The 72089-nt window shown below is 39.9% G+C and overlaps 1 long non-coding RNA gene across 1 annotated transcript; it reads right to left on the bottom strand.

The window, feature by feature from the left end:
- Nucleotides 1-46388: 46388 nt before the first annotated feature.
- On the bottom strand, nucleotides 46389-60288 carry LOC134760958 (uncharacterized). The gene is made up of 4 exons (XR_010139079.1): nucleotides 60031-60288; nucleotides 52850-52983; nucleotides 47237-47442; nucleotides 46389-46489 (listed from the first exon to the last, which is right to left on the bottom strand). It is a non-coding gene; the product is annotated as an uncharacterized LOC134760958 (long non-coding RNA).
- Between the last annotated feature and the right edge of the window lie 11801 nt (nucleotides 60289-72089).

The raw sequence follows: 72089 nt of genomic DNA, 5'->3' as shown, positions 1-72089 counted from the left end.
TCTACCCCTTATACCTCCACTCAAGGGCAGAGTTAATTGCTGTAATTACTGCCTTAAAGGATTTCCTCAAACCTTTAAATATTGTCCCTGATTCTACTTAATGTGGGAAAGAGGATATGCTTGTGTTTCACCAGGAGATCATCTAACAAAAACCACAGAGAAAATACATCTATGTCAGAGACTGCCCTCAGGCATGGTGAGATCCATGCCAACTCCTTAAAAGCTGGCACAACAAATCAAAATGGGTCTAATTCAATCCTCCCTGATGGCAATGGAGACCCATCTAACTAATCTGACTTCTCCTGACTACCTTTCTTTTTCTCCTTACAAACCTAAAATTCTCACCATTTCTATTAGTCTAAAAATAACATCCCTCTGTTCTCTTCTTCCTTCAACACTAAATCTCACTTACACTAGGTTTTAATTAATAATTCTCCTTACACTTTCTGTCTCACCAGTTTCCTCTCACACTGATTTATCTGCTACACATAATTCTTCTTATTGGGCTTATGTGCCTTTTCCTCCACTTATTCAACCTCTCACCAGGATAGATGTTCATGCAGAAATCTACACTAACAATAGTTGAGTGGATGCCTGGAGCTAGAGATCACCGTTGCCCTGCTCAACCAGGAGAAGAAGGCACTGCAATTAATGTTACCATGGGTTATAAATACCCCACTCTGTGCCTTGGACATACACCTGGTTGTATCCATCCAGAAACTCAAGTCTGGCTGTTTATATTCCAGAGAGATCAGCTACAAAGGAACTGGGATATTTGGTCTCCAGCCTCTCCCTTTATCCTTTAAAACAAATGAAAGGGGAGAAATGGGAGATAACCCATACTTTCAATATAAACCTGCAGGAAAACCATGCCCTAGAAATTTTGAGGGCACATCTAAAACTTTAATTTGGGAAGATTGTGTCAACTCACATGCAGTAATATTAAAAAATGACTCATAAGGTTTAGTAATAGACTGGGCACCAAAGGGCTATTTATAAAACAACTGCTCCTCTGGTGGAAAGGAATGCCTGGAGAACACTTCTTTTATTTCTTTCAGGAGAAGGAGAATCATCACTCTACTTTGCATAGGAGGGTTAGCTCTTTCCTTCCCTTAAAATAGGAAGATAAAGACAATAGCCCTGAGGCCTCATATGATACTCCACATTCTGAGCCCAGAGCACCCAGAACTTTGGAAATTGGCTATTGCCATGTCTGGACTGTGAGTATGGGAAGGTGAAACTATTCTGTCTTTTGTCCCCATTACCATCTCCTTCTGTCAGTATCAACATAGATCCAGACATTCTGCTTTACTTACCTCCAACCTGACTATTCCCATACAGGGTTGTGCTAAGCCTCCTTACATGCTGTTAGTGGGAAATATCAAATTTTGGATGAACAATCAAACTGTCCAATGCATTAATTGTCATTTATACACTTGTATTAACTCCCATTTTGACTCCAAGCAAAGTGTAATGTTGGTTAAAGCTCAAGAAGGAATCTGGATTCTAGTAACTTTGCCAAGACATTGGGAATACTCCCCCTCAATACATTTAATTAATGAAGTGTTACAGAAAAAACATCTAAGAGAGTTGTTTTCACTTTAATCACTGTGATCATGGGCCTAATTACAGTCACTGCAATGGCCATCACTGCTGGAATGGCGTTACATCAATCTATTCAAATGGCTCATTTTCTTAATGGTTGGCAAGCCAATTCCACCCAAATGTGGAATTCTCAACAAGGCGTTGAGAATTGGCTAATCAAACAAAATTGGCTAATCAAACAAAAATTGGCTAATCAAATTAATGATTTAAGACAGTCTGTTATTTGGCTTGGAGATCCACTGGTGAATCTCAAACATTACATGCAAATGCAGTGCGATTGGAAAAATTCAGATTTCTGTATCACCCCTTATTCCTATAATGAGGCTGATAATTCATGGGAAATGGTCAGAGAACACCTTCTGGTTAGGGAAGATAACTTACCATTGGACATAACTAAATTAAAGAAACAAATTTTTGAAGCCTCTCAAGCTTATTGTGCCTGGAGTTGAGGCATTAAATCAGGTAGCAAAAATCTTTATGGACTAAATCCCATGACTTGGATTAAATCTATTGGGGTCTCCACTGTAGTAAATTTTGGAACTATGTTTCTTTGTTTGATCGGCTTTTCTTTAGTATGCCAGACCAGTCAAAGATTCCTGCATCAAAATCGAGAGAATGAATAAGCCTTCATCATCATGGCACACTTATATAAAAAGAAAGTGAGTGATGCTGCAGGAAGTCAGGGAACCCAAACGGAGGGACTGGCTGAAGCCATGACAGAAGAACATAAATTGTGAAGATTTCATGGACATTTATTAGTTCCTCAAATTAATACTTTGATAATTTCTTATGCCTATCTTTCCTACAATCTCTGAATGTAAATTGTGAAGGTTTAATGGACATTTATCACTTCCCCAATCAATACTTTTGTGATTTCCTATGCCTGTCTTTACTTTAATCTCCTAATCCTGTCATCTTCATAAGCTGAGGATGAATGTCACCTCAGGACCCTGTGATGATTGTGTTAACCACACAAATTGTTTAAACAATATGAAATCTGGCCATCTTGAAAAAAGAACAGAATAACAGTGGTGTTCAGGGAACAAGTGAGATAACCTTAAAGTCTGGTTGCTTGAGAGCTGGGTGGAACAGAGCCATATTTATCTTCTTTCAAAAGCAAATAGGAGAAATATCACTGAATTATTTTTCTCAGCAAGGAACATCTCTGAGAAGGAGAATGCATTCCCAATGGGAGGTCTCTGAAATGGCCAGTTTCAGAATGTCTCTCTTTTACGATTGTAGATAAGGGATGAAATAAGCCCTGGTCTCTCGTAGCACTCGCAGATTTATTAGGACAAGGAAATTCCCACCTGATAAATTTTGGTCAGACCTGTTGTCTGCTCTCAAACCCTGTCTCCTGATAAGACGTCATCAATGGCTGCATGTGCCCAGAACCTCAACAGCAATTTTAATTTCACCCCAGTCCTGTGATCTCACCCTGCCTCCATTTGCTTTGTGATATTTTATTACCTCATGAAGCATATGATCTCTGTGACCCACACCCTATTCGTACACTCCCTCCCCTTTTGAAAATCACTAACAAAAATTTGCTGGTTTTACAGCTCAGGGGGCATCAAGGAACCTGCCAACATGTGGTATCTCCCCTGGATACCCAGCTTTAAAATTTCTTTCTTTGTACTCTTTCCCTTTATTTCTCAGACCAGCTGAAATTTAGGGAAATAGAAAAGAACCCACAAAGAATTATCGAGGTGGGTTCTCTGATACATTCTAGTTCTTTTTTGTATCCATGAAAAATGCACACCTCACCCTAGCTCCCCACTATCCTTCCCAGCCTCTGGTAGTCATCCTTTTGCTCTCTATGTTCATAAGTTCAAGTGGATTGATTGTGAGACCCCATAAATAAGTGAGAACATGTGATGTTTGTCTTTCTGTTTCTAGCTATTTCACTTAACATAATGATTTCCAGTTCCATCCATGGTCTTGCAAATGACTATTTCTCATTCTGCTTTATGGCTGAATAGTACTTCATTGTGTATATGTACCACATTTTTAAATTAATTCTTGGTGGACACTCAGGTTGCTTCCAAACCCTAGCTATTGTAAATAGTGCTGCAACAAACACAGGAGTATAGATATCCCAATATATTTATTTCCTTTCTTTTGGTTATATACCCAACAGTACGATTGCCAGATAATGTGGTAGCTCAATTTTTAGGTTTTTAGGAAATTCCAAAGTGTTCTTTATAGTGGTAGTACTAATTTACATTCCCACCCAACAGCATAAGAGGGTTCCCTTCTCTCTAAATTGTCTCTAGCATTTGTTATTGCCTGTATTTTGAATATAAGCCATGTTAACTCCAGTGGGATGATATTGCACTGCAGTTTCAATTTGCATTTCTCTGTCAGTGATGTTAACCACCTTTTCATATGCCTGCTTGCCATTTTTATGTCTTCTTTGGAGAAATATATATTTAAATATCTTTGGCCTTTGTTGACCAGTTTATTAGATTTTTTTGAGCTCCTTATATATTGCAGTTAATAATCCTTTGTCAGATGAGTAGTTTGCAATTATTTTTTCCCATTCTATGGGTTGTCTCTTCACTTTCTTGGTATGTTATATTTTGTTGTTTATTTTTTAATTTTATTTTTCCATAAGTTATCAGAGTACAGATGGTATTGTTACATAAGTAAGTTCCTTAGTGGTGATTTGTGAGATTATGGGACACTCATTACCCAAGCAGTATACACTGCACCATATTCTCAGTCTTTTATCTCTCACCTCCCTCCCACTCTTATCCCAAGTCCCCAAAGTCCATTGCATCATTCTTATGCCTTTGTGTCCTCATAGCTTATCTCCTACATATTAGTGAGAACATATGATGATGAGTTTTCCATTCCTGGGTTACATCACTTAGAACAACAGTCTCCAATCTCATCCAGGTCACTGCAAATGCTGTTAATTCATTCCTTTCTATGGCTATATAGTATACCATATATATATGCATACATACACACACATATATGTGGTTATATATGTGTATATATATGGTTATATATATGTGTATATATATGGTTATATATGTGTATATATATGTGTGTGTATGTATATGGTTTCATATATATATGTGATTTTATATATACATAAATATTTCTTTATTCACTTGTTGATTGATGGACATTAGGCTTGGTTCCACGATTTTGCAATTGTGAATTGTGCTGCTATAAACATGTGTGTGCAAGTATCTTTTTTGAATAATGATTTATTTTCCCCTGAGTGGATACCTAGAAGTGGGATTGTTGGATCAAATGATAGTTCTACTTTTAGATATTTAAAGAATCTCCACATTGTTTTTCATAGTGGCTGTACTAGTTTACATTCCCACCAGCAGTGTAGAAATGTTCTCTGTTTACTGCATTCACAGCAGCATCTACTGTTTTTTTTATTTTTGGCTTGTAGTAGGTAAGGTGATACTGCATTGTGGTTTTGATTTGCATTTCCCTGATCTTCAGTGATGCTGAGAATTTTTTTTATGCTTGTTGGTCACTTGTATATCTTCTTTTGAGAACTGTCTATTCATGTCTTTAGCCCATTTTTTGATGGGGTTGTTTGTTTTTGTCTTACTGATTTGTTTGAGTTTGTTGTAGGTTCTGGATATTAGTCCTCTCTCAGATGTATAGACTGTGAAGATTTTCTCCCACTCTGTGGGCTATTTCCTCTGCTGACAGTTTCCTTTGCCATGCAAAAGCTCTTTAGTTTAATTATGTACCAGCTATTTATCTTTGTTTTTATTGCATTTGCTTTTGGGTTCCGTTTATCCAGTGTTCTTGAATTTTTATAGTTTCAGGAATTAGGTTTAAGTTCTTAATCTATCTTGAGTAGATTTTTGTATAAGGTGAGAGATGAGGTTCCAGTTTTATTCTCCAATATGTGGCTTGCCAATCATCTCAACATTGTGTGTTGAAAAGGGTGTCTTTCCCCACTTTATGTTTTCATTTACTTTGGCAAAGATCAGTTGTAAGTGTTTGGGTTAATTTCTGAGTTCTCTATTCTGCTCCATTGGTCTATGTGCCTAAAAATTATACCAGTATCATGCTGTTTTGGTAGATATGGCTTTACTGTACAGCTTGAAATCAAGTGGTGTGATGCCTCCAGGTTTGTTATTTTTCCTTAGTCTTGGTTTGACTTTGCAGGTCTCTTTGGGTTCCATATGAATTTTAGAATTGTTTTTGTAATTCTCTGAAGAATGATGGTGCATTCAGATGGGGATTGCATTGAATTTGTAGATTGTGTTTAACAGAATAGTAATTTTTCACAATATTGGTTATACCCATCCATGAGCATGGAGATGTGTTTCCATTTGTTTGTGTCATCTATGATTTCTTTTCTTTCTTTCTTTTGTTTCCTTTCTTTCTTTTGTTTCCTTTTTTGTTTGTTTTCTTTCTTTCTTTCTTTCTTTCTTTCTTTCTTTCTTTCTTTCTTTCTTTCTTTCTTTCTCTCTCTCTTTCAAGGAAATTTTGCTCTTGTCACCGAGGCTACAGTGTAATGGCATTGTCTTGGCTTACTACAGCCTCCACCTCCTGGGTTCAAGTGATTCTCCTGCCTCAGCCTCCTGAGTTGCTGGGATTACAGGCAGGTGCCACCATTCTTGACTACATCTATTATTTTTCTCAACAGTGTTTTGTAATTTTTCTTGCAGAGATCTTTCGATTCCTTTGCTAGATATACCCCTAAGTTTTTGTTTGTTTGTTTTTTGCAGCTATTTTAAAAGGGGTTGAGTTCTTTATGTGATTCTCTGCTTGGTAGCTGTTGGTGTATAGAAGAGCTACTGATTTGTGTACATTAATCTTGTATCTGGAAACTTTGCTGAATTCTTTTTTCAGTTCTAGGAGCTTTCTAGAGGAGTCCATAGGGTTTTCAAGGTGAAAGACCATATGATCAGCAACCAGTGACAGTTTGACTTCCTATTTACCGATTTGGATTTCCTCTATTTCTTTCTTTTATTTGCTCGCTCTGGCTCAGACTTCCACTACTATGTTGAAGAGGAGCAGTGACAGTGGATATCCTTCTCTTGTTTCAGTTCTCAGAGGAAAAGCTTTCACCTTTTCCCCATACAGTATTATGTTGGCTGTGGGTTTGTAATAGATGGCTTTTATTACATTAAACTATGTCCCTTGTACACCTATTTTGCTTTAATCATAAAGTATGCTAGATTTTGTTGAATGTTTTTTCTGCATCTATTGATATGATCATGTGAGTTTTGTCTTTGTTTATGTGGCATATAACATTTATTGACTTGCATATATTAAACCATTCCTGCATCACTGGTATGAAACCCACTTAATTATGGTGGATTATCTTTTAGATATGTTGTTGGATTCAGTTAGCTAGTATTTTGTTAAAGATTTTAGCATTTGTATTCATCAAGGATATTGATATGTAGTTTTCTTTTTGGTTATGTCCTCCCATGGTTTTGGTATTAGGGTGATGTTGGCTGCATAGAATGAATAAGGAAGAGTTCCTTTTTTCTCTATCTTGTGGAATAGTGTGAAAGGATTGGTATCAATTATTCCTTGAATGTCTGATAGAATTCTGCTCTGAATCTGTCTTGTCCTCAGCCTTTTTCTGTTGGTAATTTTAAAATTACCATTTCAATCTTGCTGCTTGTTATTGTTTTGTTTAGGGTATCTAATTCTTCCTGATTTAAGCTAGGGGGGATATATTTTTTCACGAGTTTATCCATCTCTTCTAGGTTTTCTAGTTTATGCACCTAAAGATGTTCATGGTACCCTTGAATGATCTTTAATATTTCAGTGGTGTCAGTTGCAATATCCCCTGTTTCATTTTTTAGTGAGGATATTTGGATTTTCTCTCCTCTTTTCTTGGTTAATCTTGCTAGTGGTCTATCAATTTCATTTGTCTTTTTAAAGAACCATGTAGGGAAAAGAAAGAGAGATCAGACTGTTACTGTGTCTATGTAGAAAAAAAAGACATAAGAAATTTCATTTTGACCTGTACCATAAACAATTGCTTTGCCCTGAGATGCTGTTAATCTGTAACTTTAGCCCCAATCTTGAGCCCACAGAAACATGTGTTGCATGGAATCAAGGTTTAAGGGATCTAGGGCTGTGCAGGCTGTGCTTTGCTAACAAAATGTTTAAAGGTAGAATGCTAATAAAAGTCATCATCTTTCTCAATTCTCAAGTAACCAGGGGCACAATGCACTGTGGAAAGCTGCAGGGACCTCTGCCCTGGAAAGCCGGGTATTGTCCAAAGTTTCTCCACATGTGATAGTCTGAAATATGGCCTCGTGGGATGGGAAATACCTGACTGTCTACCCAACTTCACACTCATGGAGGGTCTGTGTCAAGGAGGATTAGGAAAGGAGAAAGGCCTCTTGTAGCTGCGATAAGAGGAAGGCCTCTATCTCCTTCCTGCCCCTGGAAATGGAATGTCTTGGTATAAAACCCAATTGTACATTTGTTCTATCTGAGATAAGAGAAAAACCGCCTTGTATCAAGAGGCAAGCCATGATGGCAGCAATGCTGCTTTGTTACTCTTTACTCCACTGAGATGTTTGGGTAGAGAAAAGCATAAATCTGGCCTACATGCACATCCAGGCATAGTACCTTCCCTTGAACTTATTTGTGACACAGATTCTTTGCTCACATGTTTTCTTGCTGACCTTTCCCACACTATCACCCTGCTTTCCTGCCACATTCCGCTTGCTGAGATAGTGAAAATAGTAATCAATAAATACTGAGGCAACTCGGAGACCAGTGCCAGTGTAGGTCCTCCATATGCTGAGTGCTGGTCCCCTGGGTCCACTTTTCTTCCTCTATACTTTGTCTCTGTGTCTTATTTCTTTTCTCAATCTCTTGTCCCACCTGACGAGAAATACCCACAAGTGTGGAGGGGCTGGCCCCCTTCAAAACAAACATTTTGTTTTATTTATTTGTTTTTATTTTTTGTTAATGTTGTTGTGGGCAACTTTATTTAGTTCTGCTGTGTTCTTGGTTATTTCCTTTGTTTGCTGGGTTTGGGTTTGGCTTGTTCCTGCTTCTCTAGTTCCTTGAGGTGTGACATTAAATTGTCTGTTTGAGCTCTTTCAGGCTTTTTGATGTGGGCAATTAGGGCTATAAAATTCCCTTTAGCACCGCCTTTGCTGTATGCCCGAGGTCTTGATAGGTTGTGTCATTGTTGTCATTTAGTTAGAAAAATGTTTTTAAATTTCCATCTTGATTTCATTTTTGACTCAATGCTCATTCAGGGACAGGTTATTTAATTTCCATGAATTTGCATGGTTTTGAAGATTCCTTTTGGAGTTTTCAGTTTTATTCTACTGTGATCTGAGAGAATTCATGATATAATTTCAATTTTCTTAAATTTATTGAGACTCGTTTTATGGCCTATCATATGATCTATCATTGAGAAAGTTCCATGTTCTGTTGAATAGAATGTGTATTCTGTGGGTTTTGGATGAAATGTTCTGTATACATCTGTTAAGTCCATTTCTTTTAAGGTATAGTTTAAATCCATTGTTTGTTTGTTGACTTTCTGACTTGATGACCTGTCTAGTGCTGTCAGTGGAGTATTGAAGTCCCTCACTATTATTGTGTTGCTGTCTATCTCATTTCTTATGTCTACTAGTAATTGTTTTATAAATTTGGGAGCTCCAGTGTTAGGTGCTTATATGTTTAGGATTGTTGTATTTTTCTGGTGGATGAGATCTTTTTCCACAATATACTGTCTATCTTTGTCTCCTTTAACTACTGTTGCTATGAAGTTTGTTTTGTCTCACATGAGAATAGCTACCACTGCTCGTTTGTAGTGTCCATTTGCATGAAATGCCTTTTTCTATCACTTTCTTTGTTTATGTAAGTCCTTATGTGTTAGGTGAGTCTCCCGAAGGCAGCAGATAGTTAGTTGGTGAGTTCTTATGCATTCCATGGTTCTGTGTCTTTTAAGTGGAGCATTTAGGCCATTTACATCAATGTTAGTATCAAAATTTCAGGTACCATTGCTTTCATCATGCTCTTTGTGGCCTCTGTACTTTGTTTTTGCTTTTCAACTTGTATTTTTGTTTCATAGGCCCTATGTGATTTGTACTTTAATGAGGTTCTGTTTTGATGTGTTTCCAGGATTTGTTTCAATATTTAAAGTTCCTTTTAGCAGCTCTTACAGTGCTGGTTTGCTAATGGCAAATTCTCTCAGCATTTGCTTGTCTGAAATTGACTGTATCTTTTCTTCATATATGATCCTTAGTTTCAGTTGATACAAAATACTTGGCTGATAATTGTTTTGTTTGAGGAGGGTGAAGAAAGGGCCCCAATCCCATCTAGTTTCTAAGGTTTGTGCTGAGAAATCAGCTGTTAATCTGATAGGTTTTCCTTTATAGGTTAGCTAGTGCTTCTGTCTCACAGCTCTTAAGGTTATTTCCTTTGTCTTAACTTTGGATAACCTACAGAAAATGTACCTAGGCTAAGATCTTTTTGTGATAAATTTCCAAGGTGTTCTTTGTGCTTCTTGTATTCAGATGTCTAGGTCTCTCACAAGGCCAGAGAAGTTTTCCTTGATTATTCCCCCAAATATATTTTCCTGGCTTTTAGATTTCACTTCCTCCCCAGGTACACCAATCATTCTTAAGTTTCATCATTTAAAAGAATGCCAGACTCCTTGGAGGCTTTGCTCATATTTTCTTATTCTTTTCTGTTTGTCTTTATTGAACTGGGTTAATTCAAAGACCCTGTCTTCAAACTCTGAATTTCTCTCTCCTACTTGTTCATTTCTATCGCTGAGACATTCTGTAGCATTTTACATTTCTAAAAGTGTGCCCAAAGTTTCCCGAATTTTTTATTTTTTTTCTTTAAACTATCTATTTTCTTGAATATTTCTCCCTTCACTTCTTGTATCATTTTTTGGATTTTCTTGTATTGGGCTTTGCCTTTCTCTGACCCCTCCCTGATTAGCTTAATAACTAACCTGAATTGCTTTTGTTATGTTACCAGGGTTGACTTTTTGGTTCTTTCTCATTTGGGTAGGCTCTCTCAGAGGAAAGGTTTATGGCTGAAGACTCTTGTTCAGACATTTTTGTCCTATGGGGTGCTTCCTTGACATAGTCCTCTCCCCATTTTCCTATGGGTGTGGCTTCCTGTGAGCCTAAGTGCATTGATTGTTGTCTCTCCTCTGGGTCAGGCCACCCAGCAGGTCTACCTGGCTTTGGGCTGGTACTAGGGGTTGTCTGCAGAGTCCTTTGATGTGAACCATCTGTGGATCTCTGCCATGGATACCAGGATACCAGCACCTGTTCCAGTGGGAGTAGTGAAGGGTGCAATGGACTCTGTGAAAGTCCTTAGATTTGGTGGTTTAATATTCTACATTTGTGCTGGTTGGCCTGCCAGAATATGGTGCTTTCCAGAACGCATCAGCTGTAGTAATGTGGAGAAGCACTGGCAGTGGGCAGGGCCCTAGAACTCCCAAGATTATATTTCCTTTGTCTTCCACTACCAACTTAAACATTTGTGACAATTTCAATATCAGAAATATATGTGTAATCTAATTTATTCTGGTAGCTTAAATTCTGGTAACATTTTCTTGTATGCTTCTATCTTTGTAATTTAGTTCTCACATGAAGCAGATCTAATATTGTAAATATTTTCAATCTATATGTTTATGTATTTATTCTAGTTGCCCTGGCACAAGGTTATCAATGTTGTTGTATGACCAGCCATTGGCTTTTCACATTTACAACTCTCCTGAATTTTTTCTTGCCTCATTTCTGGTGCTGTGGAAATCTGATATTTTCTCCTCATCTCCGTTGTACATTTTAGGGATTCTTGAAACTTTTGATGCAGAAACATCTACACTTCCCACATAAACAAAATGTTTTACTAGATATTTTTTAGCAGACACTGAGTTCTTATGAGAACTCCTCAGTCTCTTTATTTGGGACACCCCCTCCCCAAGATTCCACAGCGAGTAGTTATGTGTATGATGTGATTACCTCATTAATATGTCAAAGTATGGATATATTTTGAACACATTTCTGAAGTTGTAATCCCTTTCTTGATGAATAGTACCTGCACATGAGCAGAATTGATCTTTTCTCTGGAGCTATAAGTTAGCACTAGTAGAATCTGTTCTGTAATCCCAGGTCCTTGAGCTCCAGTGTCAATGCTTCCTTCTTTGATCCTCACTGACCCTGTAAATTTACTCCAGTCTCTATTTCTTAATCAAATAGTTACTTAAATTGATCTTCAATTACTTTGTATGTGGTCAGATATTATTTATGGGTTATATTCTAATTCACATTTTTCTGATGTAATTTCACAGAGCCTAGAAAATATCACCTGTTGAATATCTACTTCCATGAAGTCAGTGATACATTTTTAAGTCTTAAACATCAATATTTAAAATATTTGTCTCTGGAATTTGCAAATAATGTATATGCCTTTTTTACTGGATAAAAAGGCTAATCACTTTGTTCATCTGATTAGCAATCAAACTTTCTAAAATTTATTTAATACTTGATGTTACTTTATGTTTTATACAAATGTTTATTTCTATGACAGATTTAGTGTCACCTAATATTATTTTCAATGTAATTTTTATTTATATGAAGATTTGTGTTATACATTTTAATGTCATTGGTATTAAAACTGTAAGTGAAAATAGCTTGAAATAGTACCTAGCACATCATGGATTCTATGTAAATATTCACCACTATATCTCATCACATTTTAAGCAATGAATACCACTCTTCATTTGCTGACATTTTGTTTGTCCTTATTCAAATATGTGTTGGTGTCCTGGCTACATATTAATAAAAGAGAGGAGGTAGGTCCAGATTTACATCTTCATTAAATACTAAGACAAATGGCACATTTTCCTAGTTCTGTTTATATACAACGTTATAGTTCTCTCACACTATGAGTGTTATGTACAGCAAGAAAAATAATCTTAACCTTCCTACAACAGATGTTGGGATATTCACAGGTTGTCCACAACTTCCTTCACCCAACATTATTTTTATTCTTACATCTCAACTGCCATGAAAACCTAGAAGAATGAAATACTACAAATTAGAAACAAATTCCCTGCTATATACAAATTGTAAAAGTAAACTCAAGAAGAAAGAGAATATATGCATACTCATACAGCACGTAAATAGATTAGACTAATGAAAACTCTTTATTTGTCTAGCCCAGGCTTACATAGCTTTACTAGTGAATTCTATTAAACACTTAATGAATAACCAATCCTTCACAAACACTTGCAAAACAGAAAAGCAGGAAAACATCAATTCATTTTTGAGGCCACTTTTACCCAGATAACAAATCAGATGAAAACATCACAAGAAAATAAATGTGCAGACTATTAGCCCTCATGAATAAAGACAGAAATTTTCAAAAACTCTAGCAAACTGGATGAAGCAACACATAAAAATGTTAGACAAACCTGGAATGGTGGTGCACACCTGTAGTCCCAGCTACTTAGGAGGTTAAGGTGGCAGGATCACTTGACCCCAGGAGTTTGAGGTTATAGTGTGCTGTGATTGTGCCACTCCACCTCAACCTGGGTGACAGAGTGAGGCCTCATCTCTAATAAAAATTAAGAAAAATTAGAAAAAAATGTTAGACCATATAACCAAGTGGAATTATCTTACCAATACAAATTTACAAATCAATCAATGTAATACACTGCATTAATAGAATAAAGAAAAAGTCCATGATGGTTTCAACAGATATCTGACAAAGCCTGACACTCACTCCTGATAATCTTCCAGAAATCTAGCAATAGAAATAACTTCCTCAACCTCCTAAAGGACACCCATGAAAATTTAATAAATTCCTCAAGGTATATTGAAAAACATATTGATCCTTCCACCTCTGTGGTTTTAAAAATTAACAATGAAATGATAACTAATAATAGCAATCTATAATCTAGAAAACATTAAACACTTTGCTAACAACAATTTCTTTTGCATGTGATAAAGGTAAAAATTCAAATTTAATAAGAGGAATGCTCTTGAGAAGACTGAAATTTGGTGTTCCTAATTTTCTGACTTATTAGCAATTAGAATCTAAGTATCAGTAATTCCAAGACAGGAGTATTGTCCTCAGCCAAAAGGCATGATCACATAGAATCTATGTTAGGCATAACAGCGTTTCATATTTGAATCATTAAATAACATTGCCATGATTGCTGCATTCCGGAAATAACACACAATACAGACTTCAAAATATCAGAGCTTCTGCTGGGGATTTAAGCCCCTTCCAAAGGTGATTGTGTGTAGTATTCTGAGAATTATTTCCTCCAAAGGTAAAGTGTGGCTATCTGGGCTTCCGGGAATATTATGAAAATCCACATATTCTAAAAATCTTTTCCACTACAAACCACCATAAATGCTGGACAACAGAATATGTGGTCAACTGCACAAATTATACTTTGTGGTTTTTGTACACAGTTTTTGCAGTAATATTTAACTGAATATAAATTAATTCAAATGTTTTCCAGGTGGATATTGAGGGACAAACAGAAAAATCTAAGACAATCCCCTGTGGAAGACAATTCTCCAATCCGTAGCTCAAGTAAACCCTAAGCTCAACCCAAAACACTGAACAGTGCATCAATTAAGACCTGTCAAATACAATCACACAATCTAATACTTTAAAATACTCAAAATGAAGAGCACCAAAGTCAATGTCATTCAGAAATAACAACAACAGAACCAGAGCACCCTGATGCCATTAGGCCTCAAGGAATTCCAAAGTAGTGTATTAGGTATACAAAACATATATGTAATTAGAAATGTTTATAGAAATTAGAGGATTTTTTAAAAAAGATTTGCCCTCTAAAATGGTTAACAATTTCAGTAAGGAAGAAAAATTCAATGTTTGATATACATACATACAAATAAACTTCAGGAAAATAAAAGCTCCATGTGATGGCAGAATCCAAATTATGTAATTACATAATCTCAATATTTGTTTTTACACATTTTAAGAAAAAAGCAACCCTGAAAGCATAAAGTGCAGAAAATAATGTTAATAAGTCTGGAGTTTTCAAGTCCCTGTCACTGACTTTGGCACTTAGAGAACAGCCAGGACAGGCTTAGGACCCCCTACTGGGCATTTCTGCCAAGAAGACCATCATGGAAATGGAGCAGAGAGCTATGTACACAAGATGAATGGATGCTCCTCTCCCAGAGACCAGCAGGTGCAGATGTAGAGAGAGGGAGCCAAGGAGGGGCTGTGAGCACCAACCTGGGAGAGGTGGCTAGACCTCCATTGGACCCTCCTGCCTGCAGGGACCTCAGAGGGTTCCAGCATAGGCAAATTCTATGTTCCCTTTCCTATGGCTGGCCTCTGGGACTTGCTCCACTTGCCAGCTCTTTCCACAAAGGCATTAATGTTGGGCCCACACCCATCCTGGACTTTTCAGTAACTGTTTAATTAAGCAGTGAATTGGTTAGGCCAGAATGTGCTCTGTGGCCCCTGGGATCACATCCCTGGAGGGGACTTGCCTGGAGTTGTGAACTGAAGGGGGAGGCTGCACAGCCCACTTGGGGTTCAGTGAGTCGGGATTTAGTTCCCAGCTCAGTTCCCTCTGCAACTCCTGAGGGACTTGGCCTTGTCTAGAACAGGCATTGGGGATGGCATACAGCAGACATTCTGAACAGTCAGGTGGGTGCCAAATGGTGAGCATGAGGCATCCCAACGTTTGGAGCCATCAGAAGGCCCTGAGGTCAGCCCAGAGCCTGCTCAGCCTCTGTATGTGGAGCTGCAGGTACACAGGCTGTACCCGGAGCTGCAGAGTGGGTGCTGTGCAGTGGGCTGGTCAGAGTGGAGTGAGAAGCCAGTCAGGGAGGGGCTTTCATTGTCCATTTTCCTGCGATGCAAATCAAGTCCCCAAGGCTACAAGCCAGGTGAGGCAGAAACACTGGGCTGAAGCATTGCCTACTCTCCTCTTTGGCTCAGGTAGGCCCCTGACTTTCCTGGGCTTGCCTGAAAGTGAGAGAAGATACCTCTTCTTCTGAGGGTAGACACAGAAGTCACCAGTTACCTGAGGTGAGGGGGGCTGAGGCACCCCCAGAGTCTTTGCAGGGCAACACCCACTACTTGCTGGCTGGACCGGGAGGCCAGGCTGGAACATTCTGGGAATTTAGGTCACCAGTCCCCGCTATGCCTTGAATCTGTCACCACCCTGCAACCTTGGGCCAGCTCAGGCTCTGCCACCAGCTCCACACATCGTCGTCCCTCAGAGCTATAGGGTGGGTTCCCCCTACCTGGTGTCTCTGGCCCCTGCTCTACATTCTCAGGCCTGATAAACAGGCAACCTCCAAACCTGTCTTCATGGGGGAGTGGGTGTTGGGACCTTTGGCACAGAACTCACAGCTTAGCCACATGTGCATCCCAGACTTGCTTAATCAATGGAGCAGTGAACCCGCTGCTTCTGGGGTAGTCTCCCTCATTTCGTCGGTCAGGTAGACAGGATGCGTCCCCTTCACCCTCAGGTGTGCACACACACAGTCTTCTCCCCCTGCAATTCCGTCCTGCCCTCTTCCACCTGAAAATGAGCAGCTCACACCCCAGGCATCAGCTCTGAGGCTCCTTGCCGAAGCCTCCCTGACATCACCTCCTGCACCGATACCACCCTCCAAGCCCCAGCACAGTCCCAGCTGAAGCCTCACGCTGAGCAACGGAATCCTGCCCTCGACCTCGCTGTGCACACATCAGGGGCTGCCCTCGGTCCCTCCCTTTCCCCTAACACCCCTGCTTCCCAGCCCCACGGCCCCTAGGATCCAGTCCCCTAGCCCAGGGAGCTAGGGTGGGTGCGGCTTGGGAACTGGGAGTGGGAAGCTGGCCCATACGATCCTCCCTAGCAGGCACCCACCAGAGCGCACACCCGGGAGCCGAGGCCGCAGCGCTGGGTGGGCAGCGAGCTCTTCGGACACCCACGCAGGGGGTCAGGAGCCAGCAGTCGCCAGGGGCACCTGGTGGGCTCGGATCTCGAGCGATCCCTGTGGCAGCCCCGACAGAGCACGGCTTCCCGCTCTGCAGAGTTTATGGCCCCTGTCCTGAGAGGGCTCCGCAGCCGCCAGGGAGGGACGGGAGCGACCGCGGCGGGGAGAGGCGGCAGAGCCAGGCGGCCGACCCAGGCGGCCAGGCCAGGCGGCCCCGAACCACCGCTTCCGATCCTGCCCAACCCTCCCAGCCCAGGTGATCAGTTGCCCTTCTCCGCTGGGGCCCGGGCCGGGCGTAGGGGTCGCAGGCCGGCGCCACAGCCTGAGGACGCCGCGACCTCTGCCCCGGGGAGCGAGCCGAATGCCAGGCGGTGCGGCTGTCGCAAGCCATGGGGCCACAGCCCCGCTGGAGGGCAGGGTCCAGCGGAGCGTCGGGGTCCTGACAGAGGCCGCGACGAGGGCAGGAGCAGGTGCACCGGCCGCTGCACATGCACCGCCAGGCTCCTGGACCCCGCGGCGCTTCCCCTGGTAGCAGCCAGCTCCCGAGCTGCGGGAGGGCGATGCCCCTGCCCCCAGCCAGGTAGCAGCGCGAAGCTCCTTCCATGCGAGGGGAGCGGGCGTGGCCCAGCAGCCTGAGTGCCTTGCCAGTGAAAAAGCTGGTGTTGGAGCTGCCACGGAGGGACGTGTGGGGGCCTAGAGACCTCTGCCTGGACCTTCTGGTTGTCCTCCTATGACCTCAGGTTCCTCACCTGTCCCAGAGGACTTACAGGCTGCTGTGGCTGGGTCGTTTGGAGGATTAGGCAAGATAGTCCCAGTAAAGCCTCATTAGCCCCCCGGCCTGTGGAATTTTTTTTTTTTTTTTTTTTTTTTTTTTTTTTTTTTTTTCCTGTCTTTCTTAGGAAACTGCGGAATGAGCCCAGGTGCCGAAGCGGGAAGTCTGGACCCTCTCCCTTGGTACGGCAGTTCCTTCCAGACGCCCCCTCTTCTTAGGCTCTTTTCAAGCATACACCAGGCAACATGTGCTTTACCCAAGAGCACTTCACAGATCTTCCTGCAGGTCTAAAACCTGAACTCCTCCTTCCCTAACCCCAGCCCTCATGTCACCCCAAACCCGTCTTTTGGCGGAGCCAGCCTCAGACTTCAGTCTTAGTTTAATGCTTGTTCTCTAAAGTCTGCCCACAGCTTTTATGACGGGGTGTCGTTTCACTGCATCCCACCCTGTGCCTTCACCAATGCACTTGGGAGCCTCAACTGCAGAGACTTGGATCTGGGAGCCCTCCCCAACAGGCTGGCCTGGCCATGGAATGGTGGACCTCAGTCCCAGGGCAAGACACCCCAGGCAGGGACTCTCAGCCTGGCATTTGTACACTCCAGCCGTTTAACCTGGTGTGGTGGCTTCGCTGGGTCCCCAGCTGTGTGGGGCGGGATTTCTCCCTTGTGTGATAGTGGAGGAAACTGAGGCATAGGACCGTTTAATGATAAACTCAGGGAGATGCTCTGTGAAATGTCCTCTAGGCCCCGCTGCTCCCTCCAGGACACAGCATCCCTCAGGCTGCTGTATCAGTGGACTGTTGTCTTGGGCACCTCAAGCTCAGCACCATGTGAGGATGACCCTGGGGAATGTGGGGACAGGAATATTCTTCCCCCACATCGGCACAGCAGAAGTTTCATTCTCTGATGTGTGTGGACACCACCGCATGTGTGAGTGTGGGTGGGGCCCCCATTTTACTGATTAAGAAAGAGCCCTTCCTGGGGCCTCTGGGGAAGAGGGGCTCAGTAGACCTCTGTCCTGTTGTCACCTTTTCAGGGCCAGCTAGATCCTGAACTCTTACTGCCAGTCACGCCTGGTTGCATGCTGCCCTTCACTTGGCATCCCCCGGCCTGACTCCCTCAGCTCAGCCCTTGCTGAGTTTTCTCAGGACTTCGTGGGCCCTGGATGGGATTCCAGAAGATGGCAACTCTGCTGCCTGCCTCTGCCTGAAGTCTGGGGTCTCTGTGCAGGGTGGGTGAGCAGGCCAGGGTTCAGCTTTTGGCTGAGTATGGGACCCTTCCCCACTCCCCAACCCGTATTTCTGGAACCACTGTGCATGGCTGGTCTGGGGGCTGCACTGGGTCCCCCAGCCTCCTGCTGGACCAGATTGAAGAGAATACTTGTGCACATGGCTTGACCTGTTGTCAATACCCAGCCCAAGTCAGAACTAACCAGCTGTTTCCCTGGGGCCAGGGCCCAGGCCTGAGGGTGCCATGACCAGCCCATTCTCTGCCTTCTTGGGGGCCATCAGTGGCCAGTTCTTGGTGGTCCCCAAAAGACATGATGACCAGGACTGAAGAGCGGAAGAGCGGGGGTTTAAGCCAGGAGACCCCTTGACCATTGGGGTCCACAGGAGCTGTCCCTGAGCTGTGGGTCCCTATGGGATGCAGGCATGTATGGATGCTTTAGATGAGCATGGGTCCTTCTGGCTGGCAGAATCTTGGTGGGCACTGGGCATGTGTGGCCAGGTTAGGTGGGATGGGCAGAATTGTGTCTGGCTGGGAAGTGTGATTGGTGTGGCCAGAGTGGGCATCTGGGCCCTCACATCTAGGCTGCAGATTGGCAAAATGACAAGTGGTGGGTCAACCATCCCACCTGGGTCTGGGGACACAGGCCTACCCAGTGGGACCCCCAACCTTGTTCTAGCCCCAAGCCCAGGCCGCCTGCCTGCACTGGACATTCTAACCTTGACAGGGAATCCTGGGTGTGATGATCAGGTGTCATGTATCTGGGTCTCAGGCCTTAGTGGTCCCTAGGGAAATGGGCAGGAACTCGGCAGGGGAGTTGCATTTGACCCCAGATGTGCACTCCCACCCCAGCTTCTCAGCCCTCAGGGCAACATGACCAGGGCTTCTCACCTGCTCTGTAGCTCTAGCTCCGACCCTGTTGCCTAATGACTGACAGATCCCCTGAGCCTGTGGGGGCTTTATGTGGGTCTTCATTTGTGAGTTGGGGGTCCCAAACTCCCTGTAGGAAGAAGCCCACCACCACCACCCTAGTAGGCTCACCTGGGTTTCCTCACTCCACTGGCCTGTGAGACCCAACTGGCCAGACCTGGTGTCCTGTTTGTATTTTGCTCTTTTCATCAGTGTGTGACTGCTGTGTGGCACTTCCAGATAAGCTGCAGGGTAGAGAATGCTGCCTGCCCCAGAGGATCCCCACACCAAAGAGCCTTCACCACAGCCTCCCGTGCTGGTTATGACTGTGCAGGGTTTGGTGTACATGGTGCCTGCAGTGGGCATTGTTGAGTGGATATGTCCACATGGCTGCCTAAGCTGGCATCTCCATCCTTGTTGCTGAGGACCATTCTCTTCCCCCAATCTCCACTTGAGCTACTCTTGAAGCCAAAATGAGGGATGGGGAGGGGGTGCTGAGAGGGACCCCTCCTGGGGTGAATCTCTATTATGAGTGGGCTGGGCTTGCCCATCCTCTCATCCACACCTCTGAGCTCCATCTCAGCCAGAGGTCAGCCAAGTGCAGCCTGTCCCCACCTGCTTTTGTGTCACCCATGGGCTAAGAGTGGATTTTACATTTCCAAATCCCATCCTCTCATCCACACCTCTGAGCTCCATCTCAGCCAGAGGTCAGCCAAGTGCAGCCTGTCCCCACCTGCTTTTGTGTCACCCATGGGCTAAGAGTGGATTTTACATTTCCAAATGTTGAAACAAATCAAAACAATTATACTCCATGATCCTGTGAAATTTGATTGTTGTCTGTTCATGAATAAGGCTCTACATGAGCCCAGCCATGCCTGTTTATTTACAGGTGGTAGGGGGAAGTTTGTTGTCTGGCTATGGTGGCACGGTTAAGCCCTTGGCACAGAAAATGGTTGCCAAAGCTGATAATACTGACATCTGGCCCTTTAGAGATAGAGTTTCCAGTCTGGGATTTGAGGGTTGTCTGGCAGGACCCCAGGCTCTGGGTCAGATCCTTGCTCACTCATGGCTGCCGTGGCCTCCAATGGTGTGCCTGCAAAGAGGGAGTGCCACCGTGTCTCCAGAGGGGATGTTGAGGCCTTTTGTCCCAGGTTTCAGTGTGTGTGCTTCACATTCTTCACCCACTGAGGTCCCAGACCTGAGGCAGGCCTATCTGCAGGAATAATTGGTCCTCAGCAGTGGGAACTCTGTGACACTGAGCTTCCACACACCTGGAAGGGGTCCCATGGAGCTCACTGTCTGGGTCAAGGTTGGTGCGAGGCTGGTGTCCTGGATCTCATCCTACTGAGCCCCAACTACTGCAGGCACTGACCTCCTCCCATGAAGAAATCAGAGCCAACAGTTGCAGCAGCTCACCCAGTGCATGCTGTACCCCTTCCATGTGCATGTGACAGAGGGTGCCTGCCAGGTCTGAATCAGGCTGTGAGGAAGAGACCTTGCTGGCTATGTTCACTGAGTGACTGCCTGGCCCAGGAGGGCCCAAGGGGTCTTAGGATTTGTGGCTGCAACACCTGCTCCGTGAGGGTCTCTCTGATGATTGGTAGAGAGGAGGGAACCCCCAGAAGGTGCTGCGTGAATGAAGGCCTCCAACCCCATCAGTGAGGGGCAGCTGGGGCCCTCCTGGGGAAAGTCAAAGGCTGAGCTCCAGGACAGAAGGACACTGCCCTCAGCTGAGTATCAGTAGGCACCTGGATGTGGGCCATCACAGGGCCATGGCACACACACACTGTCTCCTGCATTGCAGGTGCCCCATCCTCAGGAGGTGAGGAAGATGGGAGGCCAAGGCTGACAACAGGTGAGACCAGACTCCAGGCACTAAGGGCTTGTCTCGGGTGGGACCTGCTTCCTATCCACCAAGCCCTGCCCTCCACAGGCATGTGAGGGACCAAAAACTTGGAGACGACCTCCCTAGGATCACACTGATGGTCAGGATTTTCTTGAAAGGGAGGAGGGTCTGGGCTACTGACATGCCTCTAGATCCCTGACCCATGGAGCTCACTGCCTGGGTGAGTTGGCTCTGGGTGTCAGGCTGGGAGTGGGAAATGAGCACCCATGTTGCAGGTGGGGATACTGGGGTGCAGGGCTCTAGGAGTTTCAGGGCTGGAAGGAGGCCAGGGCTGGCCTGTGAGGACTTTGGTTTGACTCTCGGTGGCATTGACCATCACAGGTGTGAGTGCAACTGGTCACAGGGGCTCAGGAGGCTGCCTGCTGGACCAAGGATTTGTGGGCAGCAGTAGGCAACTGTCACATCCCAGGGGAAGAGGAGGTTGGTGATGGGGGCAGCACAGTGTTCTCTGAAAGATGAGCTGTGGGTGTGAGACAGCAGTCAGGGGGACAATGCCTGGGTGTTTTGGCCTGGAACAGTGGCAGGGGGCCTTTGCTCAGCTGTGGAGGGGTTTGGCTGGGAGGTGGGGCTTCTGGTCCTGGAAATGCCGAGAGATGTGCAAGTGTTGCTGAGGGTCATCAAGGGACAGATGTGCGGAAACAGTTAAAATTTGGGGACAGATGGTGTGCTGGCTGAGCCCCTGGGCCTTATGGGGTGGAGGAGTCAAAGAGATGAGGAGAAACCAGCCAGGGAGACAGGGAAATCCATGGGTGCTGATCCCAAGAGTTGATTAAATCTGGGATAAGATGAATATTTTCCAGCTTCCTGCTCAGCCACTGCCCCCGATCACACCCTCCTGGTGTCCTCACTGAGTCCCTGGTTGTCCCTGCTTACCTGACTGTCCGAGGCAGGTGTTTGGTGTTTCCACGCCACGTGGACTGGGGTTGTGAAGGTTACTGGAGGCCACCTTTCAGAGGGCACCATCTGGCAGTGGGCAGATGTGGTCTCCCAGTCTTATGAAACAGGCCCTGCCACAGCCTGCTGGGCTGTTTCCACCACCTACCCCAAGAGGCCTAGGAGGGCCACTCACAGCTGTGAGAGGTGCCTCATTTCAGCTTCTGTTCACACTGTTTCTATCTGGGCCTAAGCTTCCTCCTCCAAGAGATGGCTGTGTCTCTGTGGGTGGATGGTGGGGAGGTCAACAGAAAGAGGAGGGGGCAGGGTCTTAGGACACTATTCTCACTCTGTCAGGCCACAGAGTTCTGTGGAGGGTGGTGTAGGGTCTCAGATTCTAGTGGGCCACAGCCACCTGGCAGCACATCATCTTGCCTGGCTCATCGTTCTTTATTGTTGAAAAGTGGACATGTTGAATACTACAGCATAGTAAATCTGGAAACCAAATTCTCCTCTCTTCCTAGGCTTTGTGGCTGTTTTTTGTGAGTTGCAGTTACTTTTTTAGATACCATTTCAGTTTATTTTTAAAGCTGTATTCTTTGTCATAAGTGATCACTAATACCTATGTTTCATTAGTGGTAGCCTCTTGATTTGAGAGAGGATTGTTTAAATGTCTAGAGAATACACATTTTCTATTTTTGCAATTGTTCTCTGCCTCTGTAATGAACCATGCCTTTAACACAGCCAAACAGTTTACAACTCGACCTTTGCATTCATGTCCTGTTACTCAGAATAAATTTCAGGCACAAAGGAGATCTTAGCCTTTCCCAAAACGTTTGTTGGGGCACGAGTGTGGCATTCTAGATTTTTAGAAATTTGTAGAATCTTTTCAAAACACTTCTTTATTTTCCAAATTATCTAATCATACTGACTTTCCTTTCAGGCTTTTTAGTGTGTTTATTGTTTGCCCTAACTGATATCTTTTGCTTCCTAAGGAAGCAAGATTACTCATTTCTCCCAGGCAGGGATCATTATTCAAGCCAATGTGGTGGCCCAGCCCTTGGATTCCAGCTGATGGTGCCTGAGACAACCTTAATCTTATACAGTAAGGAAAGGAAAATGAAGGTCACCTCTTAAAAGCAGCTAAAGCTGAATTTTTTAAAATTCACTCTTTACGTGGAATCCTTTCCATGTGTTCTTTTAATGTTCACACTCCACTACATTGTTCCTTGATAGCTTTCTTCCTCTTCATTGAGTTGATTCCCAGCAGTAAAATTATCAAATCAGAGTTGTCCTGTCATGCCACATGCATTTCTACATCAATTTTAATGTAATCAGGTGTTCAGCTTACCCAGGACTGCATGTATGGGAAACTATACATACACGCCATGGCTGTGACAGATCCCATTATTTCACCATCCATAAAGTGTGAAGTTGGGTCTTCTATCCTGTTGTTTTTCTCTAACCATTTAATCATGCCTAAAAAGTGTCTATGTGACCTGTAATGGAAACATATAAATAGCCACCAGAATAAACAGTCACCAAAAACATAGAATAAGTAAGTCTGGGGAAAAAAAGCACTTTCAAGAGAGCAACTCCAGCTATGTCTACAAGATCTTTGAGCATTTTTTCTATTTCAACATTTTTTGTTTAATATATGCTTTCTCAGTTTGCCTGATTTCTCTACAAAACTAATTGATATTTTCACTTATTAGCCATCTAAGGTTCATAAATATGTATTATATTAACTCAATTTTCTACTTAAAGGGGACTAAATTTCCCCAATGATACCTTACATTTTTAGATTTGCTAGCTTTGGCACTCGCATTAGTTTTGCTGCACTATGCATATTCAGCTCAGATGTCTACAAGCTCATGTTTGATATAACAGATCTAGACAGAAAATGATAAACTGGTTATCTCCTTGTCTTGGATGCAGGCTCTGTCTCCTTTTCTCATGTTTTACTACTCTACACTCTTAAATCACATTTTCAAGTAAAGCATAATAGAAAAAAAATTGTGTCTTCTTTATTAAGGAAGTAATTCAAATACTAGGTCCTAGTCTCAAGTGTCTCTCAGAGTGACTCCTGTTCTGTTATTGCTCTTGTCAGGTTTCTGCACCTTCCTCTAGGCCCATCTATAAACTTTCTTGTAAAATTCAGTTGTAGCAAACTACCTTGAAAAGTCAGTTTAGCAAGGACACTTCATCCTTGATATCTCAACAGCCTCAATGTTACATCAGGTTTCTCACTCTCCACCGTCTCACAAGTCTGGTTACCCTGGCTGTCCCCAACAAGAATTGGTTTGGTCACTTTAGCCAGAATACCCCTCATCCTTGTTTCCTCTTAGTAAGTTTTCATCCATCAGCCCTTATCCTGCTCCTTGGCTATAAGTTCTTGGTTATCCTTACTGTATTCAGAGTTGAGCAAAATTTGTCTCCCAAACTACAAAACCTTACTGCAGTGGTGTCTATACCCATCTTATTATCCTGAATAAAGTGTTTCTTATTATGCTTTAACAAGTATCATGGGGTATTTTTAACATGTTTGACACGTAATTTGTAAATAGTGTTCTTCACAAACAGACAGCCAAAAGTGATCAGCCTTAGCTGGAGATAAAGCAAGGTAAATATCTAGCTGTAGTTTCACTCAGAATTCTGAGTTGTTAGCTCATCTCAATTAATATTCATATTTGCTTCTCTGTGCACATTTTAAATATGAATGGTTTGAATGGAGAGCAGATAAATGGTTAATTTAAGGAAGCTCTTACATCATCAAGGTGGTCATTGATTTTCGTATTTGAGCTTTGAACATTTCCTTGCCTGAGAACAGGTACCTGGAAATCATTTGTTCATACAACAGTGAGTTGTTGACTGCTTTAGGCCTTGTGACAAATGAAGAAATAATTCAATATAAGATATTCTGCAACAATGATAGTTACATTTTATCTTTATAAAGCTCTGCAACAAAATGGTAATTCAATAGGTCTAGACTTCCCCAACCATGAACATTTTAAAGGTCTTCAGAACTGGCTCTAGACTTGCCCCTAGAGGATAACCTCCAGGACCTTGGAAAATTCTGCCTAATAAGAAGGATTGTCTTAGTCCACTTGAGATCTTGAGCAACACCATATATTTGTTTCTAACCATGTAAGCGGTAGTGAATACCTGTTTTCGTATGCATGGGTCTCTGGGCCACATACTGTATTAGTTTGATCTCTAAGGTAGAAATGGTGATTGAGCAGCTAAAGCCAGTCATGTGCCCACTGCATGCCTATGTAACTGAACTCCAACAAAATACTCTGGACACCAAGACTCTGCTTTGATTTCCCTACTTACTAAAACTTTGCACATGTCACATTATGACTGGGAAAATTATGTACTATTTGTGTGACTCCACTGTGACAGGACAACTGGCAGTATGCACTTGGTTTCCTCTGGAAACATCCCTACCTCCTATTTTCTTTCTTAAATCTAATCTGTATCTTTTCTATTTAATAAATTATAACCATAAATGTAACAGCTTTTCTAAGTCTTTTGAGTTTTTCTAGTAAGTCATCAATTCTGAGAGTGGTCAAGGAACTCCTGACAAGGTTGAATCAAAAATGGAATTGTCTGTAATTCCAGCTACTCAGTGCCTGTAATTCCAGCTACTTGGGAGGCTGAAGTATGAGAACTGCTTGAACTTGGGATGTGGAGGTTGCAGGGAGCTCTGATGGTGCCACTGCACTCCAGCCTGGGCGACAAGTAGAGACTTTGTCTTAAAAAAAAAAAATTCTAAAATGAAAGTATTGAATTGTTGCAGTTATCATTATAGAAAATAAACAATTAATAGTAGGGTTTCATAAATACAATATATGTTGCCTCAATGTCTACTGAATCACACATGAAATAAGACAGCAGGTGTGCTGAAAACAGTTATTAGATGTAAAGGTTACAAATGGAAATTGGAAATAATAGACCCAACTTCCAAGGAATCAGATCATGGATACAAAATAAATATATAAAATAAATAAAAACAAATGTTTACAAATCCTAACAGGGAGGCCATTATAGTGGCAGTCCCAATGTTTTACTTTTCTGTGTAAGAAAACCAGAATGCAATAAAAACATAATTAACAAAACTGGAGAGTTTACCTATCAGAAATTCCCAATTAACCTTCAAATAAAATATAATCATTTAAAAAACTACTGTTACAAAATATATATGGCAGCATATATATATGGATATATGGCAAAAGTTCTGCAACAATTTGAGACAATAAATAAGCACTCAAGAAGCTCAATAGACTCCAAGTAACAGAAACTCAAAGAAACAAACTCAAACTTACCTGATAATTAAACTGTCTGAAACAAATACAAAGAGAATCTTGAGGATTTTCAAGGGAAGTAACGGAAGCAGCTAGTCACATCAAAGGGACCCTGAAAAATAACCAGTGGATTTCTTATCTGAATAACCACTGAATAATCAGTGGCTTTCTTATCTGAAAACTAAGATGATAGAATCAGCAGACTAATATATTCCAAGTGATGTCACAAAAAAACTGTCAAACCTAAACCTTATGATCCAACAAATTGTCCATCAAATGTGAGGGACAAATTCTGACATTCCCAGCTAAAAGCTGGGACCTTTTACCAGTAGACTACCCTTTAAGAAATGTCTTATGGAGTACTAAAGGGTGGAATGAACAGACACTCTAAAGCAGTATGAATAAACAAAGATTAAGGTAAAGATAAATACATGAAAAAATATGTAAGATAAACAAATTAACAATGTGCACCTCCACAATTTTTTCTCCACATATCTTAAACACAAATATATTTAACAAAAAAACTACCGTTAATTTGCGTTTTTGACACACAATGCATAAAAGTATAATTTTGAGAACTCAGTAAGTGAAACAATGGAGTTATGTTATACAGGAGTAAAGGTTTTGTGTGTTACTGAAGGTAAACTAGTATAACTTTAAAAATGTTATAACATTAGAATGTTCAATATAATCATCATAGCAACCACAATTAAACAAACAAGCACAAAAGAGTAACAGGCAGGAAGAAAGCTTTCTACATCAGAGGGTAGAGACTGTGGATTTAGCTACTTTTACCTGAGGCTACAGAATAAGCTATCATGCACCATGAGACAAAGCCCAAGCTGTTCCACCAGGGGGTAAGTGTGGAGCGCCTAAGGCACATAGCATTGCTGCTATTTCACACAATTTTCACTACACCAGGGATGACGAAGTAGAAGAGGCTCATCCAAACTCAGAACCTGATGAAACACTGGAGGCAGAAAGAAGTAGCTATGTGGAGACGCAACTGAAAGAAAGTTGGCACAGGAACTGCTCCAATCCTGTGTCTTTCTTCATGGGTTCCCAGGAGTTTCAGGTTGAAACTATTGTTGACAAAAGGCAAGGTAAAAATGAGAATACAGAGTATTTAGTTCAGTGGAAAGGTTATGAAAAACAGGATGGCACTTGGGAACCAAGCAGCACCTCATGAACTGTGAAAAATGTATACATGATTTTAATAGATGACAGACTGAAAAACAGAAAAAAACGACATGGACCAAAAGAAGTAGAATTTTTTCAAACAATGCCAGAAGAAGAACTTCCAGATCTACCAAAGCAAATTATTCTAAGAACTCTCCTAAAATGCTAGTGACTGGCAAACACCACAGATCCAAAAACAGCCAGCAAGAACAGATCCAAAAACTGCCAGCAGATCCAAAAACAGATCCAAAAACTGCCAGCAAGAACATTAGGAGAAAGGCAGCTTCGCTTCTCTCTGACACAAAGAATATGGAGCTAGTACATTGAACTATCAAGACACTTGCACCTGACAGCCCCTTTAAAAACAAGAAAACTGTGAGCTGCTTTCAGGAACTCGAGAAACTGGACCCTGTTGCAGCAGATCAGCAGGACACGGTGGTCTTCAAGGTGACAGAAGGGAAACTCTTCAGGGACAATTTGTCAGGTCCCAGTGCAGAACAGGATGGAATAGAGAACAGGTCCCAGATACTCCCACTAATGTCTCAGATGTCTGGCTCAGTTCCTGCTTCCATGGCCACAGGCTCGGCTACCAAAAAAGGTGTAGCCAACGGAACAACAGACATGCATCAGTTCCAACAGTGAAAGGTGGGCAAAGAAATGTCACTGATGATGGCAGAGACCAGCCTTTTATTAAGAAGATGTACTTCACCATAAGGCTAACATAAATTGACAGCACATACAGACACATTGTAGTGAGGAAAGAGGATAGATTCACCCAGATATTGCTATCAAGTAGATCAACAGAAAAAAAGTACTGAATAGAGAAGTAATTAAACAAATGGTTAATGTTCTGATTAAAGCTGTTGCAGATGACAGCAAGCTCCTGCTTTCAGTGTAGCTGGAAATGTCTTTTGCTGTAGTCTTGATTTTGGGTACTTTGTGATGCACTTAAGGAATGACAGAAACAGAGCAAGCCCTGAAATGGTGGACACCATCAAGCCCTTTGTGAATACCTTTATTCAATTTAAAAAGCCTATTGTCATCTCAGTCAATGGCCCTGCCATTGGACTAGGTGCATCCATACTGCCTCTTTGTGATCTCATGTGGGCTGATGAAAACGCTTGGTTCCAAACCCCTTATACGACCTTTTGACAGAGTCCAGATGGCTGTTCTATTGTTATATTTCCAAAAATGATGAGTAAAGCATCTTCCAATGAAATCTTAATTGCTGGGTGAAAGCTGACAGCACAGGAGGCATGTGCCAATGGCCTGGACTCTCAGGTATTTCTGACTGGAAATTTCACCCAAGAGGTTATGATTCAAATTAATTAGCTTGCTTTGTATAATTGAATCGTGCTGGAAGAATGCAAGGCCCTCGTTTGCTGTAATATTAAGATAGAGTTGGTACAGGCCAATGAGAGAGAGTGTGAGGTGCTGAGGAAGATCTGGGGCTCAAGCCCAAGGGATAGAATCCATGTTAAAGTATGTTGAAAATAAAATTGATGAGTTTTAATTGTCAGTCTGTCTGTTCAGGACACAAGAATTAAGCTGAACAAAATGCATCATGAGTTGCAAGATGCTGTAATCCATCTTTATAGCCCCAAACAATTTCACCCATAGCTAAGGCTTGGAAACAGAACTGGAAATATCTAAGCTATGTATTTAAGTTATCATGGAACTTAAGTACTGTAACTTTAAAAGAAGTAATAAAGGAGCTTCTTTGCCCAAATGTGATTATTTTATGCACACATAGCCTAAATATAAAAGCAGACTCTTGGGTACTAGACTGTTCTTGCAAGCTCTAATTTGTATCTATGGCTACTACTATATATAAGACCAGAATTTTGTTTTTTTAGATATGGATGACAGAGAATTCTGTAATAATGTTTATTTTTCTTATTTTTATATCCTAGAATACAGAGTCTACTGGGGTATGAGGCAGCCTTAGCTTCCTTCCCACAAAGAAAGACACAGATCTATCAAAGATGGTGCCCTTGACTTTATAGTGGCACAAATGCTTCAGAGACACAAAATTATAAATTAAAAGACTTATCTTTTAGAATAAATATTTCTGACACAAAATTCACTGATGATCATTCTCCTAAACTGTACATATGATTAGAATTTGTGGTGAGATATCACTTTATTTTCTTTTCTTTTATAAATATCTAGTCCTTACCCAGTTAAAAAAGAAAACTTTATGTCTCTAAAGTAAAAGTTGTTGCACCCTATTAGTGAATTATTGAATCATTTTGGTGGAAACATCAACGTTCTAATGTTTGCAATGTACATATTTAGTTTACTTTAGAGTATGTTCTAGTTAATAACTTAAAACTCTAGACACATTATTAAAGGCAAAAACTTCTTTCAAAACAAAGAAAAGATCCCTGCACTCTGTATAATATTTAAAATTATCAGTGTCTATTTTTATGAGCACACAGTTTTCTAGAACACTCTACATATTCAGCTACCCAGAAGCTCTCTCCATCCTGTCCTGTGGGTTTTTATGGAGGCTGAATTACATAGGCATAACTGAATAATCCACTGGCCACTGGTGATGAATGTTACCTTTGCCACAGGATCTCTAGGGTGTCGCTTCATCAGCCAAGAATCTCTGTGGATGATGGCACCTTTGCAGAAGTTTCTCTTGAGCCTGTTTGTCTAATTTTACCCACCCATCTTGCAGGCTGCACTCAGCTCAAACTATGGGCTTAGGTTTCATTTCGCTATGGATGTGTCAAGCACAGAATGGAGGCAGATGTATGAGTGAGTGATGGTTCAGTCCAGCCACTGCACACAGGTAGACACGTTATCTGGGATGAGGTAAGCAGGTCAGGTGCTGGTACAGGTGACAGCTCCCTGCATATCTTTAGGTGAATCAGACATATCACAGGCTTTCTCTTCTGCAGGCACTGAAGAAGTCGGTGGCATCCAGCAATGTAGAAATGACAGAAACTGCAGAGATCCAAAGATGTCATCACAGCCCTGGCTTGGGAAAGGTTTAGATCTGGGCTCTTTTAAGGGTCAAAGTTCTGCTTTCTTTCTTTCTTTCTTTTTATGTTATTTATTTATTTTTCTTTTTTTACTTATCTATGGGATCACTATGGCTTAAATTAGGGTTTTCAAAGGACTCTGTCTCTCTTGCCACTGGAAATTAGGATCTTGTCTTTTCTTCACTCTTTCTCTCTTTGATTGTTTTTTATTTATTATGACATGCTATAGAAGAAATATGGTTTGGCCCAGCATGCTTCTGTTGCCTGTAGGGCTATTTCTCAGAAGCAGTAAGATTTTGGCTTAGGAATAACATAATATCTTCCCATGTAAGACCAAAAAAGGGCTAGATATTAGAAAGGCTCTATATATTTATTGATGTATCAGAAAACTTTCCCAGGTCTTATGTTATTTGTTTAAAGTACTGTAATGAAACAGAAACTTGCACTTTACTGGAACCTCATTCATTGGACATTTCCTATAGGGATAGTAATGGACTTGGAGGGTTGGATGTTAAAACTGGAAAAGCTGATTACGATGTGACTAGAAGATTCTCTATTTCAAGAAGATGAGAAAAACTGGGACAACAAGATTTGGTTTTGATTGTTTCCAGGGAGAATGTTTCTCTGACATTTTGGAGCTGTTTACTCTGGGGTCTTCTGATATGACTGCTAAGAAAGCATGAACAATTTTATGATATTTACAAAGATTTGGGTTGTTTCACAGGACAAAAAAGCCTTGCACACAGGAAACTTCAAACAATGAGTCTTCCCACTCTCAGAAACTATCGAGGTCTTCAATAGTATTGAGAAAGAAAAGCTACATAGTTGTGGTGGATTATTGGTAAAATTTCAACAAACAGAGAAACAGCCTGAAAAATCAGGCTGCAGAAACAAATTTAAGAATTGTACACAATCCTGTGCCCCACATAAATAAACAACAACAAAAAAAGCCCAACTTATTTTGTGTGTTGTTAAGCCATGCCCACAGCTACTCAGATGAAAAAACAAGATCCCACATTAAAATGTTACGTCTTTTGTGGAACCAGAGGGTTTCCAGGAAATAACCTCTCTCTTTTTCTGGATATGTACACATTGGACTCAATTGTGTTACAAAGATCACCTTATATTACTAAACATGCTTTAGACTCTGAACCAAGCTTCTGTAAATTAGCATTTTAGCCTCTGGTCCCAGGCCAATGTCCTGGGCCATGCTTTCACTTTAGCTCTTGTGTGGCTCAGGGCCAAATTCCTGAGCCAAACTGAGTCATTACTTCAGCTATTAATAGTTCTAGGTGCAAGGTCCCAGAAAAGATGAGTAGTGGTTTCTTCAAGACTAGTTAGTACATTTTCTTTCTTCTGAGTCCATAAAAATATCAAATTCTTCCTCAAAGTGTGCAACTGACTGTACTCTGCCAGAAGTTAACTTATTAAACATTTGCTATCATCACACCTTTTGCATTCATAATTTTTAATATTATTGAGATTAAAAAATTATGTGTGATACCTCAAAATAAGAGACTGATATATTGTGGTGCATTAGGGGACTGCAAGGTTTGTTTTTGGTTCATGGACTTGGAAAGAGTTTAATTAAAAAGATCAGAAGGGGCTGGGCATGGTGGCTTATGACTGTAATCCCAGCACTTTGGGAGGCCAATGCGGGCAGATCATGAGGAAACTGAGATTGAGATCATCTTGACTAACATGGTGACACCCCATGTCTACTAAAAATACAAAAAATTAGCCAGGTGTGGTGGTGGGCATCTGCAGTCCCAGCTACTCAGTAGGCTAATGCAGAAGAATGGCATAAACCCCAGAGGTGGAGCTTGCAGTTAGCCAAGACTGCACCACTGCACTCCAGCCTAAGCGACAGAACGAGACACCATCCAAAAAATATATATATATATATATATATATGAATAGGAGTGCACTTCCAAACTATTTATATTCATATCTGCAGCTTGTCCTCTATTTACATTCATATCTGCAGCTTGTCCTCAGGTTTTTGTTTTCTTTTCATTTCTTTTTATTTTTATTTTTTAATTTCTCAAGAACAAACAAAGCTCTGGGCCAGTGTCAGATAAAATCCAATAGATTGGCTGCCATCCTTACAAGGTTTAGGAGAAAGAGATGCTGGGAGGCACATTGGCAGTCTCCTTTCACCCTCCACTGTTGAAAATGTTCCCTCTGTCCCAACTGTTTTCAACACAGGATCTAGTCGTCACATGGGACTGAAACAATATCTAAGTTAACTGAAGGTTTCTGGTTAAGACTACATGACGGTGTTGTGTGAAGGCCTCAAAACTAACTCCAGTTTCTGACAGCCCATCAGATTATTGCCACCAAAAATTCCAGACTTTCTGTTACTTTTTTTTGTCATTGTGTGTCTACTGTGCCTCCTATTTCTTCTTTGTGTGCAATGTTGTGACCTTGAGATACAATCTTACTGGTAAGAGTCAGTCATTAGGAGTGTATTTCAAAGAGTTGCTATTTTGTGATTTTTTTTTTTTTCAAAACAGGAAGAATTCAAAATTGTAGTCTAAAAATTTGTATTTGATAAGGGTCTTTTTGTCTGCTGATGATAGATATTCATAGAACTGTATGGAATGGCATATGTTCAAATAAAATTTCTCTTTTTGGGTGGTTATTTCTCTTTAAAAACCTCAGCACTGCCACTTATATCTAAACAGTTTCTTTCTGAGACACATCTATTTTTCTGCAGAGACACATATTGTGGGGACAGACGATAGAGAATTAACCTTCTTTTTCTAAGTTTTGACTATATAAACCTGAGATTCAGCATTTTCATGAAACATTTGAGATCTTAAAATGCAACCTAGTGAGATGAGGTTTTTCTCTGTGGGAAGCCTTGCCAGTATTTGCACAAAACCCTTGGTTTTTTAACTCCTGTCTCTCCTATGTCTCTCTAACAGTAAGAAGACTCTGTGCCCTATCTGTAAACAGAAAATTTCCACTTTCAATAATCGGAAAGAAGGTGCCTTTGAGAGACATATTCTAGCTAAGTGCTGTCTTATGAAAGCCAGCCATACAGGATTTGCATGTTTTGAGGCACAGGTGTTCTTCATCCAGCAGCACTGACATTTAAAGTAAAAGATAATTTTATGTTTCAAACTCAATTAATCTTTTTTCCTGGAATTTCAATGTTTTTCTAGGCCATAGCAATGGAAGCCAGAAATAATATTAAAATTCTTACTCTATACAAGTGACTTGCTCAAATTGAATGACTATATAACCTTTTTTTAGGTTCCCAAGTTGCTTTGGGAATCTTCTAGGTTGGGTAGGCTTAGGAAATCAACAAAGAATCACCAGTGGAGAGCTAAAGCCTGTGCAGGTAAACATTACTTGTCCTGCTGTCTTGCTCCTTTAGAACTGTGGGTGAAGGTGTGGTTTGCATCCATGGGGGATAGCTATGTCAGTCACCACTCTCAGAAAAGACAAGAGGAATGTCAAAACAAGGAACATAGTTACTATCTTATTATTCAGTCAGGGCTACCTCAAAAGGGGGAAAAGGAGTGTGGGATGCTTTCTTTATTTCTTTAGAAACTTCACAAACAATCTGCAGTGTGCACCTCTCTAGATTACATCCTGAAACACAGAAATTTAATTGACCATGAGATTCTGAAAGGAGAAAGTGGCCTATTTATTTATTTATTGCTCAAGGGCATGACAAACTTACCAGCTCCAGGACAGACAGGCCTAGCTTTCTGAGGGAAGTGTTCATTTTAATAGTATTCAACCAGTTGATCTTTTCTTCAGATGGCAAAGAAAAGAGTGTGAAATTTTTTTGTGTGGAAGCTTACTTTGACTTGGGAGACAACACAGATCTTTCTAAGCATTATAAAACTGACTGTGTCCTCTTGGTAGTAATATCAGGCAAGTTTCAAGGAGATAAATCATTAAAGTCAGAGACAAACCCCTGAGTAACACTCAAATGTAACTTCTAAATTCCCTACTTGCCACCCCAATTTAGAACCACCAGCAGCCATTTCATCAGCTTGTCTTGTTGTGCCACTAAAGAAATCCCCACCTTCACTGTTGCTCCTGCAGGAAATACTCAATAGACATGATACTAGCAGAGTACAAGTTTTCTTCTCATTGCAGGGACTTAGACAAATAACGAAAAACATAAACAAGTGTCCTCTGATGACCCTGGTGGATATACAGAAGCATTTCAAAATCTAACTCAAGTGTTAAGTCCTACCTGAAGAGATGACACATTACTCCTAAGCCAAACCCTAACGGTTGTCCTGAAGCAGGCAGCTTTACAGATAGCTGAATTATCTGTGGATGAACCACATTTCTTTTATAAAATCTTGAAAAACGGAGGGTGAAAAGGAAAAAAAATGTGGAACTGATAACAGAATTCTTTATCATAATAGGAAAGAATGCAGTGCAGAAAACTCGAGTGGAATCTTAGTGATCCTACAGAGGAGTGAAAAAATTGACTAATGAGCATACTGGACAGCTTATAAGGGAACAGGAGAAAACTTCTTAATTACTCTAAACTACTCATAAGAGATTAAAACCACATAAAAATTATTTGGCCTTTTTAAAAATCCTGAGAGAGGCTTTAGTGAAACACATTTTTCTATCTCTCTATTGAGTTCAGACAGAGTTAATCTTAAGAGAAAATTTTATTACCCAAGCAGACCCTGACATTGAAAGAAAGCTGCAAAAGTATGTCATATGTTCAGATAATATTGTCATTTTAACAATGCCCCAAGATGTAACAGCCTTTCTTTCATTTCAGATAACACTAAGAGTCTTTTATTTTAGACAGCTTAGCCAAGGAACTTTGCCTGGGAGCAGTCTGAAGTGATAATTTGCAAGGACTGCTTAGCTTGGCCTAGGAAAGGTCATGAGCTAAAGTAAAGTCTTGGCCTGGGATGCTGGCTCAAGACCAATCAGGGACAGAAGTGATGATTCATATGGGTAGAGCAAACTGTCAAAAACAAAAAGATTCCAGCTGGTACCCACTAGATCCCAATGGTTTTATGCCCACAGAAAATAAAGAAATTTTATTTTCTAGAAGCCCTCTGAGTATACAGAAATAGCATTTCTCCAGGCATTGTTTCCCCATCTGAGTGAGCAGGATGTTTGTACAAGCTTTTATTTGAATGGATGGCAGGTTCCACTATCTGTGTCACTGCAGACACGTTATCCGGCACAACCTTCTGTGCTAGATCTCTTACTGGTGCCCATGCCTTTTTTTTTTTTGGTCTGATTATTATGTTATGGTGGAATCAGACCCTTATCTGCAGACTGGGGGCCTTCCAGGGACCCTTTCCTTACTGTTTACTTAACAAAAGCTAGCTAAGTTGTCTTTGTCCTCCCTCAGAAATGAAAACTCTAACTGCTCTGAGGAAATCGGGCATTGGTCTTTCTGGATACTTTCTGCTGGAGAAGAGTGTTGTGTAGAAAACAGTAGGTAGGATTCTGCTAACAGCTGGTTTAAATGTTTGTAGAAGAAAGGCATGTTAATGCATGGTTTTATTTGCATTACATTTTGAAGCGTGATAGATTTTAGGCAAAAAAAAAAAAATTTGGATTACTAGAAAAAGCATATCACAACTAGAAAAGGAGAGTAAGAACAGCTTAAATACTTCAAGACTGCTGACATTGCCAGGTAACTGGTGGCTATATTTATACCTGTTAAGATTTGGTTACATGAGACTTGGGTTTACTTAGCTTTCTTGATTTGATCCTTCAAAACAAAAATTCCATTAGAGGAACCCTGTTTTCTTTTATTACCTGAAAATATGTGTGGAATGCTTGCCCAAAATTAGAATATTGTTCTGGATTTCTCTATTACTCATATCTTTCTGTTTTCCCAGAACTATAGCTGGGCATCACCAGTTGGCTCACAGAAAAAAAAACAAAAAAAAAACAGGTTAATTAAAATTGTAGGAAAAACTTAAAAACAACTTATCAGTTGAGAAGTCAGTGATAGAGGTGTGATAGGCTGTCAGACATATATCTTTCTTCTAGTCCTGATTTTTTTAAGAATGAATCATGATAAAAGTTAGTTGTTTGCAAAACAGACTTGTCTTACACTTATCCATACTATTTTTGTACAGTGCTGTGAGAAATATCTTTGCATGTGCTTTCCTCATTGTCTTTTATGAAACTCTATTCTACAAGGAATATTAAATAGAACATTATAAAGCTGAGCCCAGCCACTGGTTTTTACCCTTAGATACATATAATTTGGGTAAACTCCTCTATTTTTGAGGTTCCAAGCATTTGGTTTTCCTGGGCCTGATAGAAAGTGGCTTTTTTTTTTTTTTTTTTTTTTTTTTACTTACCAGAGGCTAGAAAACCTGCATTGGGATTGCATAGACAAAGTATAATGCCAGTTTTCTCAGGGGGCTTTTATTGGTTCCAGAAGTCAAATTTAATTCATTAAAGAAGACACTCTTCCAGTCAAAGCCTTAGAAGATTAACCAGCTTCTTCCAGCTTCTTCTGTTAGGTTATGTTGCAAGTGAAAATATATTTTTGTTGCACTGATTCAAACAATTATACTGTTGTAAGTTAAGAATAATCACACATAATTTCTGAATTTTAGAGGAACCAGGCACAGAGAAAAAAAAAGCATGTTCCAAGTCCTGTTAAGAGGAGTATACCAATCAACAGTGTTAAAAGCTGTAGCTAGTTTAACAGAAAGTGTACTCAACTTTAAAAAGCAAAACAATAATTGGAAATGTTCAAAATAAAGGTAAAGAGATTGCTTCATTCTTCGGTTAGTTTAGTCTATTTTAACATTTGTCCTGCTTGATATTTATAAACATTTTAGCTATTCCTAAGTTCTGTACATTTTTCTGTTATAGAAAATCTGCAGTTGAGAACACCTTGTAAAGTTCTACAGTTACTTATAAGCTGCTATTGTTGAAGAAGATTAAATGTCTGTAAATGACAAAATATCAAGGGTGGTTAGAAATAGAATAGATGAAGACATCTGGTTATTTCTCTGGTTTACAAGACCTTAACATAATAATTTTAATTAAAATTGATAGCACATATACAGAGATTAAGAACATTAAGAATCTCATGTGGTTGTGTGACATGTTAATATTACTCACAAAAATATATTCTGAAAAAATAAAATATTACCATCAAAATCACATGTATTTAAATATGTTTTATAATCCTGTTTAACCTTTTCTTTGATTTCCCCAGGGTTCTCTGAGGCTTCCAAAATACAGGGTTCAGAAAATACATTTTGAAATTAATTTTTTTTCTGGGAAGCATGTCAAATATTTTAGAGAATTAAGACACTTACTGTTATGAAATCCAATTCCAGATTTCCATAAATCATTCGTTTTGCCAAAATACAATAGGTAGAAATGTTTGAAAGGGCAGAAACATTTTATCAGCCTTTACTATTACATAATAATCTCTTTCAGAAAGACAAATTTTACTCTTGCATTTGTCCCTTCCTAATGTTAACCCTAAACTTAATGAAACCTTATATAATATTATATTTAACCTTAGAAAGTTTGACCATGAAGTGAGATTTTCACAAACTTATTACAACATTTTCACAACCACTTACAAATTTGCTAAAGAGATCAGTGTTTCCATAAATTTTTGTTGTGCTTTCACTTCAATGCTTAATTGCAGAAATAAACATAATACCCTTTTGAATCTAGTTACTAGGTTCACAGAGTTTTCTTTGCCAGATTAATTTTTTACAGTTTTTTTTTCACAACTTGTGCAAACATTTAGCTTTATTTTAGTTAAGTAAAGAGAATCCTTTAGGTAAAATGTACATTTCTCTGCCTTTCTATAATCTATTTTTACTACAAACACATTTTACTCTTCTCCCACACCTGACAATTAAATTTATATTCAGTATTCTCAATTACATATTATAATATTACCTTTTAACAATTAATAACTGGAAGGTAAAACCTGGTGAGTTTATAAAATTTTGGGTTGGGTGCAGATAGATTCTGATTTATTACAACATAGTTAAGGGAGTGGTTATTTTTATACATCTTCAGACCTTAGGTGGTTTTTGTTTTCACAACTCAAAATCACTTGAACTGAAAAGTACAACAGCCTTTATTTCCTTGTAAGCAAAATTTTTATTTCAAGTACCTATTCTTCACTAAGTTAATTAATTAGATTTATTTAAAAAATACATAACACATATGTAACCACACAGAGAAACAGAAGTTCCAAGAGTTATAAAATTTTATTTTACCAATTTTCCAATTGGATTATTGACCTCTTGCTGAGGCCCTTTAAGAACTGGACTATGAATAGTTTCCAGGGCCTAATAAAAAAGTCTCACTGAGGCTGGCCACAGTGGTCACACCTGTAATCCCAGCACTTTAGGAGGCCCAGTTTGGGGGATCACGAAGTTAAGAGATTGTGGCCAACATGAAACCCTGTCTCTACTAAAAGTACAGAAATTAGCTGGGCATGGTGGTGTGCACTATTAGTCTCAGCTAATCGGGAGGCTGAGGCATGAGAATCATTTGAACCCAGGAAGCAGAGGTTGCAATGATTCAAGGGTGTACCACTGCATTCCAGCCTGGAGACAGAATGTGACCTTGTCTCAATAAAAAAAAAGAAAGAAAGAGAGAGAGAAAGAAAGAAAGAAAGAAAGAAGGAAGGAAGGAAGGAAGGAAGGAAGGAAGGAAGGAAGGAAGGAAGGAAGGAAGGAAGGAAGGAAGGAAGGAAGGAAGGGAAAGAAAGAAAGGAAAGACAGACAGACAGAAATAAAGAAAGAACAAACGATAGCTGGAAGGAAGAGAAAAATAAGAGACAGATTTTTCAGAGGTATTATTCACTTCTAATTCCAAGGGCTACATAAGAAATGCAGATTTCTCATTTAGTTAAGCTGATTGGTCTTTAAGAATGTTTTTATTAATTTAACCTTATAGAGAATATCAACAGTAATGTCTATTATTTATTTCACTGGTTCACACCACTACCTGTTCACAATCATGTTCAACATCTCAAGTTTCCCCTGCTAGAAAGCCGCTGGGTTCAGATGAGGACAGGCTTTCAAATAGGCTACAGATCCCTTTAGCAGCAAAGCTTGATATTTGAGGTGATTGTAAGTTTGCAAGAGACTTTGTAAAGGAAACAGCAGTCCTGCTATACTGTGTGATGTGCAAACAGTTATGTTATTTTCATGGTTAGCCTGAGGACTTCTGGCACCAACAATGTCACTGATGCAACTGCTCAGCTAAGTTTCTGATACATGGAGATTAAATGCCTTTACTGTGAAAAAACTGAGGGCTTGTGCTTCAAGTAAGGTTTGTTTAGCTGGTTAATTTTTTTTTGAGTACTATGTTCTTAAGCAGTGAGTTTTATCTGCTTTAGTTTCTTCTATGAGGTGGTATAAAAGATAAGCTACTTCTCTGTACTGAGATACCTGCCATCTGAAAAATCAAGTAATGCCCAAGAATCTTCTTAACTGTCAAGAAAAATGGGCTTAATTGATTCATGACCTTGTACGTTGGTCTCTTCTGATAAGACCGGACCCAGGTACTGTACTGAAGTCTGAGAGAGCTGAGCTTTAGATTTTGAGACATAATAGTTTTTTGTTTTTTTTTCCAGATAGTTTAGCAGAGCATTAGTGCATTCCCAGGAAGCCCATCAAAATATTGCTATTGTTGTCATCTCACCAGTTCACAAACTCGTAACAGTCTGTACTTACCTAAGGTAATACTGGGTTTTTTTTTCTATGTTTTAGAAGAATAAAGATCACAGACACATTTTAGAGGAGTAAAGAGTACAAAGTTTTAAGAGAAAGTTTAATAAGCAAAAGAAGAAGCTCGATGACAGCAGTGATGTGGTCAAAATTGGTTAACCAATATGAAACCTGGGTTTAGGGTTTTTGTGTGTTGTGAATGGTGAGAAATAGATGTAGTCTGTGGGCTGTCTTAAAAAAATGTGTGACTTAGTTCAGCCTGGGGCCTTAGATCCCAGCCCAATCAGAAAGCTTAGCCTGAGACAATGGGCCAATACATATTAGTGGCTAAAGTGAATATTCATAGTGGCTACTCAGCTTAGCCAACAACCTTTCCGAAGCTGAAGTAAAACTGTGGCCTAGGATTTTGTCCAGAACTAATCTGAGGCTGAAGTAATTATTCATAGAGGTGGGGCTCACAATCCAAGAAGAAAAGAAAAGTGTTACCTGGAAGGCACTAGTTCCCACTCTCCCACTCTTTTTATGTTCACAAAAGGAAAAGAAACATTTCTGCAAGTCCACTGATTATAAAATGGACAAAGCCATTTCTGTTTCAGGCCTTGTTTACCCATTTGAGTAAGCTTGAAGTTTCTGCAAGTTTCTGAGTGAGCTGGAGGTTTTCCTATCTCTGCAGCTGCAGGCATGTCTTCGATACAACTTTCTGTTCTAGTTCATTTATTGGTGCCTGCAGCTTGAATTTTTATTTCCAGGCTGTTTTTTATCTCATGTGAGAATGAGGCACTAACCAGTGGGCTGAAAAGTTTCCGGAGACACTTCTCTTTCTGTCTATAGAAGGCAAGCTAGCTAACTCTCTTCACTATTGGAGGAGAGTCCTGGATTGGAGAGAAGAGAGAAACAGGCTCTAGCATTTAGAAAAATGTTGCTGTTGTTGTTTAATTTCCATTTTACCTCCAGAATTACTTGAATCGTCCAGGTCACATTGGGTGGTAGACCTGGGGACCAATTATTCCTGCTGAGCAATCTGGGAAACACACTGGACCAAGTGACCTATGTCTCTGGGAACACTTCTACATTCACTGGTCTCTCTCACAGGCTGGACAAGGTTGAAGTGTATTCTTTTTCTGCCTGGGCAATTCCTTTGAAAGTACCCTGGATTGTCACACTAGTAAAAATCATCAGATGCATCTTGGAGATTCTGGATCCTGTAGGCCTGTGAAGTGGCCAGTAATGTCTTTTTCATTCTCTTGTGACTCTCTTCTACTCTCTAGGTCTCCTCTTTCCAGTTCGTGTTTTAAAAGACCAAAAAAGCCACCACAGGAGGTTTTCCAAAGTGATATCTGATACCACGGCCTGCTTCTGTAGTTTTGTTGTGATATTAGAGGATGGTTGAGAAATAAACTAGTATTTTAACATTGTCTATCCATTGATTGAATTAGGACATAGAGAGGTATGTTTTGCTAAAGCTTCTCACACCATTCCAAAGAGCCCAAGAGATTTTTTTTCTGGTTTGTGATTCAACAAGGAGAGTTTAGAGTAATTAAGAAGCCTTATTCTGGTTTTTTGGAAACCTGCTGATATGGACAGTACAAAGCGTTTTCATTTCTATTCATCTATGGGTTTACTAAGGCTTCAATTAGGGTTTTCAAACAGCACTGTTTTTCTTTCTGTTGGAAATAGTAATTCTGTCTTTTTTTTAACCCATTTTCATCTTTCACCTGTGTTTACTTTTTGGCTGACTATAGGATGCCAGTTTTTTATCTTCAGATTTCTTTGCTGCCTGTAGTGCTGCCTGTCTGGAGTGCTGCCTGTTTTTCAGCAGTAGTTAAAATGTGGCTTAATAGTTGCACTGCATTTTTGTACATAAGGTGAAACAGTCGGTTTGAATTTTGGAAAACCTGTGTATGCCTATCAGGGTCATCAGGGAACTGTCTCAGTCCAGCTTTATGTGTATAAGTTTACTTCAATGAGAAGGAAATTTAAACCTTAGTAGCACCAAGTTCATTGTGCATTTGTTATAGGGGCAACAGCAAAGTTGGAGGCTTCCTGGTATTGCACAACCAAAGGCATTTTTATATCACTCTTCTGACCCCCAGAAAAAGGAGGCAGACAGGGCACTCAAAAATTGCATTTGATGGTTCTGTAGATATTTCTCTCTTTAACTTTGGAAAATTATGTATTGTAGACTTACCTTGTATGGTTCCCAAAGGCATGGGGGAAATTTTACAATTTTTACAAAATCTAGGGGTTTTTTTTGAAGAGTAGAAAGACCTAGTTTTTAGATATTATTGAAATTATGCTTCTTTGAGAAGTCCAGGCCCCCTGTCAGGAATGTGGCCATCTTGTTGTCAATTGAATGTTATTACTGTTTTTAAATTTAGAGACTCAGGGTCAACTGAGTTCCAGTGCTTCCAAGTGCATTCAAGGGAGTACAGTCTATAGATGCTTTGTTGCCATCTAGAAACAGAGGGGAAACAGGGCATCATTCAGATGTCTTCCTACTTTTGGTGTTACCCAGCATAAATAGAAGGTGTTAGACTATCCTTTTTCATCTTTTTCCTCTGTCTCATATGTGCCCCAAAACTGTCATAGCTGCTGCTCATAAATGCAAGCATAGCCTTGACTCATAAATCTGGAGGAGCTAGTCAGCAGCAATAGCAACACTCACCTGTGAAAACCCTAGCTTTCTGCCATGCTTTTGTCCTACATCCACTGAGCCCCAAAGGCTTGCAAGTTAGGCCAGAGGGCTTGCAAATGTTATGTAGTAGTTAAATTTGTGCAAGACATTTTAACAGAGGAAGTGTCTTCATACTAACTTTGGGTTTCCTAATTATGTTTGCAGTGAAACATCAGAATCTCAGAGAATCAGACAGATTGACTTTCAAACATTTTAAATCCAAAATTATTGCAATGCAGAACAGGCAGCTCAAACTGTAGATACTGAATGGCTGAATGGCCATTTATTAGATGGGGAACCAAAGAGGCTAAAATCTACACTTTAATATTTTCTTTCTCCCAACAATTAATAGTAGAGGCTGCCGATTTACAGATAGGACATGGGGCCTAATCACTGACAGCAGATTGCAAATGAGAAAAGAATTTGAAAACTTTAAGTTTTGGATAATAGATTGACAAGGCTCCAGGTAGAAAAGAAATCTCATTTCCTTTTTCTTTTTTATTTTTTTAATTTTTTTTTTATTATACTTTAACTTTTAGGGTACATGTGCACAACATGCAGGTTAGTTACATATGTATACATGTCCTTTGCCCACTTTTTGATGGGGTTGTTTGTTTGTAGGCACCTGATTTTCCAGGTGCCGTCTGTCACCCCTTTCTTTGACTAGGAAAGGGAACTCCCGACCCCTTGTGCTTCCCGAGTGAGGCAATGCCTCACCCTTCTTCAGCTCGCGCATGGGAGCTGGGAGCTGGGAGCTGTAGACCAGAGCTGTTCCTATTCGGCCATCTTGGCTCCTCCTCCCTTTTCAACTTTCAAAACAGAAAGCAAAAAAAAAAAAAAAAACAACAGGCTGAGTGTGATGGCTTACACCTGTAATTCCAGTACTTTGGGAGGCCAAGGTGGGAGAATTGTTCAAGCCAAAGTGTTTGAAGCTGCAGTGAGCTCTGATTGCACAAGCACATTCCCACCTGGGAAACAGAACAAGGCCCTGTCTCAAAAAGCAACAACAAAAAATCAATGATCATAATGTTTTCAAGATGAAATTTAACCAAGGTGCAAGAATTAGACATGAAAAATTACAAAATATTGCTGAAATAAATTCCAGAAACCTTAAGTAAATATAAAGACACTCAATGTTTCTGGATTAAAAGATGATTTTTTTATGTGACAATACTGCACGAAGCAATCTACAAATTCATTGTAACTCTTAAGAAAATACCAAAGTCTTTTTGGTAGAAACGGGCAAGCCAGTTCTAACATTCATATAAACTTCAAGGGATCCTGAATAGCCAAAATGTTCTTGACAACAAAAAGCAACTTGGAGGCTCACACTTCTCAATTTTAAATATTACTGCTAAGCAGCAGTAATCAATACAGCATAATATTGGCATAAGGACATACAAAGAGGTCAATGGAACTGAATGTTAAATCCAGCAATACCTCCATGTTCAATTGATTTTTGACATGCAGCCAAGATCAGTAAATTCAACAAATGCTGTTATACAACTGACTATCACATTGAGACAAAGAAATTGTACTCTTTTCTCAGAACAGAAAATAAAATTAACTCAAAATTGTTCAAAGCCTATGTAGTAGAGGTAAAAACATAAACTCTAGAAGGAAACATAAGGGTAGATCTTCATAACCTTGGATTTAGCAGTGGTTTCTTAGATCTGATACCAAAAGTGCAGGCAAATAAAGAAGAATTTTCTCAAAATTAAACACTTTTTTGCATTAAAAGACACTATCAAGAAAGTGAAAAGACATGGTACAGAAAGGAAGGTTTGCATGTTATGTATGTAACAACAGTCTGTTATCCACAATATATGAAGAACTTGCATACCTCAGCAACAACAACAAAAAAATCCAATTACAAAATGGAGAAATAGTTGACCACACAATTCACCAGAAAGACAAGCATGTGGAAAACAAGCATGTGGAAAAAAAGGATGAACAGTAAAATATATAAGTTTTACTCCACGAAGTGTTTCATACATTAGCTTTTCTCATAGTCATGCGATTCTGTGTGGTACAATTAGTCCTGTCCAGCTCCACCTGAGGAGCAGTTAAGGTAACAATACTCCTGGGGAGCAAGTTTCCTTAGATGAGAAAAAATATCTGGCAGGAAATAATATTCTGAAATGAAAACTTTCCTGCTGTACTAAAGTTTCCAATAAAGGTGACTATCTGTCCCTCAGCCTCCATGGGCCCAAAATTTATCATCCAGCAGGAAGTAAGAAGGGAAGTCATTAAGTTAAGGGGGTACATGGATACACTAATGCCCCATTCCCATACCAAAACTTACAAAATTACATAGCCTCACAGCATTTCAATATTTAAATATTAATAATTCATCTGCTTAAATAACTAAGCTTACTTTGTTTACTTCACACTGTACAGTTAAGGAGGTTTACAAATATTTATATACATTGTCATGGTGTGTGCTAGGACATTTTTGTCAGTTAAATATACTGACGGACTACATAAAATGTAAGTATTCAAACTTAACATAACTTGGAACTAATAACATAGAGAAGACAGCAAGGTAATAGTCTGTCCAATAAATTCTTATGTAATTTCAATAATTACTTGTGTTATTTGTCTTCAGCACTGAGATTTTTTCTTTACTAATTATCCCAACATGGACTTTCATTTCATTAACTATTATTTCCTTGATTTATAAATTGAGAGTGATCTCATCAATTATCTAACAAATAATGATTTTTTTTTTACCTTTAGAAATAGCATATTATCAGCTTTTCTACAGTTAGCACAAGCTCTGACTTTAAAGTCTTAGCTGGACAAAGCCTTGGAAAATTAGATAAGGTTGGGCACTGTGTGAATAGGTTGAGAGATTGCACATAAAATTCCTGAGAAACCTAAGAGCCTGTGTTCCTACAATTGAAAGCCAACGAGACTGCAGGCAGTTGAGTGGACTGAATGAGTAAGGGAAACAGGTAGGAGAACTTGGGGTCTGCAGCCATGGTGAGGTCTATGGTTCTTGTTCTAAGGTCAGTGGGAAACCATGGGCAAAATTAAATCAGGAGAGTGACAGGATGAAATTTATGTTTGTAAGTGAATATTTTGCCATTACCATTTCCAATACTAACCCTGTATTTCCTGATGTAATAGTTATGTGGTGGTACCCTTGGAGAGTGTCTCCACTTTTTGTAAAACCCACTGAGATACTTTGCATAAAGCTTCAAATCTGGCACAGCAGAAACCACCGGGGATTCTGTGAGAAAAGATTAAAGTATACTAACAGCTATTGGAAGTTTCCTAGAAGTATGAAATTATTGACAAGTAAACTACTTTTAATAAACACAACCATGTCAATACCTTGTCACTAATGCAGAGACCACAACATCCAACATCATTATAGAGGCCAAATCCCCACCAAATCCAGCTCAGTGGAAGCTGTGAAACCAAGTGGCCCTGTAAGAGTAGGAATGTTACGTCAGTATTACAAGTGTTACATCTTTATGATGAATGTTACATCAGTAATTATGGGTGTTGCATCAGTATTATGGTTTTTCTATTTGTATTACAAATGTTGTATTAGTATTACCAGTGTTAGTATCACAGGTGTTACATCAGTATTACAGTTGTTATATTTGTATTGCAGGATGATATATTGGAATTCTGAATGGTATATTGGTATTGTGTTACAGTTGTATTACAGGTGTCAGGACAGCATTACAAGTGTTACAACATTATGAAACATTATGGATGTTTCATTTGCATTGTGGTTTGTATATTGGTATTATGAGAGTTACAATTGTATTATGGGTCTTAGATCAGTATTACGAATGTTCTGTTTGTATTTCGGATGCTACATTGGTATTGTAAGTGTTTTATTGCTGTTACCAGTGTTACAGTGGTATTATGGGTGTTATCGCAGTATTTCAGGTGTTACATTAGTATTACAAAAGTCACATCTGTATTATGGGTGATATATTTGTTTATGGATGTTATATGTCTATTACAGATGTTATATGCTGAATGATACATTTATGTTACGAGGCCACGGTGTGGACCTGGCATTGTGGCCACCACACCTTGGGTGGGGAAGGACGCTGGAGTGCACTGAAGTCATGGGATATTTTTTATGTTTAATTTTCCACACAAAGCCCTTCTACTGGCTCCCTGATCCTCAGCAGTCAGAGTAAAGTTTTCACTTACCCCCTCCTCCATTGGTCCCGGAGCGAGGCGGTGTTGCTCTGGTCTGTGCTGAGAACACAGCCCTCGCCCTCCAGCGGCATGGGCTGAACACGGGGGCGCTCCCAGGGTCAGAGAAGGCGGACTCACGCTCCCCATGCTGGCCTCGGGAAGAACTGCAGGACCATCATGCTCAAGGTGAGGCAGCCGTGCGCCCCCTCCTGGCTGGCCTGCGGCACCAAATAGAAGGAGAGTTCAGATTGTTCAGTGCCATCATTTTGGAAATTCAAACGGAAATGTTGCCTATTATCCTGTTTTTTAAAATTATTATTTATTTTAGGTCCAGGGGTACATGTGAAGCTTTGTTATGTAGGTAAACTCATGTCATGGGGGTTTGTTTTACAAATTATTTTATCACCCAGGTATTAAGTGTAGTACTTAATAGGTATTTTTCCTGCTGGTCTCTCTTTTCCCACCTTCCACCCTCAAGTAGATCCCATGTCTATGGTTCCTTTCTTTGTGTTCATGAGTTGTCATCATTTAGCTCCCACTTCTAGTGAAAATATGTGGTATTTGGTTTACTGTTCTTACATTAGTTTGCTAAAGATTATATCCTCCAGTTCCATCCATGTTCCCTCAAAAGGCATAATTGTATTCTTTTTTTATGGCTGCATGGTATTCCTTGTAGGTATGTAGCACAATTTCATTAATCCAATCAGTCATAAATGGGCATTTAGATTAATTCCATGTCTTCTGTTGTGAATAGTCTGCAGTGAACATTTGTATTCATGTGTCTTTATGGTAGTGATTTATATTCCTCTGGGTACATATCCAGTAATGGGATTGCTGGGTTGAACAGTAGTTCTACTTTCCAATCTTTGAGGAATCACCCTACTACTTTCCACAACAGTTGAACTAATTTACATTCCTACCAACAGTGCATAATTATTCCTTGGTCTCTATAACTTTGCCTGCATCTGTTATTTTACTTTATGATAATAGCCATTCTGACAGATATGAGAAGGTATCTCATTGTTCTTTTGATTTGCATTTCTTTAATAATCAATAATATCGAGCCTTTTAAAATAAGTTTATTGGCCACCTGCATGTCTTTTGAAAAGTGTCTGTTCACATTCTCAAAAGAAGACATTTATGCAGCCAACAGACATGTGAAAAAATGCTCATCAGCACTGGTCATTAGAGAAATGACCCTTAAGCCCTCACCTACATTGGGTATTTTTCTTATGCTATCTCTACACTATCCCACCACCCGCCACCATACGATGTTTCTCTCCTTGTGTCTATCTGTTCTCACTGTTCAACTCCCACTTAAAAATGAGAACATGTGGTGTTTGGTTTTCTATTTTTGTAATAGTTTGCTGAAAATGATGGTTTCCAGCTTCATTCATGTCCTTGCAAAAGACATGAACTCATCCATTTTTACAGCTACTGTGAATAGTGCTGTGATAAACATACGTGTGCATGTGTCTTACAGTAGAATGATTTATAGTTCTTTGGTTATATGCCCAGTAATGGGATTGCTGTTTCAAACGGTATTTCTAGTTCTAGATCCTTGAAGAATCGCCACACCGTCTTCCACAAGGGTTAAATAATTAACACTCTCAACACTGTAAAAGCCTCCCTGTTTCTCCACATTTTCTCCAGCATAAGCTGTTTTCTGACTTTTTAATGATTGCCATTCTAACTGGCATGAGATGGTATCTCACTGTGGTTTTGATTTGTATTTCTCAAATAATGAGTGATGATGAGCGTTTTTTCATGTTTGTTGGCTGCATCAAAGTCTTCTTTTGAGAAGTGTCTGTTCATATCCTTTGCCCACTGTTTGATGAGGTGGTTTTTTTCTTGGAAACTTGTTTAAGTTCCCGGTAGATTCAGGATATTAGCCTTGTTTCAGATAGATAGATTGCAAGATTTTTCACCCATTCTGTAGGTTTTCTGTTCACACCGATGATCATTTATTTTGCTGTGCAGAAGCTGTTTAGTTTAATTAGATTCCATTTGTCAATTTTGGCTTTTATTGCCATTGCTTTTGGTGTTTAAACAGGAAGTATTTGCACACGCCTATGTTCTGAAGGGTATTGCCTAGGTTTTCATCTAGGAATTTAATGGTTTTAATTCTTATCTTTAAGTCTTTAATCCATCTTCTGTTGATTTTTGCATGAGATGTAAGGAAGGGGCCCAGTTTCAGTTTTTTACATGTGGCTAGCCAGTTTTCCCAACACAACTTATTAGAGGGAAAATCTTTTCCCCATTGCTTGCTTGTTTCACGATTGCCAAAGATCAGATGGTAGTAGATGTGCAGTATTATTTCTGAGGCCACTGTTCTGTTGCATTGATCTATGTATCTGTTTTGGTACAAGTACCATGCTCTTTTGCTTCCTGTAGCCTTATAATGTAGTTTGAAGTCAGGTAACATGATGCCTTCAGCTTTGTTCTTTTTTCTTCAGATTGTCTTGGCTACGCAGGCCATTTTTTGGTTCCATATGAACTTTAAAGTAGTTTTGTTTTTTTGTTTTTTTGTTTTTCCAGTTCTGTGAAGAAAATTAATGGTAACTTGATGGAGATAGCCATGAATCTATAAATTGTTTTGGGCAGTGTGGCCATTTTTACAATATTGATTCTTCCTATCCATGAGCATGGAAGCTTTTTTCATTTCTTTATGTCCTCTCTGGTTTCCTTGAGCAATGGCTTGAAGTTCTCATTCAATAGGTTCTTCACATCCCTTGTAAGTTGTATTCCTAGATATTTTATTCTCTTAGTAGCAATTGTGAATGCGAGTTTACTCATGATTTGGCTTTCTGTTTCTCTTATTGTGTGTAGGAATGCTTGTGATTTTTGCACATTGATTTTGAATCTTGAGGGTTAGCTGAAGTTGCTTACCAGCTTAAGGAGACTTTGTGCTGAGATGATAGGTTTTCTAAGTATACCATCATGTCATCTGCAAACAGAGACATTTGACTTCCTCTCTTTCGATTTGAATACGCTTTATTTCTTTCTCTTGCCTGATTGCCCTGGCCAGAAACTTCAATACTATATTGAATAAGAGTGGAGAGAGAGTGAATCCCTGTCATCTACTGGTTTTCAAAGGGAATGCTTCCAGTTTTTGCCCATTCAGTATGATATTGGCGGTGGATTTGTCATAAATAGCTCTTATTATTTAGAGATACATTCCATTCATATTTAGTTGAGAGTTTTTACCATAAACAGGTGTTGAATTTGACGAAGGCCTTTTCTGCATCTATTGAGACAATCATGTGGTTTTTGTCTTTGTTTCTGCTTATGTGATGCATTAGGTTTATTGATTTGCATATGTTGAACCAGCTTTGCATCCCAGGGATAAACCTGACATGATCGTGGTGGATAAGCTTTATGATGTGCTACTGAATTCAATTTGCCAGTATTTTATTGATCAGGGATATCGGCCTGAAATTTTCTTTTGTGGTGTGTCTCTGCCAAGTTTAAGTATCAGGATGATGCTGGCCCATAAAATGATTTAGGGAGGATTTCCTCTTTTTGTATTGTTTGTAATAATGTCAGAATAAATGGTACCTGCTCCTCTTTGTATCTCTGGTAGAGTTCAGCTATGACTCTGTCTGGTCCTGGATTTTCTTTGTTGGTAGGCTATCAGTTATTGCCTCAATTGCAGAACTTGTAAATGGTCTATTCATGGATTTAACTTCTTCCTGGTTTAGACTTGGGAGGGTGTATGTGTCCAAGAATTTATCCATTTCCTTTAGATTTTCTAGTTTATTTGCGTAGAGCTGTTTATAGTATTATCTGATGGTAGTTTGTATTTCTGTGGAATCATTGGTGATATTCTCTTATCTTTTTATTGCATCTATTTTATTTTTATCACTTTTCTTCTTTATGAGTCTAACTAGTGGTCTATATATTTTGTTGATATTTTCAAAAAAACAGCTTGTGGACTTATTGATTTTTGAAAGGATTTTTTGTCTCTATCTCCTTCAGTTCTGCTCTGATCTCAGTTATTTCTTGTCTTCTGTTAGGTTTTTAATTCGTTTGCTGTTGCTTCACTTGTTCTTTTAATTTTGATGTTAGGGAGTCAATTTTAGATCTTTCCTGCTTTCTTTTGTGGGCATTTAGTGCTATCAATTTTTCTCTGCACATTGCTTTAAATGTGTCTGTCCCAAAGATTGTGATACATTGTGTCTTCATTCTCATTGGTTTCAAAGAACATCTTTATTTCTGCCTTATTTCGTCCCAGCAGTGGTTTAGGAGAAGGCTGTTCAGTTTCTATGTAGTTGTGTCATTTTGAGTGAGTTTCTTAATCCTCAATTCTAATTTGATTGCTCTGTGGTCTGGGAGGACCTTTTTTTAATAATTTTCATTTTTTTTGCATTTGTTGAGGAGTGTTTTACTTCCAATTATGTAGTCAAATTTTGAATACATGTTATGTGGCACCTAGAAGAATGCAGATTCTGTTGATTTGGGGTGGATAGTTCTGCAGATGTCTATTAGGTTTACTTAGTCCACAGCTGAGTTCAAGTCCTGAATATCCTTGTTAATTTTCTGTCTCATTGTTTGCTGCTTCTTGTTTTCTCTGGAAGCTGCATCCTTAAGGGGCAACTGTCTGATGCCAGTCAGTGCTCTACTGTATGAGGTGTCTGTCAGCCCCTACTGGGAGGTGTCTCCAAGTCATAAAACACAGAGGTCAGGGATCCACTTGTGAAGGCAGTCTGACCATTAGTAGAGCTGGAAAGCTGTGATGGGAGGTCAGCTGCTCTCTTCAGAGTCATCAGACAGGGATGTTGAAGTCTGCTGAAGCTGCATCTATAGCTGCCCCTTCCCCCAGGTGCTCCTGTCACAGGGAGATGGGGGGTTTATTTATAAGCCCCTGCCTGGGCTACAGCCATTTTTTCAAAAATGCCCTACCCAGAGAAGAAAAATATGGCAGTCTAACCATATCAGCCTTGCTGAGCTGCAGTTGGCTCCACTCAGTTCAAACTTCCCTATGGCTTTGTTTACATCATGAGGGTAAAACAGCCTACTCAAGCCTCAGCAATGGCGGATTCCCCTTCCCCCACCAAGTTTGAGTGTCCCAGGTGGATCTCAGACTGCTGCTGTGCTGGCAGTGAGAATTTCAAGCCAGTGAACCTTAGTTTGCTTGCCTCCATGAGGGGTGGCACCCACTGAGCAGACCACTTGGCTGCTTGGTCCCAGCACACCTATCCAGGGGAGTGAACAATTCTGTCTCCTTAGTATTCCAGGCACCACCGCAGTATGGAAAAAAACAAACAAAACAAAACAAACAACAACAACAAAAAAACACCCCTTCAGCTAGTTCAGTGTTTGTTCTTACACCTGCCCAGTTTTGTGCTTGAAACACATGGCCCTCATAGGGTAGGCACAAAAGGGAATCTCCTGCCTGCAGGTTGTGAAGACCCTAGGAGAAGCGCATTTCTGGAATGGGGCACATGGCTAAGTCCCTCACAGCTTCCCTTGCATAAATGAGAAAATTTCCCAACCCTTTGGGCTTCCTGGGTAAGGTGACGCCCCACCCTGCTTCAGCTCACACTCCATGGGCTGCACCCATTGTCCAACCAGTACAAATAAGATGAACAGTGTACCTCAGTTGGAAATGCAGGAGTCACTCACCTTCTGCATTGATCTCTCTGGGAGCTGCAGTCTGGAGCTGTTTTTATTCAGCCATCTTGCCAGCAATTCCTCCTCCTTTTTTCTATATTAATGGTGAAGGAGGCATTAGCCGGAAATGTAAAACTACGCAAATTCTAGAAAAAAAAGCAAAAAGACATCTATGTGATCTTGGGTTTGGTCATAAGTTTTAACTAATGACACCAAAGCTGATCAGTAATGGTAAAAATAATTAATAATTTAAGTTTTCTCATATTAAAAGTTTATAGTCTGAGGAAAATAGTGTTCAGGAAATAAAAAGATAAGCAACAGACTGAAAATAAATATCTGCAAAATACAGATCTAAGCAAGAACTTTCACTGAAGATACACAAATCTTGAAACTCAAAAATAAAACAGACTACCCAATTAACAATGGGTAAAGAGCTGAACTCACCAATGAAAATACACAGATGGCAAGCAAACAAAAAGACACTCAAACTCATATATCTTTAAGGGACTGAAAATTACAAAAATGAATTAGCAAGGACAATCTATATTTGCTGGAACTGCTCAACCATTTTTAAGGCATGACAAATGATTTGCAGGAGGAAAAACAGGAATTCATTCATTGCTTGTGCAAGGCACAATGGTGCCGAAAAAAAAGAACTCTTTCAAATTCTCAAATTAATCTGAAAGCCTGTTTCTCTCCTTTACCACGAACAGAAGGAGCTATCTTGTCTACCTTTTGATGACAGCCCTGAGATCCAATATAATCTGTGCATCTGTCAGCAGCAGTTGGGATCCAGGCAGAAAACAGATGAGCCCCACAGTCAAAGTCATCTAAGAACTTTTTAATGAAGACTGACTTATGAGAGGGCAGCCAAGATGGCCAAATAGGAACTGCTCCAGTCTACAGCTCCCAGTGTGAGCAATGCAGAAGATGGGTGATTTCTGCATTTCCATATGAGGTACCGGGTTCATCTCACTAGGGAGTGCCAGACAGTGGGCGCAGGACAGTGGGTGCAGCATACCGTGCGTGAGCCGAAGCACGGCGAGGCATTGCCTCACTTGGGAAGTGGAAGGGGTCAGGGAGTTCCGTTTCCTAGTCAAAGAAAAGGGTGACAGATGGCACCTGGAAAATCCGGTCACTCCCACCCGAATACTGAGCTTTTCCAATAGGCATAAAAAATGGCACACCAGGAGATTATATCCTACACCTGGCTCAGAGGGCCCTATGCCCACGGAGTCTCGCTGATTGCTAGCACAGCAGTCTGAGATCAAACTGCAAGGCGGCAGTGAGGCTGGGGGAGGGGCGCCTGCCATTACCCAGGCTTGCTTAGGTAAACAAAGCAGCCGGGAAGCTCGAACTGGGTGGAACTCACCACAGCTCAAGGAGTCCTGCCTGCCTCTGTAGGCTCCACCTCTGGGGGCAGGGCACAGGCAAACAAAAAGACAACAGTGACCTCTGCAGACTTAAACATCCCTGTCTGACAGCTTTGAAGAGAGCAGTGGTTCTCCCAGCATGCAGCTCAAGATCTGAGAACGGGCAGACTGCCTCCGCAAGTGGGTCCCTGACCCCCGACCCCCAAGCAGCCTAACTGGGAGGCACCCCCCAGGAGGGGCAGAATGACACCTCACACGGCCGGGTACTCCTCTGAGACAAAACTTCCAGAGGAACGATCAGACAGCAGCATTCATGGTTCACAAAAATCTGCTGTTCTGCAGCCACTGCTGCTGTTACCCAGGCAAACAGGGTCCGGAGTGGACCTCTAGGAAACTCCAACAGAACTGCAGCTGAGGGTCCTGTCTGTTAGAAGGAAAACTAACAAACAGAAAGGACATCCACACTAAAAACCCATCTATACATCACCATCATCAAAGACCAAAAGTAGATAAAACCACGAAGATGGGGAAAAAAGAGAGCAGAAAAACTGGAAACACTAAAAAGCAGAGAACCTCTCCTCCTTCAAAGGAAAGCAGTTCCTCAACGGCAGTGGAACAAAGCTGGATGGAAAATGACTTTGACGAGTTGAGAGAAGAAGGCTTCAGATGATCAAGCTACTCTGATCTAGGGGAGGAAATTCAAACCAAAGGCAAAGAAGTTAAAAACTTTGAAAAAAAATTTAGATGAATATAGAACTAGAATAACCAAAACAGAGAAGTGCTTAAAGGAGCTGATGGAGTTGAAAGCCAAGGCTTGAGAACGACAAGAAGAATACAGAAGCCTCAGGAGCAGATGCGATCAACTGGAAGAAAGGGTATCAGTGATGGAAGATGAAATGAATGAAATGAAGCAAGAAGCGAAGTTTAAAGAAAAAAGAAGAAAAAGAAATGAACAAAGCCTCCAAGAAATATGGGACTATGTGAAAAGACCAAATCTACGTCTGATTGGTGTACCTGAAACTCATGGGGAGGATGGAACTATTATCCAGGAGAACTTCCCCAATCTTGCAAGGCAGACTAACATTCAGATTCAGGAAATATAGGGAATGCCACAAAAATACACCTTGAGAAGAGCAACTCCAAGACACATAATTGTCACATTCACCAAAGTTGAAATGAAGGAAAAAATGTTACGGGCAGCCAGAGAGAAAGGTCAGGTTACCCACAAAGGGAAGCCCAACAGACTAACAGCGGATCTCTCAGCAAAAACTCTACAAGCCAGAAGAGAGTGGGGGCCAATATTCAACATTCTTAAAGAAAATAATTTTTTCAACCCAGAATTTCATATCCAGCCAAACTAAGCTTCATAAGTGAAGGAGAAATAAAATACTTTAGAGACAAGCAAATGCTGAGAGATTCTGTCACCACCAGGCCTGCCATACAAGAGCTCCTGTAGGAAGCACTAAACATGGAAAGGAACAACCGGTACCAGCCACTGCAAAATCATGCCAAATTGTAAAGACCATCATGGCTAGGGAGAAACTGCATCAACTAACGAGCAAAATAACCAGCTAACATCATAATGACAGGATCAAATTCACACATAACAATATTAACTTTAAATGTAAATGGACTAAATTCTCCAATTCAAAGGCACAGACTGGCAAACTGGATAAAGAGTTAAGACCTATCAGTGTGCTGTATTCAGGAAACCCATCTCACGTGCAGAGACTCACATAGGCTCAAAATAAAAGGATGGAGGACGATCTACCATTCAAATGGAAAACAAAAAAAGGCATGGGTTGCAATCCTAGTCTCTGATAAAATAGACTTTAAACCAACAAACATCAAAAGAGACAAAGAAGGCCATTACATAATGGTAAAGGGATCAGTTCAACAAGAAGAGCTAACTATCCTAAATATATATGCACCCAATACAGGAGCACCCAGATTCATAAAGCAAGTCCTGAGTGACCTACAAAGAGACTTAGACTCCCACACAATAATAATGGGAGACTTTAACACCCCACTGTCAACATTAGACAGATTAACGAGACAGAAAGTTAACAAGGATACCCAGGAATTGAACTCAGCTCTGCACCAAGTGGACCTAACAGACATCTACAGAACTCTCCACCACAAATCAACAGATTATACATTTTTTTCAGCACCACACCACACCTATTCCTAAATTGACCACATAGTTGGAAGTACAGCTCTCCTCAGCAAATGTAAAAGGACAGAAATTATAACAAACTGTCTCTCAGACCACAGTGCAATTAAGCCAGAACTCAGGATTAAGAAACTCACTCAAAACCACTTAACTACATGGAAACTGAAAAAAACCTGCTCCTGAATGGCTACTAGATACATAACGAAATGAAAGCAGAAATAAAGATGTTCTTTGAAACCAATGAGAACAAAGACACAACATACCAGAATCTCTGAGACACATTCAAAGCAGTGTGTAGAGGGAAATTTATAGCACTAAATGCCCACAAGAGAAAGCAGGAAAGAACCAAAATTGACACCCTAACATCACAATTAAAAGAACTAGAAAAGAAAGAGCAAACACATTCAAAAGCAACAGAAGGCAAGAAATAACTAAAATCAGAGCAGAACGGAAGGAAATCGAGACACAAAAATTCCTTCAAAAATTAATGAATGCAGAAGCTGGCTTTTTGAAAGGATCAACAAAATTGATAGACCACTAGCAAGACTAATAAAGAGAAAAAGAGAGAAGAATCAAATAGATGCAATAAAAAATGATAAAGGGGATATCACCCCCGATCCCACAGAAATACAAACTACCATCAGAGAATACTACAAACACCTCTATGAAAATAAACTAGAAAATCTAAAAGAAATGGATAAATTCCTCGACACATACACCCTCCCAAGACTAAACCAGGAAGAAGTTGAATCTCTGAATAGACCAATAACAGGCTCTGAAATTTTGGCAATAATCAATAGCTTACCAACCAAAAAGAGTCCAGGACCAGATGGATTCACAGCCAAATTCTACCAGAGGTAGAAGGAAGAACTGGTACCATTCCTTCTGAAACTATTCCAATCAATAGAAAAAGAGGGAATCCTCCTTAACTCATTTTATGAGGCCAGCATCATCTTGATATCAAAGCCAGGCAGAGACACAACCAAAAAAGAGAATTTTAGACCAACATCCTTGATGAATATTGACGCAAAAATCCTCAATAAAATACTGGCAAACCGAATCCAGCAGCACATCAAAGGGCTTATCCACCATGATCAAATGGGCTCCATCCCTGGGATGCAAGGTTGGTTCAACAAATGCAAATCAATAAATGTAATCCAGCATATAAACAGAATCAAAGACAAAAAGCACATGATTATCTCAATAGATGCAGAAAAGGCCTTTGACAAAATTCAACAACACTTCATGCTAAAAACTCTCAATAAATTAGGTATTGATGGGATGTATCTCAAAATAATAAGAGCTATCTATGACAAACCCACAGCCAATATCATACTGAATGGGCAAAAACTGGAAGCATTCCCTTTGAAAACTGGCACAAGACAGGGATGCCCTCTCTCACCACTCCTATTCAACATAGTGTTGGAAGTTCTGGCCAGGGCAATTAGGCAGGAGAAGGAAATAAAGGGTATTCAATTAGGAAAAGAGGAAGTCAAATTGTCCCTGTTTGCAGATGACATGATTGTATATCTAGAAAACCCCATTGTCTCAGCCCAAAGTCTCCTTAAGTTGATAAACAACTTCAGCAAAGTTTCAGGATACAAAATCAATGTACAAAAATCACAAGCATTCTTATACACCAATAACAGGCAAACAGAGAGCCAAATCATGAGTGAACTCCCATTCACAATTGCTTCAAAGAGAATAAAATACCTAGGAATCCAACTTACAAGGCATGTGAAGGACCTCTTCACGGAGAACTACAAACCACTGCTCAATGAAATAAAAGAGGATACAAAGAAATGGAAGAACATTCCATGATCATGGGTAGGAAGAATCAATATCGTGAAAATGGCCATACTGCCCAAGGTAATTTATAGATTCAATGCCATCCTCAACAAGCTACCAATGACTTTCTTCACAGAATTGGAAAAAAGCTACTTTAAAGTTCATATGCAACCAAAAAAGAGCCCGCATCGCCAAGTCAATCCTAAGCCAGAAGAACAAAACTGGAGGCATCACGCTACCTGACTTCAAACTATACTATGAGGCTACAGTAACCAAAACAGCATGGTACTGGTACCAAATCAGAGATATAGATCAATGGAACAGAACAGAGCCCTCAGAAATAACACCACGTATGTACAACTATCTGATCTTTGACAAACCTGAGATAAATAAGCAATGGGGAAAGGATTCCCTATTTAATAAATGGTGCTGGGAAAACTGGCTAGCCATATGTAGAAAGTTGAAACTGGATCCCTTCCTTACACCTTATACAAAAATTAATTCAAGATGGAATAAAGACTTAAACGTTAGACCTAAAACCATAAAAACCCTAGAAGATATCCTAGGCATTACCATTCAGGACATAGGCATGGGCAACAACTTCATGTCTAAAACAGCAAAAGCAATGGCAACAAAAGCCAAAATTGACAAATGGGATCTAATTAAACTTAAGAGCTTCTGCACAACAAAAGAAACTACCATCAGAGTGAACAGGCAACCTACAAAATGGGAGAAAATTTTGCAATCTACTCATCTGACAAAGAGCTAATATCCCGCATCTACAATGAACTCAAACAAATTTACAAGAAAAAAACAAACAACCCCATCAAAAAGTGGACAAAGGATATGAACAGACACTTCTCAAAAGAAGATATTTATGCAGCCAAAAAACACATGAAAAAATGCTCACCATCACTGGCCATCAGAGAAATGCAAATCAAAACCACAATGAGATACCATCTCACACCAGTTAGAATGGCAATCATTAAAAAGTCAGGAAACAACAGGTGCTGGAGAGGATGTGGAGAAATAGCTGGAGAGGATGTGGAGAAATAGGAACACTTTTACACTGTTGATGGGACTGTGAACTAGTTCAACCCTTGTGGAAGTCAGTGTGGCGATTCCTCAGGGATCTAGAACTAGAAATAATATTTGACCCAGCCATCCCATTACTGGGTATATACCCAAAGGAGTATAAATCATGCTGCTATAAAGACACATGCACACGTATGTTTATTGTGGCACTATTCACAATAGCAAAGACTTGGAACCAACCCAAATGTCCAACAATGATAGACTGGATTAAGAAAATGTGACACATATACACCATGGAATACTATGCAGCCATAAAAAATGATGAGTTCATGTCCTTTGTAGGGACATAATGAAACTGGAAATCATCATTCTCAGTAAACTATCACAAGGACAAAAAACCAAACACCACATGTTCTCACTCATAGGTGGGAATTGAACAACGAGAACACATGGACACAGGAAGGGGAACATCACACTCTGGGGACTGTTGTGGGGTGGAGGGAGTGGGGAGGGATAGCATTAGGAGATACTCCTAATGCTAAATGATGAGTTAACGGGTGTAGCACACCAGCACAGCACATGTATACATATGTAACTAACCTGCACATTGTGCACATGTACCCTACAACTTAAAGTATAATAATAACAATTAAAAAAAAGATTAATCAGAGGATATGGTATGGGGAGAGGGATTCATATAAGGAGGGGATTTGATAAGGCTAGGGTTGGAGCAATAATGTATAGGGGAACAGTGGATGCTAAAACTCACAGGGTTTCTTTAATAAAAAGTTTTATTGCATCTGCCAAAAAAAACAGTGACTTACTCAGGTTACACACAAAGGATGGCAGAGTTCCGAGGGATAGTAACAGGACCACACTGTTAGCACTCTTTGGGAATGGAGAATCAGACGAGGGAGAAATTCTCAGCACTGGAGAGATGGAGATGATGCAGAGCACTTGAAACATGTCATCACAGGCACTATGACCTCACTTGGCCTGGAGATGCAGCAGCTAGTCTAGCACCACTGCATGTGGAGGCTGGTGTCTGAACTGGCCAATCCAATCAGCAGGCAGAGGGCAAAAAATGCCTGGATACCACCTAGAGGCAGGTTAGCAGAGTTTAACCCAGAAATTGTAATTCTATAAATCTTCCCAATTTAAGCCACCCTTACAAGTACAAAGCAATTTTATAATACTGACCTAGTACGAATCACTAAAACATGCATGCAGTGTACAATGGCTCATGCCTGTAATCCCAGCAATTTGTGAGGCTGAGGCCAGTGGATCATTTTGGTCAAAAGATTGTGACTAGCCTGGCCAACATGGTGAAAACCTGTCTCTATTAAGTATACAAAAATTTGCTGGGTATGGGGGAGCATTCCTGTAGTGTAAGGTACTTGGGAGGCAGAGGCAGGAGAATTGCTTGAACCCAGGGGGTGGATATAAGGTTTAGGAGATGCATGTTTTCATTTTTATTCTCTTCTAGTTTTTGTTCTTTTAGTAGTAAATAGTCACTCATCTCTTGAACATTTTCATTCAGCATGTATTTGTTTTGTTATTGCCAAAGACTGTGCTTTGACAGACACTAACTCAACCCGAAATTTAAAAAGGAAAATTTACATTTGAATGATGACTTTATAGTGCTGCAAAAGTAAAACCTGGCAGGCTCCTTTAAGTATAGTGTCACAATTTAACTAAGGTCACTAAACACATGTCTGAATCTCTGCAAAAAGACTCAAACTACAGTAACAGAAATTGCCTTCTGCCCTACAGTTGGGGCAGAGGAAGTTTTATGGACCACATTCCATGAAGCAACTCCTTCTAAGATTATCACCCCATTTTTCAGAGGCAACGAAGGACCTAACAACAATCACTCATCATAGCAATACAGATTTATTTTAAATATGAAAATGTAAGGTAAAAATGGCCAGGCACTTTGGGAGGCCAAGATGAGAGGATTACTTGAGCTCCCAAGTTCCAGACCACCTTGGGCAACATGGAAAAAGCCCATTTCTACTAAAAATACAGCAGGGCATTGTGGCTCTGTAATCCCAGCACACTGGGAGACCCTGATGGGCAGACTGTTTGAGGTCAAAAACTTCAGGCTGGGCCAGCCAACATGGTGAAACCCCACCTCTACTAAAACTACAACCATTAGCTGGGCATGGTAGCTAGTGTCTGTAGTCCCAGCTACCTAGGAGGTTGAAGCAGGAGAACCACTTGAACCTAAAGGCAGTGAGCCCAGTTCTTGTCATTACACTCAAGCCTGGGCAACAGAATGAGACTCCATCTTAAAAAATAAAAAAAGATGTGAGGGTCGGTTCCAAATTGGCTGAATGGGAACAGTTCCAGTCTACAGCTCCCAGCATGAGCAATGCAGAAGAGGGGGATTTCTGCACTTCCAGCTGAGGTACTGTGTTCCTCTCACTGGGGTTTGTTGGAAAGTGGGTGCAGGACAGTGGATGCAGCCCACTGAGCATGAGGTGAAGCAGGGGGAGGCATCGCCTCACCCCAGAAGTGCAAGGGGTCAGGGAGTTCCCTTTCCTAACCAAGGGAAGCTGTGACAGACAGCACCTGGAAAATCGGGTCACTCCTACCCTAATACTGTGCTTTTCCAATGGTCTTAGCAAATGACACACCAAGAGATTATATCCCACACCTGGCTCAGAGGGTCCCATGCCCACAAAGCCTCACTCATTGCTAGCACAGCAGTCTGAGATTGAACCACAAGGCGGCAGCAAGGCTGGGGGAGAGGTGCCCGCCATTGCTGAGGCTTGAGTAGGTACACAAAGTGGCCTGGAAACTCAAACTGGATGGAGCCAACCACAGCTCAAGGAGGCCTGCCTGCCTCTGTAGACTCCACCTCTGGGGGCAGAGCATAGCTGAACAAAAGGTAGCAGATACCTCTGCAGACTTAAATATAACTGTCTGACAGCTTTGAAGAGAGTAGTGGTTCTCCCAGCATGGAGTCTGAGATCTGAGAATAGACAGACTGCCTCCTCAAGTGGGTCCCTGATCCCTAAGTAGCCTAACTGGGAGACACCCCCCAGGAGGGGCAGATTGACACCTTACACAGCTGGGTATTCCTCTGAGATGAAGCTTTCAGAGGAAAAATCAGGCAGCAACATTTGCTGTTCAGCAATATTCGCTGTTCTGCAGCTTCTGCTGCTGATACCCAGGCAAACAAGGTCTGGAATGGACCTCCAGCACACTTCAACAGACCTGCAGCTGAGGGTCCTGACTGTTAGAAGGAAAACTAACAAACAGAAAGGACATCCACAACAAAACCCCATCTGTACGTCACCATCATCAAAGACCAAAGGTAGACAAAACCACAAAGATGGGGAAAAAACAGAGCAAAAATGCTGAGAATTATAAAAATGAGAGTGCCTCTCCACCTCCAAAAGAACACAGCTTCTCACGAGCAATGGAACAAAGCTGGACAGAGAATGACTCTGACAGCTTAAGACGATATACAGCTTCAGACGATCAAACTTCTCCAAGCTAAAGCAGGAAGTTTAAACCCATCACAAATAAGCTAAAAAACCTTGAAAAAAGATCAGAAGAATGGCTAACTAGAATAACCGGTGTACAGAAGTCCTTAAATGTCCTGACAGAGCTGAAAACCATGGCACACGAACTACGTGATGAATGCACAAACTTCAGTAGCTGATTCGATCAACTGGAAGAAAGGGTATCAGTCATTAAAGATCAAATGAATGAAATGAAGCGAGAAGAGAAGTTTAGGGAAAAAAGAGTAAAAAGAAATGAACAAAGCCTCCAAGAAATATGGGACTATGTGAAAAGACCAAATCTACGTCTGATTGGTGTACCTGAAAGTGATGGGGAGAATGGAACCAAGTTGGAAATCACTCTGCAGTATATTATCCAAGAAAACTTCCCCAACCTAGCAAGGAAGGCCAACCTTCAAATTCAGGAAATACAGAGAACGCCACAAGGATACTCCTCGAGAAGAGCAGCTCCAAGACACATAATTGTCAGATTCACCAAAGTTGAAATGAAGGAAAAAATGTTAAGGGCAGCCAGAGAGAAAGGTCCGGTTAACAACAAACGGAAGCCCATCAGGCTAACAGCAGAACTCTTGGCAGAAACTCTACAAGCCAGAAGAGAGTGGGGGCCAATATTCAACATTCTTAAAGAGAAGAATTTTTAACTCAGAATTTCATATCCAGCCAAACTAAGCTTCATAAGTGAAAGAGAAATAAAATACTTTACAGACAAGCAAATGCTGAGAGATTTTGTCACCACCAGGCCTGCCCTACAAGAGCTCCTGAAGGAAGCACTAAACATGGAAAGGAACAAATGGTAGCAGCCACTGCAAAAACATGACAAATTGTAAAGACCATTAATGCTAGGGAGAAACTGCATCAACTAACGAGCAAAATAACCAGGTAACACCATAATGACAGGATGAAATTCACACATAAAAATATTAACCTTAAATGGCAATGGACTAAATGCTCCAATTAAAAGACAAAGACTGGAAAATTGGAAAAAGAGTCAAGACCCATTAGTGTGCTGTATTCAGAAGACCCATCTCATGTGAAGAGACAGACATAGGCTCAAAATAAAGGGATGGAGAAAGATCTACCAAGAAAATGAAAAACAAAAAAAGGCAGAGGTTGCAATCCTAGAGTCTGATAAAACAGACTTTAAACCAACAAAGGTCAAAAGAGACAAAGAAAGCCATTACATAATGGTAAAGGGATCAATTCAACAAGAAGACTAACTAACCTAAATATATATGCACCCAATACAAGAGCACCCACCTTCATAAAGCAAGTCCTTCGAGACCTACGAAGAGACTTAAGACTTTCACACAATAATAATGAGAGACTTTAAAACCCCACTGTTAACATTAGACAGATAAATGAGACAGAAAGTAAACAAGGATATCCAGGAACTGAACTCAGCTCTGCTGAGTGGACCTAATAGACATCTACAGAACTCTCCACCCCACATCAACAGATTATACATTTGTCTCAGCACATCACACTTATTCCAAAATTGACCACACAGTTGGAAGTAAAGCTCTCCTCAGCAAATGTAAAATAACAGAAATTATAACAAACTGTCTCTCAGACCACAGTGCAATCAAACTAGAACTCAGGATTATGAAACTCACTCAAAACCCCTCAAGTACATGGAAACTGAACATTCTGCTCCTGAATGACTACTGGGTACATAACGAAATGAAGGCAGAAATAAAGATGTTCTTTGAAACCAATGAGAACAAAGACACATCATACCAGAATCTCTGGGACACATTTAAAGCAGTGTGTAGAGAAAAACTGATAGCACTAAATGCCCACAAGACAATGCAGCAAAGATCCAAAACTGACACCCTAACATTAAAATTAAAAGAATTAGAAAAGCAAGAGCAAACACATTCAAAAGCTAGCAGAAGGCAAGAAATAATTATAATCAGAGCAGAACTGAAGGAGACAGAGACACAAAAAACCCTTCAAAAAATCAATGAATCCAGGAGCTGTTTTTTTGAATAGATCAACAAAATTGATAGACCGCTAGTGAGACTAATAAAAAAGAAAAGAGAGAATAATCAAAAAGATGTAATAAAAAATGATAAAGGAGATATCACCTCCGATCCCACAGAAATACAAATTACCACCAGAGAATACTATAAACACCTCTATGCAAATAAACTAGAAAATCTAGAAGAAATGGATAAATTCCTGGACACATATACCCTCCCAAGACTAAACCAGGAAGAAGTTAAATCCCTGAGTAGACCAATAACAGGCTCTAAAACTGAGGTAATAATAGCTTACCAACCAAAAAAAGTCCAGGACCAGATGGATTCACAGCCAAATTCTGCCAGAGGTACAAGGAGGAACTGGTACCCTTCCTACTGAAAGTATTCCAATCAATAGAAAAAGAGGGAATCCTCCCTAATTCATTTTATGAGGCCAGCATCATCCTGATACCAAAGCCGGGCAGAGACACTATCAAAAAAGAGAATTTTAGACCAATATCCTTGATGAACATTGATGCAAAAATCCTCAATAAAATACTGGAAAACTGAATCCAGCAGCACATCAAAAAGCTTATCCACCATAATCAAGTGGGTTTCATCCCTGGGATGCAAGGCTGGTTCAACACACACAAATCAATAAACGTAATCCAACATACAAACAGAACCAAAGACAAAAGCCACATGATTATCTCAATAGATGCAGAAAAGGCCTTTGACAAAATTCAACAGCCCTTCGTGTTAAAAACTCTCAATAAATTATATATTGATGGGACGTATCTCAAAATAATAAGAGCTATTTATGACAAACCCACAGCCAATACCATACTGAATGGGCAAAAACTGGAAGCATTCTCTTTGGAAACTGGCACAAGACAGGGATGCCCTCTCTCACCACTCCTATTCAACATAGTGTTGGAAGTTCTGGCCAGGGCAATCAGGCAGGAGAAAGAAATAAAGGGTATTCGATTAGGAAAAGAGGAAGTCAAATTGTCCCTGTTTGCAGATGACATGATTGTATATCTAGAAAACCCCATTGTCTCAGCCCAAAATCTCCTTAAGCTGATAAGCAACTTCAGCAAAGTTTCAGGATACAAAATCAATGTACAAAAATCACAAGCATTCTTATACACCAATAACAGACAAACAGAGAGCCAAATCATGAGTGAACTCCCATTCACAATTGCTTCAAAGAGAATAAAATACCTAGGAATCCAACTTACAAGGGATGTGTAGGATCTCTTCAAGGAGAAATACAAACCACTGCTCAACAAAATAAAAGAGGACACAAACAAATGGAAGAACATACCATGCTCATGGATAGGAAGAATCAATATCGTGATAATGGCCATACTGCCAATAGTAGTTTAAATACTCAATGCCATCCCCATCAAGCTACCAATGACTTTCTTCACAGAATTTGAAAAATGTACTTTAAAGTTCATATGGAACCAAAAAAGAGCCCGCATTGCCAAGTCAATCCTAGGCCAAAAGAACAAAGCTAGAGGCATCATGCTACCTGACTTCAAACTATACTACAAGGCTACAGTAACCTAAACATCATGGTACTCATACTGAAACAGAGATATAGACAAATGAAACACAACAGAGCCCCCAGAAATAATACCACACATCTACAACCATCTGATCTTTGACAAACCTGACAAAAACAAGCAATGGGGAAATGATTCCCTATTTAATAAATGGTGCTGGCAAAACTGGCTAGCCATATGTAGAAAGCTGAAACTGGATCCCTTCCTTACACCTTATACAAAAATTAATTCAAGATGGATTAAAGACTTAAAAGTTAGACCTAAAACCGTAAAAACCCTAGAAGAAAACCTAGGCAATACCATTCAGGACATAGGCATGGGCAAGGACTTCATTTCTAAAACACCAAAAGCAATGGCAACAAAAGCCAAAATTGACAAATGGGATCTAACTAAACTAAAGAGCTTCTGCACAGCAAAAGAAAATAACATCAGAGTGAACAGGCAACTTAAAGAATGGGAGAAAATTTTTGCAATCTACTCATCTGACAAAAGGCTAATATCCAGAATTTATTGACCTCAAATAAATTTACAACAACAACAAAAAAACAACCCCATCAAAAAGTGGGCAAAAAAGTGGCAAAGGTTATGAACAAACACTTCTCAAAAGAAGACATTTATGCAGCCAAAAGACACATGAAAAAATGCTCATCATCACTGGCCATCAGAGAAATGCAAATCAAAACCACAATGAGATACCATCTCACACCAGTTAGAATGGTAATCATTAAAAAGTCAGGAAGTAACAGGTCCAGGAGAGGATGTGGAGAAATAGGAACACTTTTACATTGTTGGTGGGACTGTAAACTACTTCAACCATTGTGGAAGACAGTGTGGCGATTCCTCAAGGATGTAGAACTAGAAATACCATTTGACCCAGCCATCCCATTACTGGGTATATACCCAAAGGATTATAAATCATGCTGCTATAAAGACACATGCACACGTATGTTTATTGTGGCACTATTCACAGTAGCAAAGACTTGGAAACAACCCAAGTGTCCAGCAGTGATAGACTGGATTAAGAAAATGTGGCCCATATACACCACAGAATACTATGCAGCTATAAAAAAGGATGAGTACCTGTCCTTTGTAGGGATATGGATGAAGCTGGAAACCATCATTCTCAGCAAACTATCGTAACGACAAAAAACCAAACACCACATGTTCTCACTCATAGGTGTGAATTGAACAATGAGAATACTTGGACACAGGAAGGGGAACATCACACACCGGGGCCTGTTGTGGGGTGGGGGACGGGGGACGGAATGCATTAGGAGAAATACCTAATGTAAATGACGAGTTAATGGGTGCAGCACACTAACATGGCACATGTATACATACGTAACAAAACTGCACGTTGTGTACATGTACCCTAGAACTTAAAGTATAATAAAAATATAAAAAATGAGAGTAAAAAAAAGAAAGACATAATTTGCTTCGTGTGGTGGGCATGGCTATAATACTAGCTTCTAAGCGAGGTAGAGACACAAGAATTGCATTTACCTGGGAGATGATGATTGTAGTGAGCCGAGGTCACACTAGTGCACGCCAGGCTGAATGACAGAATGAGATTCAGTCTCAAAAAGCAAACCAACAAACAAAACATAACATTTTATGTAGTGCTTTTCTTTTCTTACGGTAATATGTCTCATACTTGAGTATGAAGGTCTACAAAGTTCTCATGTAAGTTAAACTTGCCAAAATAAACTTTATATTTAAAATGTTTTAAGTGCCTAAAGTTCCAGCTTTGTCTTCAGACAGTAAGCACAAGAATAAACAGAAAAGTAAAGAAGCAATGGCATGTGATAAATACAATTCATTTTGTTTTAATCTGTGAGATAAACACTGTAAGGACAGAAATTTTTAGCTGCTGCTGATGGAAAGAGAGAACAGGTTGATGTAGAAACAGACCAATAATAATATTGGCCACTTACTGTGAACTAGGTACATACATTAGCTCACTGAATTCCCTCAACAACCCTATAATGTGGAAAATATCCTAGAGTTTACAGCTGAGGAATAGGCAGTCAAAGGACCTGCCCAAAGGCACACAAGCAATTAGACAAACACATAGGATTCAAGAAGGACTCTAAGACTCAAAGCAATATCTACACTTTCCTATATAATGTTGATTGAAATTAAGAACAATTTTATTAATTTTAGTCATCCCCCTCTTCACCATAGAAATAGCAGTTTAAACATCTCAAGAGGAAGACTTTGGATAAATTATGTATGCCTAAAATTTTATATATTGCTCAAAATCTATTTCATAAACTACGCTGAACAATTTCTTCAAGTTCTTACATATAATTTATGGATTTGATTGAGTTCCTCCTTTTTTGTGTTAATAACTGTGAGCTTCTCTCACAAGTAAACAGCTTTTCCTGAAAGAGCCCTTTAAACACCATAATGTTTTCCTAGTGAATACAAAAGCTATTTAATAGTTATGTCTAGTATGTCAGACCTAATGACCACTATTTTATAATATGAAATAGGCTGTGTAAGTGACGAAACTTTCATAGGCAAGTAAGAAATAAACCTTGTTACCTAACAGGTGATGTGAAGCTATAACTGTCATGTATGTGGTGAAATTCCACCATCTACACATGCTAACCAGAGAGCTTTAAACTTCCTTGAAGAAGATCTGTCTGTTACTGTATTGTAAAAGTCAATATTGTTATTGTATTGGAGATATTATTTTGTCATTTTCACTGTATTTAACTTGAATCTATGTAGATATATTGTCAAAGCATAATTTGTTACATAGATAAAGGTATTAATGTATAAAAGAAGTGTTAGTCTCCACAAGATAGTCATAAAAGGGGAAGCCACACAATGGGTGTCTGGACAACATCAAACAACTACCCTTGGTATACTCCCAAGAATTTATTTGAAAATTCCACTAAAATTTCAGTTCTCATTACAGGCAATTTCCTAGAAATATATTGAAATGTAAAGTATCTGAAGATTGAGAAATTACTCACCTTCCCATTTCAAGGGCAATACATACAACAATTCAGGAGGTTATATATAAAGTGAAAATATTATAAATAAAAAATATATTAGAAGCCAATGAAATAAGAAGCTACGTCACAGGAGACAGAGGAGTTAAAAATTTTCCATAAGTGAAAAAGAAGGTATCTCATTGTTAAAACTAATATATACCAGAGACAATAAGTTGCTGCCAACTTCTTGATAATTACAGATTTATCAAAATATACTGAAATACAGTTGAATAAAATATACAGAAAAAAAATCACTGGCCTTTCTGATTATATAAAATACTAAAAATGATGGTTCCTCAAAAGGCAGTGAAGACAATTTTTTTTTAATTTTATATAATTAAAATTACAAAAAATGTGAAGTATTGAAGAGACAATGAAGCATAGCTATTTTTTTTTTAGAAGATATAACAGACCCAAATTGGGAAGCTAATAACCTGTATCAAAACTGAAAACTACAGCTTCTTACCCCACCCAAACATTACCTTTATTCTTCGTTTGCTCTTCAATCAGTTGATCAGTTCTAATGTTGTAGTCATCCGTTATGTCAGGTTGATACCTGAGAATCAGAATGAATAAATACAGTTATCTTTCCAGAAACATGTTTATCAATGCAGGAACTTATCTATGTTACAGGTGCACCTGAGGGCACTGAACATGACATTGTGTGAACTTCAAAGTCCCTCAGTACTAAAGCCGGAGATATGACTTTCAAACATAAAATGTCCAATAAAACCCTGCCTTGATGTTATAAAGCACAATCATACAAAATGGAGGGTTGTGTTGTCATCAGGTTACTGAAACATCACTTTCCACTTGGTCTCAACTGACCCAAAGAGTAGGGAAGAAAATTAAGTTTACACAGTACACAACAGACACAATCCCAAATGATAATTAGACAGCCACTTTGAACCAACCTGTACTATCTGCCCAGCCCAAACAAACCTAAGGACTTTTGTGCCCAGGGAACAAGCATAGTCCGGGGAACCAGCTGCTAAGAGCATTATATCTGAATTATCAATAACCAAAGGCACATTTTCACATTTTTACTTTTCTATCCCAGCTTTTACAAGCTGCCTTTTGATTCCAAAAGGATAAAGAAACACTCCTGTTGTGAACAGACCCCAAACTCCAACACTTGCCAAAGTCATATGAGAATTCCCAATGCCAGAAAGACAGCACGCAGGCCATGGTAGCTGTCACAATGATACCAAATAGTTCACTAGCTCCATAAGTATATAAAATTAACAAACATACTTTAAACATGTATTCCTAAAAATTTAGTAACTACAGAAACTTCATGTTAGCTATTTTAATATAGAAACTGACAAAAAATTGGGTACAATGCATCAATTTCATAAGTAAAATATAAAGTTTCTCATGGTTAGGAGTAATATGTACCAGAGGCAATAAGCTGCTGCCAACTTCTTCAAAATACAGACTTATCAAAATATATTGAGAATATATTGGGAATTCAGAATCTATAAAAAAAGTTTTATTTTTTAAAAATATATTTTTTTTATAGAATAACCTCAAGAAAGCTTTGAAAGTTCTGTCTAATGAAATATTGATGACAAATTATGAGGTAGGCAATAAAAAGAGGCCAAATAAATGCCCAGGGCATCTGAGTTGAGTCGTTTCCTCCTGACACATTAACATCAAATATTAACTGAGCATTTTTTATGTGACAGATGCTTTCGAACCCACTGAAAAGTTACCTCATGTGCATAATGTCTTAGCACTGAGGTATTGCTCACTGATACACAGGGTCAGACTAAAGAAAAGCCAAAGTAACCATAGTTGTCCATATTTTCCTTTCCCTATATCGATTTTTGCTTCACATAGTTAATTTTAGCTCTTTTCTTTTGATTCTGGCTTTGCAGAATCCTGAAGGAATACAAGGCACATGTTCACTGACTAACAATCTGAGCACTAAGTATAATTTATACATTGTTAGATAGCCCCATCTTTGTGGCAGTATGAGTGGGGTAGAGGAAAAGTTAACTAAAAGTCATTATAATCCAAACTTTACAGCTTATCTACTATGCAACCTGAGCAAGTCACAACGTGCCATGAAACTTAAAGCAGATCACAGCCCTCGATAAATGTTTGAGAAGCCATGAGTAAGAAGAACAGAAGATGTGCTTTTCTATGTCTTATCTTTTAAAAACTACCATAACTCAAACGCAGGAAAGTATTGACTATTCACAAACATATGAATTTTTTCAAACACTAAAGTTTGCAGAAGATGTTAATCATGGACTACTTCCTTAGTTTTTGTTACATTTCTACCAATGTAAGTTAAACATATGACTTCTTCAAACATTTCAACAGTTGATTTCGAGGTTTGTTTTTTAGCTTTCAGTCACAGGTCTCCACAAGACACTTTGTATTCTCCCATCTTCTAAGTCCTCAGTCATGCTTTTAGGTTTTTCTTCCTGGAGTTTCTGGGTTACGAAATTAGCAAAAAACATAAAGTAAATAAACTATAATAGTTGTGTTAACAAATTTAGGAAAAACATTCCTTGACATGGTTTTAGTTCAACACACTAAAACTGCTACGTGACAGTTACTACCGGGAAGTAGAAGAAAACAGCCAGAAGTCCTCAGTGTATTTTATGAACTGACCTAGTTACAGTGTGTTGAAAATAGCAGGAGCAGGGGGCTGTGGCATATGACTGAGGAGAGTGGGAGAATCTCTGACCGAGGGGAGTGGGAGAGTCTCAAGAAAGAAGTTTCTCATAGAAGATAATTAACACTTAAACAATAAAGGTGATAAATGGTCCAAATCAATTCTGGGATGAAAGAAAAATACT

The sequence above is a fragment of the Pongo abelii genome, chromosome Y (genome assembly GCF_028885655.2).
Source record: "Pongo abelii isolate AG06213 chromosome Y, NHGRI_mPonAbe1-v2.0_pri, whole genome shotgun sequence".
NCBI lineage: Eukaryota > Metazoa > Chordata > Mammalia > Primates > Hominidae > Pongo > Pongo abelii.
Note: the sequence above shows the minus strand (reverse complement) of the source record. Positions and strands in the feature narration are given on the sequence as shown.